This window comes from Arachis hypogaea, chromosome 17 (genome assembly GCF_003086295.3).
Source record: "Arachis hypogaea cultivar Tifrunner chromosome 17, arahy.Tifrunner.gnm2.J5K5, whole genome shotgun sequence".
Lineage (NCBI taxonomy): Eukaryota > Viridiplantae > Streptophyta > Magnoliopsida > Fabales > Fabaceae > Arachis > Arachis hypogaea.
The window spans coordinates 26,404,819-26,476,907 of record NC_092052.1 but is presented as its reverse complement, the minus strand read 5'-3'; the positions used below and the strand labels follow the sequence as shown (position 1 = coordinate 26,476,907).

The 72,089-nt window shown below is 35.1% G+C and overlaps 1 protein-coding gene and 1 long non-coding RNA gene across 2 annotated transcripts; one reads left to right on the top strand and one right to left on the bottom strand.

Moving 5' to 3' along the window:
• Positions 1–48,500: 48,500 nt before the first annotated feature.
• Positions 48,501–61,676, bottom strand: LOC140181123 (uncharacterized). Its single transcript, XR_011875784.1, has 4 exons — positions 61,371–61,676; positions 49,462–49,529; positions 48,986–49,066; positions 48,501–48,851 (listed from the first exon to the last, which is right to left on the bottom strand). It is a non-coding gene; the product is annotated as an uncharacterized lncRNA (long non-coding RNA).
• Positions 51,162–52,874, top strand: LOC140181122 (uncharacterized). Its single transcript, XM_072223840.1, has 2 exons — positions 51,162–52,230; positions 52,551–52,874. The coding sequence occupies exons 1-2, from the start codon at positions 51,213–51,215 to the stop codon at positions 52,586–52,588; spliced, it is 1,056 nt and encodes a 351-aa protein (XP_072079941.1). The 5' UTR covers positions 51,162–51,212; the 3' UTR covers positions 52,589–52,874.
• Positions 61,677–72,089: the final 10,413 nt, after the last annotated feature.

Genomic DNA, 72,089 nt, shown 5'->3' with positions numbered 1-72,089 from the left:
AACCCCCACAACCAAACTCTAAGTTTGGTGTTGGGAGGTCCCAACCATGCTCTGATTATCTGTGAGGCTCCATGAGAGCTCACTGTCAAGCTATTGACATTAAAAAAGCGCTTGTTGGGAGGCAAACCAATGTTATTTAATCGTTTTTATTTTATTTTCTCTTTGTTATTTCATGTTTTATTAGGTTGATGATCATGTGGAGTCACAAAAACTACTGAAAAATAAAAAACAGCATTGAAAATAGCACACCCTGGAGGAAGGGCTTACTGGCGTTTAAACGCAAGTAAGGAGCATCTGGCTGGCGTTTAATGCCAGAACAGAGCATGAAACTGGCGTTAAACGCCAGAAACAAGCAGCAGTCTGGCGTTTAAATGCCAGGATTGCACCCAGAGGAAAGCTGGCGTTAAACGCCAGAAACAAGCATCAGACTGGCGTTTAACGCCAGAAACATGCTATAGACTGGCGTTGAACGCCCAAAACAAGCAAGGAAGTGGCGTTTAACGCCAGAAACATGCTGCAGTCTGGCGTTAAACGCCAGGATTGCATAGCAAGGGCGTTTTACACGCCTAATTGGAGCAGGGATGTTAAGTCCTTGGCCCCACTGGATCTGTGGACCCCACAAGATCCCTACCACTTCTTCTCTCATCTTCACACCTTTTTCATAACACTCTTCCTCAATTAACCTCCACCAATCACCTCCATTACTCCTCCAAAACCATCATACAACCCACTTACACCCACCCACTTAAATTCAAACCATCGCTCCTTCCTTTTCACACATTATAACCACCTAAACCCCCTTGACCGAACCATTCACACACCTCCATCTCCTCCATTTTCTTCTTCTTCTACTCACTTCTTTCTTCTTTTTCTCGGGGACGAGAAAACCTTCTAAGTTTGGTGTGCTAAAAGCATTGCTTTTTGTTTTTCCATAACCATCTAGGGCACCTAAGGCCAGAGACATAGAGGAGCTCAAAAGCACCACTGGTTCTTCAAGAAGAAGAAGACGTCACCCTCACTAAGGTGGACTCATTCCTTAATCTCCTTGTCTATTTATTTTACTGTTTTTTTTATTTCTGAGCTTTATGTTTATTTATATTTGTGTCTTATTACATGATCATTAGTGTCTAAGTGTCTATGCCTTAAAGTTATGAATATGAATCCATCACATCTCTTAAATAAAAACTGTTCTAAAAACAAAAGAACAAGAAGTACAGGGTTTCGAATTCATCCTTGAAACTAGTTTAATTATTTTGATGTGGTGACAATACTTTTTGTTTTCTGAATGAATGCTTGAACAGTGCATATGTCTTTTGAAGTTGATGTTTATGAATGTTAAATATGTTGGCTCTTGAAGAATAAAGAAAAAGGAGACATGTTATTTGATAATCTGAAAAATCATAAAAATGATTCTTGAAGCAAGAAAAAGCAGTGAATACAAAAGCTTGCAGAAAAAAATACGAAAAAAAAGAGAAAAAGAAAAAGAAAAAGAAAGCAAGCAGAATAAGCCAAAAGCTCTTTAAACCAAAAGGCAAGAGCAAAAAGCCAATAGCCCTTAAAACCAAAAGGCAAGGGTAATAAAAAGGATCCAAGGCTTTGAGCATCAGTGGATAGGAGGGCCTAAAGGAATAAAATCCTGGCCTAAGCGGCTAAACCAAGCTGTCCCTAACCATGTGCTTGTGGCGTGAAGGTGTCAAGTGAAAACTTGAGATTGAGCGGTTAAAGTCAAGGTCCAAAGCAAAAAGAAGAGTGTGCTTAAGAACCCTGGACACCTCTAATTGGGGACTTTAGCAAAGCTGAGTCACAATCTGAAAAGGTTCACCCAGTTATGTGTCTGTGGCATTTATGTATCCGATGGTAATACTGGAAAACAAAGTGCTTAGGGCCACGGCCAAGACTCATAAAGTAGCTGTGTTCAAGAATCAACATACTGAACTAGGAGAATCAATAACACTTTCTGAATTCTAAGTTCCTATAGATGCCAATCATTCTGAACCTCAATGGATAAAGCAAGATGCCAAAACTATTCAAGAGGCAAAAAGCTACAAGTCCCGCTCATCTGATTGGAGCTAAGTTTCATTGATATTTTGGAATTTATAGTATATTCTCTTCTTTTTATCCTATTTGATTTTCAGTTTCTTGGGGACAAGCAACAATTTAAGTTTGGTGTTGTGATGAGCGGATAATTTATACGCTTTTTGGCATTGTTTTTACATAGTTTTCAGTATAATTTAGTTAGTTTTTAGTATATTTTTATTAGTCTTTAATTAAAATTCACATTTCTGGACTTTACTATGAGTTTGTGTGTTTTTCTGTGATTTCAGGTATTTTTTGGCTGAAATTGAGGGACCTGAGCAAAAATCTGATTCAGGCTGAAAAAGGACTGCTGATGCTGCTGGATTCTGACCTCTCTGCACTTGGAATGGATTTTCTGGAGCTACAGAACTCCAAATGGTGCGCTCTTAATTGCTTTGGAAAGTAGACATCCAGAGCTTTCCAGCAATATATAGTAGTACATACTTTGAATAAGGATAGATGATGTAAACTGGCGTTCAACGCCAGTTCCATGCTGCATTCTGGAGTCAAACGCTAGAAACAGGTTGCAAAGTGGAGTTCAACGCTAGAAACAGGCTACAAACTGGCGTTCAACTCCAAGAGAAGCCTCTACACGTGTAAAGCTCAATGCTCAGCCCAAGCATACACCAAGTGGGCCCCAGAAGTGAATTTCTGCATCATTTACTCAATTCTGCAAACCCTAGTAACTAGTTTAGTATAAATAGGACTTTTTACTATTGTATTTACATCTTTAGTTTCATCTTTAGATCACGTTTGGGGGATGGCCATTCGGCCATGCCTGGACCATTATCACTTATGTATTTTCAAATGGTAGAGTTTCTACACACCATAGATTAAGGTGTGGAGCTCTGCTGTTCCTCATGAATTAATATAAAGTACTACTGTTTTTCTATTTAATTCAAGCTTATTCCTTCTCTAAGATATCCATTCGCACCCAAGAACATGATGAATGTGATGATTATGTGACGCTCATCATCATTCTCACCTATGAACGCGTGCCTGACAAACACTTCCGTTCTACATGCAAACAAGCTAGAATGAGTATCTCTTAGATATCTAATACAGAGGACCGAGTCCGAGATATTAGAATCTTCGTGGTATAAGTTAGAACCCATGGATGGCCATTCCTGAGATTCGGAAAGTCTAAACCTTGTCTGTGGTATTCCGAGTAGGATCTGGGAAGGGATGGCTATGACGAGCTTCAAACTCGCGAGTGCTGGGCGTAGTAACAGACGCAAAAGGATAGTGAATCCTATTCCAGTATGATCGAGAACCGACAGATGATTAGCCATGCAGTGACAGCGCATTGGACCATTTTCACAGAGAGGATGGGATGTAGCCATTGACAACGGTGATGCCCTACATAAAGCTTGCCATGGAAAGGAGTAGGAATGGTTGGATGAAGACAGCAGGAAAGCAGAGGTTCAGAGGAACGAAAGCATCTCTATACGCTTATCTGAAACTCTCACCAATGAATTACATAAGTATCTCTATCCTATTTTAATTATCTTTTAGTACACTATAATCTCTTAATACATTTGAATCCGCCTGACTGAGATTTACAAGGTGACCATAGCTTGCTTCAAGCCAACAATCTCTGTGGGATCGACCCTTACTCACGTAAGGTTTATTACTTGGACGACCCAGTGCACTTGCTGGTTAGTTGTACGAAGTTGTGAAACAGAATTAAGAACATGAACTTGCATATTGAGTTTTATTTTAATTTTTCTTATTTTAATTCTTAGAATTCTGTTCTTTCTTCTTTGCTTTCCTATTTACCACATGGTGCGTTTAATTCTATTTGGTGTTTTGTGCTAAGAAAAAATAATGGAGAGAGATCATATGGGTTACTACTCACACCCGAGTAGTGATTCATATTATTGTGGATGGGGGAACTACCCAAATTTTGGTTAGCAAAGTTAAAACCAAAGAAACTTCAATGCTCCATGTTCCAACTATCAAGAACCACCGTCTCCATATTCATACCAAGAACCACCACCTCTCTATCCATACCAAGAACCATCATCTTTTTACTCTTATCAAGAACCATCACCTCCTTCTTATTCATATCAAGAGGCACAATCTCCTTATTCATTTCAAATACCATCAGATATTGAGCTCCTCATGAAAGAATTCATACATGATATCAAAAATATAGAGACACATGTGCAGTCGATTATCAAGTCACAGAAAGAGGAGCAAGAAAATTCCTTCCCAAGAGATATAATGCAAGATCCTCTAGAAGAAAGTGAGGAAATCAATCAAAGGAGTTCATACTCCAGTGAACTAGAGAACTTTCCATCCTCACACATGGAAGAAGAGGAAGATGCACCCACAAAGGAGGAAGATACACAACCTCCCATGCCCTTGGTAAGCAATGAAGAAAAGATTGAATTAGAAGATAGCTACCAAGAACTCTGGGCACCTCTAACTGGGGACTCTAGCAAAGCTGAGTCACAATCTGAAAAGGTTCACCCAGTTATGTGTATGTGACATTTATGTATCCGGTGGTAATATTGGAAAACAAAATGCTTAGGGTCATGGCCAAGACTCATAAAGTAGTTGTGTTTAAGAATCAACATACTGAACTAGGAGAATCAATAACACTATCTGGATTCTGAGTTCCTATGGATGCCAATCATTCTGAACTTCAAAGGATAAAGTGAGATGCCAAAACTATTCAGGATTGCAGTTGTAAACCCCACTATAAGAATAGACATGAGATTAATCGAATTATCATTCTCATGCAAATTCACATCCTATGCTTATATTAGTTTGGTTGCTTGAGGACAAGCAACAGTTTAAGTTTGGTGTTGTGATGCGTGAGCATCTTTCCTATCTTTTCCTAGTGAATTTGCATGTAATTTGTTGAGTTTAATTAAGAATTAATTATATTTTAGCCACTATGGATGCTATTTTGAGTTTTTTGCAATACTGTTTATTTTAGGTAGCATTCGGCGGAATTTGATGGAGTTTCTACAGCACAAGAATCAAAGGAGATGGCAGCGAGGAGCGACGCGTACGCGTGACTGACGCGTACGCGTGATTTTGGAGCTTTTCATGGCGACGCGTGCGCGTGACTGACGCGTACGCGTGAATTGAAGATTTGCTCAGCAACGTGAGCGCGTGACCGACGCGTCCACGTGACTCGTGAAAAAGGACCATCGACGCGTGCGCGTGACCGACGCGTACGCGTGACATGCGCCACGTGCGGAAAACGCAGAAAAATGCTGAGGGTGATTTCCGGACTGTTTTTACCTAGTTCTTAGCCCAGAAAACACAGATTAGAAGCTGCAGAATGGACAAATCAAGTGGTCCGCACCCATCAGCTGAAGACTTGTTAATTAATTCGAATTTAAATTCAAATCTTATTTTAGGAAAAGATATTATTTTAATTTTAATTTTAATTTTATAAATTTGATTTTTTAAATTATTAGGATTAGTTATAAAAGGGATCCCAATAGGGTGGTTCGAGAAGAACATTCCACAACATTATTCCATACAAATTTACATTCCATATTCCATGAGCAACTAATCCTCTATTGTTAAGGTTAGGAGCTCTGTCTATTGTATGGATTGATAATATTATTTTTCTATTTTAATTCATGTTTGATTTATATTTCAATAATTGTTTTCGTTCTTGATTTTATGAATTTGGGTGGAACGGAAGTATGACCCATGTTCTAATTGAGTTCTTGTATAACTTGGAAAAGCTCTTTACTTGAACAAGAGCTTGAAAACATATTATCCTGAATTTCTAATTGTTTGTATTTAACGGGATACGTGACATATAATCCCTTTATTTTTGGATAATTAGGATTCTTGTGGCATATAAACTAGAATTTGATCATTACCCTCTAATTGGAATTGATTGACCAAGGAATTGGCAGTTGATGAATTTTAGAGGAGACTAGGAAGGTCTAAGGAATTAGGGTCTAGTCACAAATAGTTTGCCATGAATTAAATCTTACATGATTAAAATTAGTTAATAAGAAAAGTCAATCCAGAAATAGATAACTCTGAAGCCTTAACTGTTTTCTTCATATTTTATTTCCAACTTATTTATCTGCCTATCTTTAATATTTTTGCTATTATTTAATGTCTTTGAACTCTCAACACTATTTTCTATTTGTCTAACTAATCCTATCAAACGCTATTGTTGCTTAATCCATCAATCCTCGTGGGATCAACCCTTACTCACGTAAGGTATTACTTGGTACGACCCGGTGCACTTGCCGGTAGTTTGTGGGTTGTAAAATACCGTACCAATGGTCTTGTATGGAAAATGGAGTGCTAAATGATTCTATGATGATAATTACCATGTTGATAATAATGAATTTGTATAGGCATTAATTTACTGATGTTCTTACTGATATAAGTGTGAAGTTTATGTACTAGAGTTGTTTAAATTGGAGTTTAATTGGATGAAGGAAGGATGGGAAGTGATGTGCTATGATGTTGCTTGAGTTTATGCTGAATTTAGGCATGATAGGTTGATTTTTGAAGGATGGCTTGATAAAAATTTGAGGTTTTAGGTTTTTGTGAAAATTGGGTTTTTGGATGAACTTCAGCGAGCCATAACTTGGCTTCCGAACTCTTAATGATTTCAAACTTGTTTTATATGAAAATTGGGTTCGTGAAGTTTACACCCTTTGAAGAACAAAAGAAAAAAGATTTTAAAACAAAAAAGTTATGCGGGTCGAAAGTTTGGGTTTGAAGCTTGAAATTTCGCAACTTTTTCAGACTTAGTAAAATTTTTGAAAAATCGTACGCCCACGCGTACGCGTGGCCTGGGATTTGCGTACGCGACCACCCGCTTGCGACGCGACCAACCCTTTCGGGTTAGGATTCACGCTTACGCGAGCAGGGAGCTTACGTACGCGAACAAGGGATTCTCACGCCTACACGTACGCGTAGCCCACGCCTACGCATGGCCCCTGTTTCATCAAATATAGGTTTTTGAATTTTAAACCTAATTTCAAATTTTTAAACCTCTATTTTCATTCTTTTAGTCATAAAACATAGTAGTAACTCTAGTAGTAAGTTGAAGCTAGGAAATAGAGGTAACTTGGAGATGAAGTAAAGGTCGAAAATGATGAGATTTGGGATGACTGTGTGTGGCCGGAATAGTCGAGATGGCAAGGTTTGGGTGTTATTCCGCTTGCATATTAACTTAAGAATGTGTTCGGATGGCAAGTTGAGGACGGAAGTTCCCTCTGTTGTCATGACGAGGATGTGGGGAAGGTGGAAAGGCACTCTCCATCGTACTGTTTTGCCCACATTCTTCTCTGGTTGCAAGGTGGAAAGGACACTCCTTCGATGTGGAAAGGCACTCTCCTTCGTATATCTTCTAGGAGAAAGTGAAAAGGCACACTCCTTCGATGTGGAAAAGCACTCTCCTTCATTTATGATCCTCCTGGAGATGCGCAACCTAGAGACAAATGTCTGGGTTAGCTACCAGATGTGTCGGGTTCTAGTGATTTAACCGACATGTGAGCTCACGGCTAGTAGGATAGACATTCATCATATGCATATGTGTGCTTTGTTTGCTATGCATTAATTGGGAATGCCTAATTGATTATATTCTAATAATTGTTGTAATTGTTACTTGAACTACTTGTTTTCTACCTGTGCTTGTCTTGTCTGTTTGTTTGTCTATGCGAATTATCGGAGATGGAGGTATGGACAAAAGGAGGAAAGACTTAGAGTTACGGTTAAGCTAAGTTAGACTTAGATATCCTAGAAGACCACCTTTTATGGCTTCCGTTTAATACTTTTAAGCTTTATAATCTGAGTGTCGGCGTTCTAGGATTGCCTCTGGCATTCCCAGGACCTTATATATTATGTGCGTGGCACCTTTACCATGCTGAGAACCTCCGGTTCTCACACCATACTGTGTTGTTGTTTTTCAGATGCAGATCGAGAGGCATCTCGCTAAGCATCTGGACTTCTGAAGTGGAGTGGTTTCTAGGTTTCTTTTGTAGTATAGTTTTTGTAGATGTGTACTTAATTTTTTCTCCGCAAACCTTGTTTATTTTGTTTCCTCTTAGAGCTTAAGGAGAATTAGGGTTTATCTTATTATTTTAGGCCTTTTGGGACATGTATATACGTATGTATGTATGTATGTAAATATCCTCCTGCCAGCCTTAGCTTCGCAGGCTGAGTTAGGAACTTGTTATTTTGTACCCTTGATCCTCTGCTCTTATCTCTTGTACAATATGTTATTGAACTTTAGCTTTCTTCTCACGCAAGTAATCCTTATTTCTAAGCGTTGCGTTTTTAATTTTGCGATTTTGCTTTACCTATTCTTCAAGGCTCTTAGAATACTACATTCTTTCAATTATTAAACGTATTATATTTTATTTTAGAGATCATAATACCACACCACCTCTGTTTTACGACTTAAGCGTAAAGCTCTATGTGGTAGGGTGTTACAGAAGCTAAAATCAACTGAACATATATAAAATCTACAAAAGTAAAACACAAAATTTAACATAACAGATTTTCAAAGATAACAAAAACAGATTGTCAAAAATAACAAATTTAACATAACAGATTGTCAAAGTAACAAGAACCGATTGAGTTCAAATTCAATACATTAACAGAAATAGAGGAAAAAAAACTTTTTTTTTTATTTTTAATAAAAAAAAGTCATCAAGAAAACAGGGTTGGGGTGATGTGTGGATATTATTATTATAACTATGGTTTGAAAATTAAAGACACATATATAATGTTGATTATTTGATAATTGAGTTTAAAATAGACTAGAAAAATGTGTGCACTTTGATATGATCATCATATATAAAAAAAGTAAAAACTTTTATGTTATCAAGAAGAGGAGGCGGCGGAAGGCATCGTTCAAAAGAGGAAGCGGCGGACGGCGTCGGTGTGTGACGGTGAGAGTGAATGAGAGTGAGTGAGGTGTGTATGATTCTGTGACTTTGTGAGATACGATACGGTGACTTGGTGAGAGTGAAGAGTTGTGAGAACTGGGAAGGGTTTTTTCTTTAGGTTAGGCCATTACTTATTAGGGTTTGTGTATGTTTGGGGGAAGGGGAATGAGTGTGTGCGACGTTGTGTGAGGAAAGGTAAGGGACTAAGGGAGCATGGGTATTACCGTGTTGTTGTTGTTGTTGTTGTTGTTGTTGTTGTTGTTGTTGTTGTTATATGCGGTTCGGTTCGATTAGGTTGTGTAGAGTGGAACCAAAAATCGAACCGAACCGCAATAAAACTTATCCAAAATCCAAAAAAAAAAAACCAAAATTGAGCAGTTTAAAATGATTTTCGGTTTGGATGGATGCGATTTTACGATTTTTTTTGGATCGGTTTAGATCTGAACACCCCTAGTCTCTGAAAACAAACGCTATCTTAGACTCTATTTTATAGACACAGGACACTGATACAGAAATATAAAAATATAAATTATATTTAATAAATAAGATATTAATAGATATAATATATTTAGAAATATTAAATTCGTATATTTTGTATCTTTTTTAACAAAAATGATACAAAAGTACTAATAAAAGACACAACTTTCGTTGTTTTATTATTTTTATTAAATTTTTATAATCATATTTTTTATCATTATATTTTTCTTCCTAAATTTTTTGTATAAAAAAAAAGAATAAATTAAACTTTCATAGTTTGTTCTAATTTATCATCAAATAAAATACAAGAACACTAAATTTTATATATATGTTTCTTGTGTCCAGTGACGGACCCAGAATTGTAGTTATGGGGGTGAAAATATTAAAATAAATTTTGCTAAATATTGATATATTTATATTTTAAAACTAAAATCATATATATAAGAACCCAAAAAAATTAGATCTATATATAAAAACTGAAAAGTATATTAATTTAAAATAATAAAAAATTAATTGAAATAGTTTTTTCTCTTTATTTTAAAATAATTAAATATTGTATTTTATATATATTTTTAAATTTAATTTTAATATAATGTCAATTTAAAAAGTATTAACTAAAAGATAGATAACATTCTCTCTTATCTTAACTAATTTAAAAAAAAACTAATAATTTTACTTATGTTTAGATAATTAAGTTTCAACTTATTAGTAATTAATTACTTGATTAGTTTTAAAAAATATATTATCAATATTTATTAATGTTGAATTTGTTTATTTATTTATTCTTAGTTTTGATACTTATAAATATTGTTTCATGTTCAATTTAATAATATAAAATTTCTTTTAACATAAATTTAATGGAAGCAAAGATAATATAATAATGTAAACTAAATATATTGATCTATATTTACTTATTAATTTGTTTCTAAATTTCTAGTGGGATTAAGTGTTCCCCTCCTTCTCACTTAGGTCTGTCTCTGCTTATATCTTGTTCTCAGTGTCTTATCTTGTCTTATTTTCAAAATCAAACGTAACCTTATTAATAAAGTTATAAAAATCAAATCGGTCATCGAACCACTCTAGTTATACTGATTTATTGGTTCACTGTTTAACTGGTTCAACCAAAATAATCGTTTTATAATAAAATAATAAATAAAATTTAAATAAACATAGTAAAATCGTAATTATAATCTAATATAAAATTCGAAATATCATCTAAATTAAAAAGTATTACATCAACAACAATGTTATAATCTCATCCAAAATACAAACGCAAAAATCAAAGAACAAAAGAAACAACTAAACATAAAATACCAACATCAAAATTTGTCATCAATCATCAAAATTCGTAAAAACTTGCTGTAAATTTACTTCGTTGAGATCATTTTCACCTTCATTTCTACCATTTGGATCACAAGAATTAAGTGATGCAGCACGTAAGATCCTAAATTTTTAGAAATTAAATAATAAATTAATTATAATTTATTTTATTTATTTATTCAGGATATTAATTTCAGAAATTTTTATATTAATTGGATATTTTGTTATTATCGATTTGAAAGCTAGAGTAATTGAAAAAAAATGAGGGTTTTAGATATACGGTTTAATTTGAATAATTAGATTTTGAACTCTATTTTATGATTATAAAGGAAAATTGGTTTTTATTATCTTTAATTATTGAATCAGAGTATTTATTTGAAAATAAATTTTAAGTTGATAATTAAATAGTATTTTTATAGATATTATCATTGGATTAAATTTGGTTTTAATTAATATTCTATTTAAATCTAAAATTCCTGATTTCTAATCCTAATTCCCAATTCAAACTTAGAAACCCTAATTCCCAAATTAAGAAACCCTAACCCTAGAACCTCCACCCCTCTTCAGCACACATCCATACACAGAAATATGAAAGAAAGAAAGAAACAGAGGAGGGAAGAGGGAAGAGAGAGTCGCGCCAGGAGAAGAGAAGAGAGGAAGGGGGCTGTCCGCAACGTCACTGCGCCGTCGCCACCGTTCCATGAAGCTGCCATCGTCGTCATCCTCGCCAGCTGCAGCGCCGCCGTTCGACCTCGTCCCGCCGCATCTCCATGATCGCCGTTGCTGCGAGCTCGCCGCTGAGGAAGGGAGCCCAACCGCCGTCGCTGGAAAGGAGGCTTGGCCGTTGATAGGTGATTTTATGTCGGTAAAGAATTTCACAAAAATAATTGTTACGTTTCAAGTATAGTTCTAAACCAACAATGAATCCTCACATCGAAATTTAATATGATTGTCACTAGTTCAACCCCAATAAAATAACCGAGAGTATTAATCCCGGGTCGTTCTCCCTAGGAATTACAATGAAGTGCTTTGTTATTGGCTATGAAGGAATTTTTTGGGGTTTTTTGTAATAAGAGACAATGAATGAAAATAACAAGAGAAATAAGCTAATAATTAAGAAAGCTCTTGGCGAGGGATGAAAATTAGAAGTCCTATCCTCATTATTATCGTCAATTGTGACAAGAATTGTCCATTGTTCCCACTTAGTTAACCTCTAACTATGAAGGAAAGTCAAGTGGATACAATCAACTTGAGTCCACAAGTCTTAGTCAAATCTTAAGGAAAGACTAGCTTTAGTGGCATTCAAATCAATTTGCAACTTCCAATTATCAATCAACAAGAGAGTTTGATAACTCAAGTGTCTCTAATTATTCAACTCAAGCCAAGAAGAGAAAAATCTAACTCATAACTAAAAGAGACATTTCATCAAACACATAGAGGGTAATAAAAGTAAACATCATAAATTGCAAGAATTAAAGGAAGCTATAACTACAAAGGCAAGAGATCAACAGTAGGAAACTAAAGCAATTATAAAAGACATGAAAATCATAAATTGCATTAAAAGAAAATGGAAATCAATAAAAGAGTTCATAAACTAAAATTGACAAAATAAAGAAAATTAACAAGAGAAGTAGAATGAACTAAAGTTCTAGAACAATAAAAGATGTAAAGGAAAACTAAATTGAAGGAAGATTGAAATCTAGATCTAAGAAGAAATGGAGATGAGAACCCTAAAATCTAGAAAGAGGCGAAAGCGTCTCTCTCTAGAAACCTAGCCTAAAACATGATCAAAACTAAAACTAACACTACTTGGTTCATCTCCCTTCAATCCTTGGGTTCAATAGCATCAGAAATGAGTTGGATTGGGCCCAAAATGAGCTAGAAATCGCTGGCCGTGAGTTGCTTAAAATGGCCCACGCTGATCATGCGACATGTGCGCATGGAACGATGCGTACGCGTCACCAAACGTCCTGAAAACTATAATAAATTGCATATCATTTTGAAGCCCCGGATGTTAGCTTTCCAACACAACTAGAACCGCCTCATTTGGACATCTATAGCTCAAGTTATGATTGATTAAGTACGAAGAGATCAGGATTGACAGCTTAGCAATTCCTTCATTTCTTCATGAGTTCTCCATTTTTACATACTTTTTCTTCATTCCTTCAATCCTATATTTGCCTTCTAAACCTGAAATCACTTAACAAACATATCAAGGTATCAAATGGAATTAAAGTGGATTAAATTTATCAATTTTTGGGCCCTAAAAATCATGTTTTTACTTTTACGCACAATTAGGAGAAATCCGCAAAACCATGCTATTTTACTAAATAAGTGTAGGAAAAGTTGATAAATTCCACCAAATTCAATACAAGATAAACCATAAAATTATGGTTTATCAACCTCCCCACACTTGAACGTTAGCATGTCCTCATGTTAAGCATAAAGAAATAAAAGAAATAGGGTATGAACATTTATTTAATGCAAAATGCTTCTACCTACTTGGTTAAAAATGAATCAATCTCCAAGAACATATATACGCATGTAGGGCTCACAGATAAACCACTATTTTATGGTTTATATTGTGCTTAAGTGTATGGTTTTATCACTTCTTTACCCACTTATTCATATGATTGGCATGGATTTATATTTCCTTCCTAAAATTATTACATGATTGAATATTTGCTTCCTAAAGACTTTTAATTATGTATTTTAATTCTCCTTCATTCCATTAGATGCCGTGATCTGTGTGTTAAGTGTTTCAGGCTTTATAGGGCATGAATGACTTAGAGATTGGAAAGGAAGCTTGCAAAAATGGAAGGAACACAAGAAATTGAGGAGATGACCAGCGAGAAGTGACACGGACGCATGGCTAACGCGACCGCTCGACATAGAGGAAATCGCAGTGACGCGGACGCATGGCTCACGCGACCGCGCGAATTGGAACTGCACAAGTGACGCGGAGGTGTGGATGACGCGCATGCATGGCAAGGCAAAACGCTGAATGACGCGTTCGCATGAATGACGCGATCGCGTGACATGCGCGAATTCGCTGGGGGCGATTTTGGGCCCTGTTTTGACCCAGTTTTCAACCCAGAAAAGCATACTAGAGCCAGGGAACATGCAGAAACGAAGGAGAACAATTCATTACAGACAAATCTCAGTTTTAGATATAGTTTTTACTCCTCCTCTAGGTTTTCTCTCTACACATTCATAGTTCTTAGGATTTTATTTTTATTGCTTTTCGCATTGGGATATTGAGAAGAGTTATTACCTCAACGAGACTTCGTCATTCTAGTTTGTTTTCTTTACCTGTCTCTTACTCTTCCATGTCCTTTGTTTACTCAGAAATATTATTGGATTATTTTTAGAATTTATTAATACAAGAACTATTTTTATTTCTAATTGATCCCTTTGATTATTATTTATTATGTCTTTCTATATTTCCCTTTCCTATGTTATGAATTCTACATTTACAATGAGCGAGTAGTTTCATAACTTGGATGGGAGTTGATTGAAAGGAAGACCTTGAGTTGGAATGCTTAAAAGAAAAATTGTAATTGGGTTTATTGTTGGATTGCCTTCTAGTCACTGACACCAATCCTTTCCAATTGAGTGGATTGGAATTTGTGAATAGAAATAGCTTTCCAACTTGCTTGACTTTCCCTTACCTAGTAAGGGATAACTAAACAGAACAACCCTCAATTATCAATTAATCTTGAGAGTACTCCAACAAGAATAGGGCTTCTAACTAATCTACTCCCAGTCAAGGTTTTTATTTAAAATTACATAAATTCTCTAATTTAATTTCCTGTTATTCAACTCAAACCATTTTTTGAAAACATCTGATTAATAAAATAGCACACCTTTCTGCAACTCGTTGGGAGACGACTTGGTATTCATACTCCCAGTATTTTAATTTAAATTTTGTGACAACCCTTCTAAATTGATAAGCGGATTTCTGGTTGGTTAAGAACTGTACTTGCAACGTCTCTCTTATAATAATTTCTTAACTCGCCAATTTCCGCCACGTCAATTTTTGGTGCCGTTGCCGGGGAGTTGCAATAGAGTGCTAAAGTTATTAATTGGAATTTATTTATTTGTATTTTATTTTATTTTGCTACTATGAGCTTCATGTTTCTTTCATTAAATGACGCGTTCACTTCCTGATCCAAGCTTGCCAGTATTCGATCCTGAGATTGAAAGAACTATTTCACGAATAAGGCAAGCTCGGCGTCGGTTAGTCCTCTCTGAGGGCGGATCTGAAACGTCACTTGAGGAAGAAACATGCTCCCTTTCTGCTGATTCGGTTGATTTACATGCAGGTGACATGGCAGCACCTAGGAGAATTACTATCCAGAAGGCTAGAGCCCCTGATTTTTCAATGCAACCGTTTCAAGCGCATCACCCAACGGTGGCTACAGACTTTGAAATAAAAATAGCACTACTCAATTTAATGCCCAAGTTTCATAGCTTACCTGCTCAAGAGCCTATCAAGCACCTTAGAGACTTCCAAGCAGCCTGTTCTACTGTCAGGTGTGATGGTGCAGATGAAACTTCAATTTTGTTAAAAGCGTTCCCATTCTCTCTTGAGGGAAAGGTGAGAGAGTGGTACTACACTCAACCCGCAGCAACTATATTTGACTGGGATACACTTAGAAGAGAATTTTTGGAAATTTGAAAAAATTCTTTCCAGCTGAAGTTACTGATAAACTAAGGAAAGACATTTCCATGATTGTTCAGGACGAATCCGAGACTCTCTATGAATACTGGGAGCGCTTCAACAATCTTCTGGAAGCATGCCCCTACCATATGATTGACAAGATAGTGTTGCTCGGCTACGTCACACAGGGCATGATGCCTCAAGATAAGACCACATTGGAAAGTGCTAGCAATGGGTCTATGAAGAAGTACAAGACCACTGATGAGGCATGGCAATTAATCAGCGACTTGGCTGAGTCTACAAGGAATCACAGGCAGAAACAAGGCCGTTCAAAAGTTGTTGCAGAAGTATCCTCTAGCAGAGAGATTGCTGCTCTAACTCAGAGTATCTGTGAAATGACCAACTTACTGAAGTAGATGCAATTGAATCAACAACAAGTTCAGCAAGCTCAACCTTCTCCAGCACAGCAAAGCCAATAGTTAGTCCCACAGAGAGTTTGTGGAATCTGTGCTGATTATAGCCATTATACTGATGAATGTCCGCAGCTCCAGCAGGAAGATAACACTGTGGCAGCCACTCATAACTTCTATGACCGCCCCAACCAAGGGTACAATCAAGGTGGCAGTTACAGCCATGGATGGCAGGACAATTCTAACCAGAATTGGAGAGATAATTCTAACCAGAATTGGAGGGACAACAATAACAGAGGAGGCAGAGACAATCAGGGAAATCAGAGGTGTAATAATAACAACAACAGGCAGCATAACCAGAATCAGCCTTACAGAGCACCTCACCTGAGGCAATCCCAAGGATCACAGCACAACCAACAGCAGACCTCTCAGATCACTTACCCCTCTTCATCTTCTAATGATGAGTTACTACAATCTATTGATCGGAGACAACAGACCATGGAAAATAACCTTAATTCTACTCTAAATGGTCTGAACTCTACCTTGCAAGCTCTTATCTCACAGATTGGATCAATGAATAACTCCAATAACTAGCCTTTGAGATCCAGTGGAATCCCCTCTCAACCATTACCTAATCCAAAGGGTGGCATTAATGCCATCACCCTAAGGTCCGGAACCACACTGCAGGAGAGGAATCAGGAGGAGCCAAACCCACCAGAACACGCCTCAGCTGAAGAGGTAGTGGAAGTAGAAGATGTTGAAGAGGAAGAGGACATACAGGACATGGTTGATGAAGAAGAAGTTCAACCACAGGAAGAAGCACCAAAGGACGCTGAAGCTGTGAAGAACGCCATTCCTATTCCATTTCCACAAATTTCAAGGAAGGCCAGGAAGCAGTTGGAACCTGATCCCAAAATGGTAGAGATATTCAAAAAGGTTGAGGTAACTGTTTCCCTTTTTGATGTTATTCAGTAGGTACCTAAGTACGCAAAGTTTCTAAAAGATTTATGTATACATAAAGACAAAATTAATGAATTAGAAACTATTCCTTTAGGTAGTTCTATATCTGCTTTAATGGGAGGTATACCTGAAAAGTGTAGTGATCCAGGTCCATGTATGGTTAATTGTATTATTGGTGGTGTGATATTTTCTGACTGCATGTGCGATTTAGGAGCATGTGTTAGTATAATGCCTTTGTCTATATATGATAATTTGAGGCTCTCTCCCTTAAAAAGGTCGGCAGCTCATTTTGTGTTAGCAGATAAAAGCATTATTACAGTGGCTGGAGTTGCTGAAGATGTATTAGTGGGCATTAAGGGGCTCACATTTCCCATTGATTTTTATATCCTGGAGATGCCCTAAAATAACTCAGAGAAGCCATCATCAATCCTGCTCGGAAGACCATTCCTGAAAACCTCAAAGTTCAAATTAGATGCTTTTTCAGGAACATACTCTTTTGAAATAGATGGCCGAGTAGTAATCTTCAATCTGAATGGAGCTATGAAGCATCCTCCAGAGGATCATTCTATCCTCCAGTGTGACATCATAGATGAAACCGTGGCTGAAATTCACCAGGAGGAATTTGAAGAGAAGTATATAGGACAAGGTCCGAGTGTGGGGACACTTTCTGAGGACAATGACAGTGCTTTACCATTGTTACCAGCTCCAAACAACCTAGAGCCTGACCATGAGCAGAAGTTAGAATTGAAACCCCTCCCTCCACACCTCAAATATGCTTACCTTGAGGACAAGCAGAAGTTTCCAGTTATCATTGCAAGGGAACTCACTTCTCAACAAGAAGAGCAGCTACTTAGTGTGCTGAGGAGGCACAAGAAGGCAATTGATTGGAGTTTAGCAGACATAGTAGGCATCAACCCTCGAGTTTGTGAGCACAGAATATTCTTAGAAGAGGGAGCAAAGCCTATCCGTCAACCCCAGAGCAGACTGAACCCCACTATCTTAGAGGTTGTCAAGAAGGAAGTGACCAGACTACTGGAGGCAGATATCATCTACCCCATCTCAGACAGTGAATGGGTAAGCCCAGTACAAGTGGTGCCCAAGAAGTCTGGAGTCACTACAGTGAAAAATGAGCCTGGAGGGTCTGCATTGACTACAGACGCCTAAACCAGGCCACTCGTAAGGATCACTATCCTCTTCCATTCATTGATCAAATGATGGATCGCTTGTCAGATAAATCACATTATTGTTTCTTAGATGGTTACACAGGCTATTTCCAGATTTATATAGCTCTTGAAGATCAGGAAAAGACCACTTTTACATGTCCTTTTGAGAGTTATGCTTATAAGAGAATGCCCTTTGGCTTGTGCAATGCACCAGCTACTTTCCAAAGGTGCATGATGAGTCTTTTCTCTGATCTTATTGAGGACTGTATGTAGGTTTTATGGATGACTTTAGTGTATATGGTGATTCCTTTAATCTTTGCTTGGATAGTTTATCTAGAGTGTTAGATAGATGTGTCAGTACAAACCTTGTATTGAATTTTGAAAAATGTCACTTTATGGTTAAACAAGGGATTGTACTAGGACATGTTGTGTCTAATACTGGCATTTCTGTAGATCCAGCAAAGGTGGATGTTATTTCTGGTTTACCTTATCCCTCCTCTGTGAGGAAAGTCCGTTCGTTTCTTGGCCATGCAGATTTTTACAGGAGATTCATTAAGGACTTTAGTAAGGTAGCACTCCCCTTATCCAGACTACTGCAGAAAGATATTGAGTTCGAGTTCAGTGAGGATTGCAAACAAGCGTTTGATAAGCTGAAGACCGCCCTGACTCAAGCTCTAATTGTGAGAGGACCAAACTGGAGCCAGCCATTTGAAATAATGTGCGATGCCTCCAACCATGCAGTAGGTGCAGCATTGGCTCAACGTGAAGGTAAGGACCCCTTTGTAATTGCTTATGCGTCTAAAACTTTAGATGCCGCTCAGTCTAATTATACTACTACTGAGAAAGAGCTTCTTGCTATTGTTTTTGCTCTGGATAAATTTCGAGCCTATGTACTTGGTACAAAAGTAGTAGTGTACTCAGACCACGCAGCTCTAAAGTGTAAAAAGGAATCCAAACCAAGGCTTATACGTTGGATACTGCTACTACAAGAATTTGATTTAGAAATTAAGGATAGGAGTGGTAACCAGAATCTAGTGGCAGACCACTTGAGTTGCCTTGAGCACATTAAGCATGACTCCACTCCTATAGCTGATAATTTCCCATTTGATAACCTGCAAGCAGTATCTGAGGTAGTCCCTTGGTATGCACCGGTAGCTAATTATCTAGTTAGCCGCACCTTTCCTCCAAACTTTACTAAGCATCAAAGAGACAAGCTGAAAAGTGAGTCTAAATATTATATATGGGATGACCCATATTTATAGAGATGTGGCGCTGACCAGGTAATTAGACGGTGTGTACCTCAATCAGAATTCCAGTCCATTTTAGAGGCCTGCCACTCATCTGAGAGTGGAGGACATTTTGGCCCTCAAAGAATAGCTAGAAAAATCTTAGACTGTGGATTTTGGTGGCCTACTCTTTTTAGAGATGCTGGTGAATTTTGTAAATCTTGTTTCCCATGCCGAAAATTTGGTAATATCCAAGAGGGATGAGATGCCTCAACAAATTATGCTTTTCTGTGAAGTTTTTTATGTTTGGGGCATTGACTTCATGGGTCCATTTCCAAATTCTAATGGTCATTTTTATATATTGTTAGCTGTGGATTATGTTTCCAAATGGGTGGAAGCAATTCCTACCTGCACTGATGATGCTAACACTGTTGTTTCCTTTGTTAGAAACCACATTATTTGTCGCTTTGGATCCCCACGAGCAATCGTGAGCGATCAAGGCACCCATTTTTGTAACAGGAGATTAATAGGATTAATGAAGAAGCATGGGATAATTCATAAAGTTGCAACCGCTTACCATCCTCAGACTAATGGGCAAGCCGAGGTGTCAAACAGAGAGATAAAGCGTATATTGCAGAAGATAGTCAAACCTCATAGGAGAGGCTGGAGCACCAGGCTACAAGATGCACTTTGGGCATACAGAACAGCATACAAGACACCCATTGGGATGAGTCCTTTCCGCTTAGTTTATGGAAAAGCCTGCCATCTCCCAGTTGAAGTAGAGCACAAAGCCTTTTGGGCAGTAAAAGAGTGCAACATGGGGTTTGAAACAGCCGGAGATGAAAGGAAGTTGCAACTGCAAGAATTAGAAAGTCTTCGTTTGGAAGCTTATGAGAACTCAAGGCTGTACAAGGAGAAGATGAAGGCTGTACATGATAAGCACATCAAGAGGAGAGAGTTCCAACCTAGGTCCTCCTTTATAAATCTCGACTGAGGCTCATGCCAGGCAAGTTGAGATCAAGATGGGAAGGTCCATACAGAGTAGAGAAGACCGAGCCGTACGGAGTTTTTCACCTAAGTCATCCTTCAAGCTCTGAACTCATCAAAGTTAATGGACATCATTTAAAGCTGTACCATGGCGAGAAGTTGAAGAAAAATAAGGAGCTCGAGATCTTCCTCTTGGAAGATCCACATATAGCCGAAGACTGAGCTAGTGGAGCGTCCAACTTACGGACGTTAAAGCAAAGTGCTAGGTGGGAGATAACCCACCATGGTATGATCGTTCTTTTCTTTATTTGCAGTTTTCTTTTTCAATAACTCTTCTCCTTATTCGTACATTTATCTTGCATCTGCATTTGCATATTTTTATTTCAAAAAAAATATTTTTTTCACGCGACGCGACCGCATCAATGACGCATCCGCGTCGCAGGTGGCTTAGAAAGAATAAGAGAGCGAACAGAAAGTCACGCGAGAGCGTGGCTGGAGGCATGCCTTTGGCACAAATCGCCCCACGCGATCGCGTGCCTCACGCATCCGCGTCAGGTGGACAATTTGCCTCTCACATGACCGCGTCACCCACGCGGCCGTGTGACATGAAAATTGACGTGAAAAGGGTGCATAGCCGAAAGTTATGCTGGAGTGGTGCTGGACTAGTGCTAGACGCACAGTCCCTACCACGCGAACGCGTGCCCCACGCATCCGCGTCATACGCGATCGCATGACCCACGCGATCGCGTCACCCATATTTTGGCAAAATAAGATTTCGAGCAGAGACTTGTGCGAGCGCGAGGCTGCCCTCGCGCCAGTAGCATAAAACGTGTCACGCGTCCGCGTCGCTTGCGCCGCACAGCTTACCCTGATTTGCCAAATATCTTATCTTTCTTTTCCCCAAATCCTATTTTCTCTTTTCCCTCCTTATTTCTTCCTTCTTCCTTCTTCCTTCTTTCTCACTTTCTTCTCTCTCTCTCTCTCTCATCCCCATTATCAAGGTTTTTATTTTCTCTTCCTTCCTTACTTTTCCATTACCTTTCTTATTTTTATATTTTCTTCTTTTCTTTTCTTTTTACTTTCATTATTCATATTTTCTTTTTCTTTCTTTCTTTTTTCTTTTAATTGGTGTTAGAAATTTAATTGAGTCATTATTTCTCATTATATGCTTGTGGATTGTTGCAAAATTGTTTGGCAATTATATATTACTTTTTAAAGGGTTGCTTGCATGTTCAAATTATTATTTTCAATAGTTTATTCATCATGCATGCTACGTGTTTGTGAAAAAAAACCCATATGGCATTATGCATTTTCTACATTATTTTATTCTACTATTCAATGCTTGCTTTTTATAAATTTCCTTTACTATTTTATTAATTTAATTTAATTGTTAATACAAACGTGATGGTTAGTTTGTTACGAGTGATAACATATTTAACAAATTAAATGCTTGATCTATGCTACTCATGCCTTTGCCTGCATGCCAATAAATACCTTGCATTTAATTGTCATCAAATGCACTTTCTATATTTCCATTGGTGAACTTTTCACATGTAGTCATGACCATGTGTTAACGACATCCTCTTTACCGTGCATTGATTATCACTTATACCATCCTCTTCCTTGCTCTGCCCCTTTGAATTCATGTTACTTTCTTTTTCCCTTTTCAGGATGGCCACCAAGAAAGGAAAAGAGAAAGCTACTCCCAAACCACCAGCAAGAAGAGGAATAAAAAGAGCATTAGTGGCAGAGCCTTCTTTAACTGTAGTCAAACCCTCAACAAAAAGAATTAAGAGGATTATAAAGGTTGATGAAAAAGAGAAAGCCTTTCCAGCAAAGGACACTGCGCGATTTTCCAATCGCTACTGTGAGCAGATGTTTCCTATCCTGGCAGAACGGAGCTACAACAACGAATACCTTCTTATCCTCCCGCCCAATATTGCTACCTTTGTTGTGCCGCAAATTGAACGAAGACAATGAGGTTTCCTCCAGAGACAACCAAGGCAAGTTAATCTTTCTTGGGTAGTTGAGTTCTACTCTAATTTCTACCTGCCAACCCTACAGTCTGTCTATGTACGTCAGAAGCAAGTCCCCATTACAGAAGAGGCCATTCAACAAGCTCTAGATCTTCCCCCTGCTCCAGAAGGATTGGACGCCTTTCAAGAAGCCTCACTCAAGCGCCAGATGTACCAATTTAACTGGGATGCCGTTCTCAGAGTTATCACACTACCTGGCAGCAGATGGATGACGATTGGATTTTTGACGGTTTAGAAATTCACAAATGAAATCTCGTTGTAAAGTATAGCTTCTAAACCAACAATAATCCTTTCATGCAAAAATTTGTTTGTCACAAGTAACAAACCCCTAAATTCTATAAACCGAAGTATTTAAACCTCGGGTCGTTCTCCCTAGGAATTACAATGAAGTGTCTTGTTATTGGTTATGGATTGTATTTTGGGGTTTTGGGATAAGAGACATGAAATGTAAATGACAATGAAAATAAACTAACAACTAAAAAGCACTTGGCAAGGTTGTGAGAATTAGAAGTCCTATCCTAGTTATCCTCCTCAATTGTGACCACAATTGTCCATTGCTACCACTTAGTTAACCTCTAATAATGGAGGAAAGTCAAGTGGATGAATCAACTTGATTCCACAAGTCCTAGCCAACTCCCAAGGGAAAGACTAGCTTTAGTGGTATCTAAATCAATTAGCAACTTCTAATTATCAATCAACAAAGACATTAGATAACTCAAGCGTCACTAATTACTCTACCATAGCCAAGAGGAACAAAATCTATACTAAAATCCAACCAAGCATTTCATCAAACACTTGGAAGGCATAAAAGAAAAGCAAAGTAAATTGATAACAAAAATAGAATCTAACAACAATTATGGCAAGGAATTAACAACCACAATCAAAAGGAACACCATTATTATGAATTACCTCTAATTGAATTGAAAGAAAATAGAAGGAGCAAAAGTAGATCTACAACAAAACATAAGAACAACATAAAGGAAATTACAACAAAAGAATAGAAGAAGAATGAATGTAACAACAAGGAATTGAAAGATAGAAGGAGATGAAAGCATGAATTAAAATCTAGATCTAAGGTTATTGAACTAAACCTAATCCTAATTCTAGAGAGAAGTGAGAGCTTCTCTCTCTAGAAACTAACTCTCACTACTAAACTAAGCTAAAACTAAACTAATGATAACAAGTATCTAAAGTATGAAAGTATGAAAAGTCTCCTCCTTCCCCCTTCAATCCTTGGCTTAAATAGCATCAGAAATGAGTTGGATTGGGCCCACAAGGCTTTAGAATTCGCTGGCCACGTTTTGTTTTAAGTGAACCAGGTGGCAGCAACGGCGCGTGCGCGTACTTTGCGCGTGCGCGCCACCATACGTGTAGCAACTATAGCAAATCTTATATTGTTTCGAAGCTCCGGATGTTAGCTTTCCAACCCAACTGGAACCGCATCATTTGGACCTCTGTAGCTCAAGTTATGGCCGATTAAGTGCGAAGAGGTCGGCTTGACAGCTTTCCGGTTCTTCCATTTCTTCATGAGTTTTCCAACTTTTCATGCTTTCTTTCTTCATTCCCTTGATCCAATCTTTGCCTCCTAAACCTTAAATCACTTAACAAACATATCAAGGCATCTAATAGAATCAAGGTGAATTAAATTTAGCTATTTTGAGTCCTAAAAAGCATGTTTTCACATTCAAGCACAATTAAAGGAGAATATACAAAACCATGCTATTTCTTGAATAAATGTGGGTAAAAGTTGATAAAATCCCCAAAAATCAATACAAGATAAACCCTACAAATGGGGTTTGTCAACCTCCCCACACTTAAACCAAGCATGTCCTCATGCTTAAACCAAGAATGAAGTAAGGGTATGGCATTTATTCAATGGAAACTAACTAAATGCAATCTACCTATATGCAACTATCTAAATGAATGCAAGTGCTTGGTCAAAATAAATCAATTCCCAAGAAACATATATGCACAAGGGCTAAGGACTAGCAAGTCTAATCCACAATTGAATTGAGTTATTAAATATTTTTACAAACTTGCATGAAAAGAGATGATCATAGGTGAAAACATGTAATTGAGCATCAAACCCTCACCGGATGTGTTTGCACTCTATTCGCTCAAGTGTTTAGGGTTGATTCACTCAATTCTCCTCTATTTCATGCTTTCCAAGATTTGTTTTTCTTCTAACAATCAACATTTATTTCATGCATGCATACAAGTATCATGAGGTCTTTTCATTGGTTGTAATGGGGCTAGGGTCAAGGTAGGATGCATATTTGGTCAAGTGAGCTTGAAATTTGAATCTTTGATAAGCTTAAACTTCCCACCTAACCTATGACATCCTATACAATTAAGTTCTAATCTAGCTACCCATTCTTCACTTTTTCACATACTCATGCATTTTCTTTTTCATTTCACAACACTTATGCATTGATTTTATTGGACCTTGCCTTGGGGCATTTTGTCCCCTTTTTATTATTTTTTTCTTCTTTTTTTTTTCTATTTTTTTTTTCTTTTCCATATTATTTTTCTTTTGTTTTTCTCATTTTTTTTTCTTTCTATATACAAGAGCATCAATGCATAAGGTTTTACATTTGATCAATACATGAGTATGTACCCAATTCCCAATATTTTCAATAACAATACAAAATACCCTTTTATTCACCCAATGTCCCAAGGTTCCCACACTTGAATGATACTCACACACACTAGCCTAAGCTAATCAAAGATCCAAATTAAGGGACAATTATTGTTTTTCGCTTTAAGGCTTGTAATGTGCTAAAATAAGAATAAGTGGGTTAATCGTAGGCTCAAATTTGGCTAACAATGGAAGATAAAAGGTAGGCTATTTGGGTAAGTGAGCTAATAAAATGATGGCCTCAATCATATAAATACATGAATACACAAAATAATGGACATAAAGAATCAAACAAATCAAAGATTACAATCATAGAAAGAGAATAATGCACACAAGAAGGAAAAATAAGTGGTTATAAGATGTAACCACATCATTAGGCTCAAATCTCGCAAGCTTGTGTTCTTAGCTCAAAACATGTTCCACAATATATATAATTCAAGCAAGTTCTATGAAAAGTTTTCACTCAAATCAATTGACATGCCCTATAGATAGAAATCTTGAAAAATTCTCATTATCTTGACTAAGCTTATTGTGTATACATATGCAAAAATAAGAAAATGCAAGTAAAAATCCTAAAATCCTAAAATGAAATGCAAAAGTGTTGGGATTAGAAATTTGTCACCCAAAATCGCCGACCGGTCGGACGACCTCCCCACACTTAAAAGTTTGCACCGTCCTCGGTGCACTCAAAGATGAGCAAGGGGTACGGCGACTCTCCGGATTGCTATGTGTTCTTTCTTCCGCTTCCATGGTTGCTTGTGGTGCATTCGTTATGAAAAACAAAAATATAACACCATAAGATGAGAAGATATAAAAGCAAGGAAGCATATATTGTTGGAATGAGGTAAATCACTAGAATGAGGTGAGTGAATTAATGTGACATTAAGAAATATTAGGTGTGTGAATTCTAAATTGCGCGGTTTAGAATACACATTAGCATAAAAGCTATGTCACAAAAGAAGCATGCACTTCACTTATCCTAGTGTGCTTGAGATGCTTTAAGTAAGCTTGTAAGGTAAGACAAGCATTAGAGAAGCATGAAAGCATTCAAGTCAAACATATGGATGGATATAATCATGAAATACAATGCATTAAGGTAAATGCACCACATCATCCATCAAGAGGTTGCCTAATCGAGGGAAAAGGATCCAAATCACATGGTGGCTAGCTACAACATGCAATTCAAAAGAGTTATAAGCTCGAAGACAATTCTCATCACTTGGTATTTTTTCAAAAGGTAAGCATGAAGAACTCAAAACCAAGTAACAAAATATAACCTCAATCATAGAATCCAACAAAGATTATCTAAAAACATTCATGCTAAAATAACATTTAGGTAATAAGGGATATAGCAATGTATAGTAAACAAAGTCAATACTCCAACACTTATGATGAAAAGAGAGAAAATAAAATGAAAACTAAACTAAAACTAACTAATCAACTAACTAACTAACTAATTTGTTAACTAAAATAAATGGTTGTCAATGGTGTTTGGAAGTGTTGGATGAGGGGTAGGAGGAGGGAGAAGGAAAGAAATAGAAAGAGGAGAAGAAAAGAAATGTGGTGAAGGAAGGAAATCCGCGCGTACGCGCGCATGCCGCGCGCGCACGGATGGCTTATTTCGAGAGTGACGCGTACGCGTCATGTGCGCGAGCGCGCAAATAGGTTTGTGCCAGAGGCATAACGTTGGCGCGGCACAGGAACAACTCTCTGGAAAATGTATGAAGGTTGGAACTTCTCAATCCATGCGTACGCACGCATGGCGCGCGCGCGTGGATGGTCGAAAATGCTGTAAGTGCGCGTACGCGCCATGTACGCGTACGCGCCATGTACGCGTACGCGTGGATGGTGCTCTGTTTTTCAAAAAAAATTTTCTATGTTTTTGCACCAATCCAAGCATTCCAAACCTCCAAACAGCTACCAAAACACCATAAAACCTTATTTAACATACTTAAACTACCAAACATACTCAACTAACTAAACAAAACATGAAATTAAGCTAATTCTACCAATATATACAAAAGAGAAAATGAAAGGATTTTACCATGGTGGGTTGTCTCCCACCTAGCACTTTTGTTTATTGTCCTTAAGTTGGACTTATGGGGAGCTCCTCATCAAGGTGGCTTGTGCTTGTACTCATCTTGGAACTTCCACCAATGCTTGGACTTCCAATAAGCTCCATCATTCAAGATTAATATCTTCAAGTTTTGATGGAGTTCTTCACAAACCATGGGCTCCCAATGTTGATCCTCATGTGTTCCCGGATCCCATATTTTGTCTTCACACCCATCTCCAAGTTGATTATCATTAATCCATGTGGGTGGTGAGCAAGGTGAATTCTCAACAAAGTGACCAAACATCCTTCTAGACCCATGTACTCTAGTTATATACCAACCTTTGCTATCAAGCTTTGGACATGTGACCATAATGAACCTAGAATGATGCTTCCAACCACTAACCATCTCCTTTTTACTCTTAAAGCCACTGATTTTTCTAAGTTGACCATCCGTCTCAAGCAAACCATATTCACGGGGAATAACAAAGCTTAAGTATAAGGAATTTACCCACTTGAATGAGAGAATGGATGGTGGTGGCTTGGGGAGAGGTATCTCCAATGTGCTTGCAAGCTCTACTCCCTTGTTTGCTTCCTTGTCAATCTCCACCTCTTCATAAACTTCTTCATTTTCAATCCTTTGTTCATCAACTTCCTCTAACTCTTCAACATCACTCAAGTCATAAATGGGAGGTTGAGAGAAATCTACCTCCACATCACTTTTAAATTCATTGGGAGAAGGTTCTTCAAATTCAAAGGATTCTTCACCAAGAAGATTGGATGCATGATCTTCATCACCAAGGGAACTCAATTCTTGCTTCATTCTCTCCAAGTCTTCATATAGAATATGCCTCGGAGGTTGTGCACATTCCTCCTCAACATCAACTTCAATCTTCTTGGAGGAGTTTTCTATAACTCTAGGTTCCCATGGAGGTTCCGCATCTCCTAAGTCTTCAACCATTTCTTCCTTTTCTTCAATAATCATAGGCTTCTCCAATTGTTCTAACACAAAGTAGCATTCCTCCTTTTCCACCGGAGTTTCCAATCTTTCCTTCATGCTATGCTCTTTAATTGGTTCTCCACATGTGACCATGGGAGTGCTTAGTGCTCAAGCATTGGGAGGCTAAAATGCTTACTACCTTGGTTAAGGTAGCCATAAATTCTAGTGTCTCCCTTTGCATTTCTCCTTGCCCTTGAAGTATAAGGCTAAGGGTTTCATCCATTGAGAATTGGGGTGGATAAGAGGGTTCATTGTCTTGGAGAAAGAGTTCATTATAGGAAGGTGGTTCTTCTTGGTAAGGTGGTGGTGTGTATTGAGGTGGTTCTTGGGAGTAGTAATCTTGGAATTGTGGTTCCATGTATGGCTCATATGGTTCAAAAGGAGGTTGGTATGGTAGGTAAGGATCATGGTCATATGGAGGTGTTTGTTGAAAATAGGCTTGTGAGTGTGGTTGAGGTTCATGTTGAGGATATGACTCATAGGCATATGGTGGTGGTTCTTGAAAGTCACAAGGAGATTCACCATAGCCATTGGATTGATATGCATCATAGAATGGCTCTTCTTCATAGTGCATTGGTAGAGGTTGTTGCCAAGAGGATTGATCATAAGCATATGGCTCCTCCCACCTTTGGTTATCCCATCCTTGACACACATCTTCATTGTAGCTCCCATCACCTACAACATAGTTGTAATCACACTCATAGCCAAAGTGAGAATTCATAGTAAAAAGTAAAAATAAGAAACAAAAGCTAACAAGAAATAATGAAACAAAGTCCTAGAACTAGCAAAAACTAACAAGCAATCCAAAAATCAAGCTATTCACAATATTCACATATATACAATAACCAATAACATAACACCATTGCAATTCCCCGGCAACGGCGCCATTTTGACGATTGGATTTTTGACGGTTTAGAAATTCACAAATGAAATCTCGTTGTAAAGTATAGCTTCTAAACCAACAAGCACCTACAACAACCCAACTGCTTCATCAGATACTTGAAAAGTTAGATCGGCAGGAACAGAAAACTAAGCTAAGAGAGCGCCGTAACAAGCGCCGATTCACATACCTTAAGGAGCTGATTATGGGGAAATTCAAGGACTCAGACACCCTGGACTCCACTTTCTTTACCAGCACAGGGAGCCATGACGGTCCCGACTGTGGAGATAGTGCTACCATCCCACCCTTGTTCCTGACAGATGGCACCGAGGACGGTGCAAAGCCTTAAGTGTGGGGAGGTCGGTCAGTACCTGACTTCCGGAGGTAATTTCTCTTCCTTAACACCAATATATTAGGATATTTAGTTAGTTTTTCTTTTGTAGAATAGGATAAATTGCATAGTAATAGGTTAGTTGCATGCATGTTCTACTTGATTGAAAAGACAATAAGTTTCTTCTAAGACCCTATCTTTAGAACAAAATTTCACTAATTTTAATCAAAACTCTTATATTAAATTTGCTTGAAGTTGTATTTGGAACATGGTTTTTGAGCTAAAGAACACACAACCTGTGAGATTTGAGCCTTTATGCATGGTTACATTATTTAACCATAATTATTTTATTCTTGTGTGTTTACTTCTATATGATTGTAATCTACATTTTGTTTCATCCTATATGCCCAATGTTTAATATATTTATATGTTTGCATATGATTGAGGCCATTACTTGTTTAAACTCACTTATCCAAATTAAGCCTACCCTTTCAATTACCTTTGTTAACCACTTTGAGCCTTTAAATCTCATTTGTTCTGTATTTTACTACATTACTAGCCTTAAGCGGAAAAACAATTTTATACCCCAATTAAATCTTTGGCTAGTTTAAGATAGAATTGTGTGTGTTAATTAAGTATGGAAAATTGTGGGAACAAAAGATAATAAGGGAATGTGTCATGATAATATAATGGGAATTTGGGTACCTACTCATGTGAAACTATAAGAATAAAAAAAAATCTATGTGCATTGATTAGCTATGTTTATTTTTTTCATGTTTATATTAAAAAAAATCCAAAAATATTCGATAAATAAATAAGGGGACAAAATTACCCCAATGCTAAGTTAAGAATTCAAAGATCAATGCATGTATGGTAAAATTAAAATAAAAAGTTGATACATGAGTATGGAATGTGAAAGAGAAATTTTGGGTAGCTAGGTGTGAATCTTAAGTTATATAGAATATATATATGTTGGGTTGAAGCTTGGGTTAATTAAAGATTCAATTTGTAAGCTTACTTAGCCATATATGTATCCTTACCCTTACCTTGGCCCCATTACAACCTTGAAAAGACCTCATGATGTTTGCATTGATATATTAATTGTTGTTGATTGGTTAGGTGAAGAACAAAAAAAATTAGAAAGCATGATTAGAGAAGGATAGAGTGATTGCCCTATACACTAGAGAGATTAGAGTGTACATACATCATCGGTGAGGGTTCAATGCTTAAGATTCTATGTTCCCTGCTTTCATGAGCTACCTTCTTGCATTTTTATCTGTTCTTACTGTATAAGAATTGAATTAGTGGAGTTTGATTTGTGATTGTCTTGAAAACCCTATTTACTTTTGATCAAGTAGACAAGAATCATATAGTTGCATTCATATATATAGGTTGCATTGCATTACATGAGTTTTACATGTTCCTGCTCATTTATTTTATCTCCTTCAACTAAGCATGAGGACATGCTAATGTTTAAGTGTGGGGAGGTTGATAAACCACTATTTTATGGTTTATATTGTGCTTAAGTGTATGGTTTTATCACTTATTTACCCATTTATTCATATGATTGGCATGCATTTATATTTCCTTCCTAAAATTATTACATGATTGAATAGTTGCTTCCTAAAGACTTTTAATTATGTATTTTAATTCTCCTTCATTCCATTAGATGCCGTGATTTGTGTGTTAAGTGTTTCAGGCTTTATAGGGCATGAATGACTTGGAGATTGGAAAGGAAGCTTGCAAAAATGGAAGGAACACAAGAAATTGAGGAGATGACCAGCAAGAAGTGACGCGGACGCATGGCTCACGCGACCGCGCGACATAGAGGAAATCGCAGAGACGCGGACGCATGGTTCATGCGACGGCGTGGATTGGAACTGCACAAGTGACGCGGAGGCGTGGACGACGCGTACACGTGGCAAGGCAAAACGCCGAATGACGCATCCGCATGAATGACGCGATCGCATAACATGCGCGATCTGCAGAATCTGCAGAATTTGCTGTGGGCAATTTTGGGCCCTGTTTTGACCCAGTTTTTGGCCCAGAAAAGCATACTAAAGCCAGGGAACATGCAGAAATGAAGGAGAACAATTCATTACAGACAATTCTCAGTTTTAGATCTAGTTTTTACTCCTCCTCTAGGTTTTCTCTCTACACATTCATAGTTCTTAGGATTTTATTTTTATTGCTTTTCGCATTGGGATATTGAGAAGAGTTATTACCTCAATGAGACTTCGTCATTCTAGTTTGTTTTCTTTACCTGTCTCTTACTCTTCCATGTCCTTTGTTTACTCAGAAATATTATTGGATTATTTTTAGAATTTATTAATACAAGAACTATTTTTATTTCTAATTGATCCCTTTGATTATTATTTATTATGTCTTTCTATATTTCCCTTTCCTATGTTATGAATTCTACATTTACAATAAGCGAGTAGTTTCATAACTTGGATGGGAGTTGATTGAAAGGAAGACCTTGAGTTGGAATGCTTAAAAGAAAAATTGTAATTGGGTTTATTGTTGGATTACCTTCTAGTCACTGACACCAATCCTTTCCAATTGAGTGGATTGGAATTTGTGAATAGAAATAGCTTTCCAACTTGCTTGACTTTCCCTTACCTAATAAGGGATAACTAAACAGAACAACCCTCAATTATCAATTAATCTTGAGAGTACTCCAATAAGAATAGGGCTTCCAACTAATCTACTCCCAGTCAAGGTTTTTATTTAAAATTACATAAATTCTCTAATTTAATTTCCTGTTATTCAACTCAAACCATTTTTTGAAAACATCTGATTAATAAAATAGCACACCTTTCTGCAACTCGTTGGGAGACGACCTGAGATTCATACTCCCAGTATTTTAATTTAAATTTTGTGACAACCCTTCTAAATTGATAAGTGGATTTCTGGTTGGTTAAGAACTGTACTTGCAACGTATCTCTTATAATAATTTCTTAACTCGCCAATTTCCACCACGTCACTCACATAGCATGATGATTCATGAATTCCACCAATTCAAATCTCAAAATAAAGCACAAGTAGACTTACAAGAAGAAAGCTCATAAAAGCCTGGAACAAGGAATTGAGCATCGAACCCTCACCGGAAGTGTATCCGCTCTAGTCGCTAAAGTGTATAGGGTTGATTCACTCAATTCTCTTCTAATCATGCTTTCCATGATTTGTTTTTCATCTAACAATCAACAGTTATTCAATGCATGCATATATTCATCATGAGGTCTTATTCATAGGTTGTAATGGGGCTAGGGTAAAGGTAGGGATGCATATGGTCAAGTGAGTTTGAAATTTGAATCTTTGATTAACCTAAGCTCTCACTAAACACATATAACAACCTATACAACTCTAATACAATATCTAGCTACCCATGATTCCCACTTTTTCACATACTCATGCATTCTTTTTAATTCACATTCCATATGCATTGTTATTACTACTTTGCTTTGGGGCATTTTTGTCCCCTTTTTTATTGCATTTTTTTTTATATATTTTTGTTTCTTTTATTTTTTTATTATATATATATATATATATATCTTTTTTTCTCATTTTTTTATTCATTTTCATTTTTTCAAACTAAAATATATATATATAAAAGCATCAATGCATATGGTTTAAACATTCAATTAATACATGAGTATGTACCCAATTCTCAAAATTTTGAAAAAAATATAAAAATACCTTTTTATCCCAACCAATGTTCCCAAACTCTCCCACAATTAAATGATAAACACTCTCACTAGCCTAAGCTAATTAAAGATCCAAACAATGGACATTTATTATTTTTCGCTTTAAGGCTTGTAATGTGCTACAATTAATAACAAATGGGTTTAGCATAGGCTCAAAGTTGGCTAACAATGGAAAGTAAAAGGTAGGCTATTTGGGTAAGTGAGCTAATTGAAACAATGGCCTCAATCATATAAATGCATGTATACACAAAATAATGGACATAAAGAATCAAACAAATCAAAGATTACAATCATAGAAAGAGAATAATACACACAAGAAGGAAAATAAGTGGTTATATGATGTAACCACACAATTAGGCTCAAAACTCACAAGGTTGTGTGTTCTTAGCTCAAAAACATGTTCCACAATATATAATTCAAGCAAGTTCAATTAAAATTTTTTTACTCAAATCAATTGGTAGGGTGCCCTAAAACAGTTTTCTTGGGAAAGAAGTCATCACCATAACCAAGTAGTCCTAATAAGAAAGGAGTGGTAAAATATGTACAAATTCTAACTATCATGCAACCTATCATGCAATGCAACAACTAGCTAACAAAGAAAATAAAAAATTGGTGTTGAAAAAAAGAAATTGTTACCCATGGAGATCGGTCATCGACCGAACCTCCCCACACTTGAAGATTGTACCGTCCTCGGTGTATGCAAAGAAGAGCAAGGTGGATAGGTTACTACAACTGATGAGCTCCTTCAAAAGGTTGTGCGGACGAACTTGTTTGTTGCCCCATCTAGAAGCTTTTTCTTTCCCTCTCGGTGGCCAGTTTAGAATGAGAGAAAGAGAAAGAAAATTAAGCCTATAACAAAGATATCAAAGCAAATAGAACATAGGTGGGGCTAATGCCAAATAAGAATGGGGTTCTCAACTACATGGTGGCTACAACATGTGAGTGAGAAAACAATATAGGCAAAGGCATATCAACTCATACTTGATGAAAAAGTAAAATCAAAGAACAAGTAAATGACATGAAGAGCATGTTGAGCATCAAGTTCAGACAAGAAAGAGTGGGTCATGAAAGACAATATGAATTCATATCAATGCACAAAGGATGCAAGAGTCATCAAAGATTAGGCATTGATTCAAAGGTTTCATCACCCATCAATATCAAACAAGTCAAAAAGCACCAAAATTAACCAAGAAAATCTCAACAATTGAGTAAGAGAAATCTAACACCAATGTTAAAATAAGAACTTAGAGAAGAAAATAAGAACAAGCTATAAAAACAAAATTAAAATGTAATGAATAAAAATATGCAAATGCAATAAGTAAAAGAAAATGAAAGATGAGAAAAAAAAGTGAATTTTTTTCTTTATTTATTTATTTATTTATTTATTATTATTATTTTTTTTTTTTTGAAGAGAGGAAAAAGAAGAAAGTAAGAAAGGAAGGAGAGAAGAAGAAAGGTAGAAAGAAAGAAAAAGGAAAGAAGAAAGAGAGAAGAAGAAAGAAGAAGAAATAGGGCGCAAGGCGACGCATAAGCGTCACCCACGCTTACGCGTGGGGTGCAGCAGGGACAAGCAACGCGTAAGTGGCGCCCACGCGTACGCGTGGAATGCAGAAAGTGTAGGGGACGCGTAGGCGTCGCCCACGCTTAAGCGTGGGTCCAGATTGTGCTATTCGCACAAAGGCAGCACAATTTCAGCACAACTCTCTGGTTTTTGTACCAGGAGTCCCCATATGGCATACGACGCGTGCACGTCTCCCACGCTTACGCGTGGATTGACCTTTTTTTTTCTTAAACATAGAAAACAGAAACAGGGCACTCTCCTAACCTATAAACACTCTAAAGCAACCAAAATTCAAATTTAACAAAAATCTTTTAGTTTTTGAAAAATTTTCAAAGACAAAACAAACAAAACTTGCACTTCAAGCAAAATGAAATTCAACAACAACTATTCTAATCAAAGCATGAGCCTAAAAAGCAACCTAGCAATCAAAGCAAAATATGCTAAAGTATGAAAATAAGAAAACTACCTAACAATGGCAACTCAATTCATTCATTGATTATATATACAAGAGAATGGAAAGAGTTTACCATGGTGGGGTATCTCTCACCTAGCAGTTTTATTTTAAGTCCTTAAGTTGGACATTTGGTGAGGTTCTTGATATGGTGGCTTATGCTTGAACTCTTCCTTGAATCCCTACCAATGCTTTCATTTCCAATAGCGTCCGGGATCCCAAATTAGGCGCACAAGGCCTTTAAGGAAGCTTAAGCAAATGACAAGGCCCAAAGTTGATGATTGTCTATGTATATTCCGGGGTCCCATAATTTGTTTGTCAACCCCCTTTCTTCTTGATCTTCATGCTTCCATTTGGATGACTTGGCTGACAAACTTCTTGAATTCTCCTTAGAACTCCTAATCCTCATCCTAAATCCCTTGAATTGAACTTCACTCCAACCATGAATCCTAAAATTTGAGCTTCCTTCCACTATGCACCTTGATTCTTGTTGCCAACCAACACCCAACTCATTTCTACTTTCTAACCCACACATAGCTCTAGGTTGACCATCCGTTTCTAACAATGCATATTGATATGGGCCAAGAAAATTAAAAGATGAGATGATTACCCATTCAACTTGTAATTTGGATGGTGACTTAGAAAGGAAGATATCTAATGGTCTTGACAATGTAGGCTCCACTTCCTTTGACTCCTCCTTGATGACTTCCATCTTTTGACAACCTTCTTCAATTTCCTCTTGTTTGCTAACTTCTACTACATCTTTCTCATTAATCAAAATGTGTATTGGAGAATGTGCACATTCCTCCTCAACATCGGTTTCACATTCAATGGAAGAAGCGTCAACAAGATCATCATTGTCATTTGGTATAGAGTTGTCTTCAATGATGGAGCTTCTTTCTTGTTCAACCTCCCCTAGGTCTTCTTCCACTTCTTCTTCCTCAACAATCTCCATCCCTTCCACTTGTTGCAAAACACACTCCATTTCCTTGTTCTCAAGTTGAGACTCTAAAATCTCCCTCATACTCCTATCTTCGGTTGCTTCTCCACAATCATCCGTAGTCATATTTTGCTTGTGGTATAAATCCCATGAGTCCAACTTTTGATGGACGGTTGCTTGAAGCTGATACATCACTTCTGTAAGAAGATCCTTTGATTCTTGTTCTACTTCACTAATATAAGTAGGATCATATTGCTCTTGGATTGATGGACATGGATATTCTTCCATGGAAGGTTGTGATGGAAAGGAGAATTCATCATGTGGTTGGAAAGGAGGTTCATCAAAGCTTGGAGGTTGGAAGGTATTTTGGTTGTTGGTAGAAGATAGAGGTATGCGGGATATAAGCTCTTGGAGGGCGGAGGTAAAACTAGTGAGTGTGGTTTGGAGCTCTTCTTGCTCTTGAGAAATGATACCAAGTGTATCATCCATAGAGGCTTGGTTGGAGAAAAAAGAAGACTTGTGAGGGTAGTGATGTTGAAGTGGTGGTGGTTCTATGGGTGCTTGTTCATAATGGTTATAAGTGTGTGCATATGGAGGATATGGATTATGATTGTGTGGAGGTGATTGATGGAAATAGGATGTGGATTGAGAATATGGTGGTTGGAATGGTAATGTTTAGGGACTATGTTGAGAGTATGCTACATGAAATGATGGTGGTTGAGTGGCATAATCATGATAAGAACCATCATATCCATTGGAATGATATGCATCATAGGAGGGGTTGCAATCATAGTAGCTTGGTTGAGGAGGTTGCCATGATGATTGCTCATATGGATGTGGCTCCCTTCTCAAGAATTCATCCCTTCCATAATGTGAGCCATCATTAAAGTCTCCATTACCTACAACATAATCACAATCATATCCAAAACCACAAGGATGAGAATTCATATGGAAAAGAGGAAATCAAAACAAAAATCTCAAAAAGGCAAAGAAAAAGTAAACTCCTAATTACTAGCAAGACTTAGAAATAACCAAAAAGTAAGATACTCACAATATTAACATATTCACAATAGCCAATAACATAACACCATTGCAATTCCCCGGTAACGGCGCCAAAATTTGATAGGTGATTTTATGTCGGTAAAGAATTTCACAAAAATAATTGTTACGTTGCAAGTATAGTTCTAAACCAACAATGAATCCTCACATCGAAATTTAATATGATTGTCACTAGTTCAACCCCAATAAAATAATCGAGAGTATTAATCCCGGGTCGTTCTCCCTAGGAATTACAATGAAGTGCTTTGTTATTGGCTACGAAGGAATGTTTTGGGGTTTTTTGTAATAAGAGACAAGGAATGTAAATAACAAGAGAAATAAGCTAATAACTAAGAAAGCTCTTGGCAAGGGATGAAAACTAGAAGTCCTATCCTCATCATCATCATCAATTGTGACAAGAATTGTCCATTGCTCCCACTTAGTTAACCTCTAACTATGAAGGAAAGTCAAGTGGATATAATCAACTTGAGTCCACAAGTCCTAGTCAAATCCTAAGGAAAGACTAGCTTTAGTGGCATTCAAATCAACTTGCAACTTCCAATTATCAATCAACAAGAGAGTTTGATAACTCAAGTGTCTCCAATTACTCAACTCAAGCCAAGAGGAGAAAAATCTAACTCATAACTAAAAGAGACATTTCATCAAACACATAGAGGGCATTAAAGGTAAACATCATAAATTACAAGAATTAAAGGAAGCTATAACTACAAAGGCAAGAGATCAACAATAGGAAACTAAAGCAATTATAAAAAGGCATAGAAATCATAAATTGCATTAAAAGGAAATGGAAATCAACAAAAGAGTTCATAAACTAAAATTGACAAAATAAAAAAAATTAACAAGAGAAGTAGAATGAACTAAAGTGTTAGAACAATAAAAGATGTAAAGGAAAACTAAATTGAAGGAAGATTGAAATCTAGATCTAAGAAGAAATGGAGATGAGAACCCTAAAATCTAGAGAGAGGAGATAGCCTCTCTCTCTAGAAACCTAACCTAAAACATGATCAAAACTAAAACTAACACTACTTGGTTCATCCCCCTTCAATCCTTGGGTTCAATAGCATCAGAAATGAGTTGGATTTGGCCCAAAATGAGCTAGAAATCGTTGGCCATGATTTGCTTAAAATGGCCCACGCTGATCATGCAACGCGTGCGCGTGGAACAACGCGTACGCGTCACCAAACATCCTGGCAACTATGGCAAATTGCATTTTATTTTGAAGCCCCGGAAATTTTTACAACGCAACTAGAACCGCCTCATTTGGACCTTTGTAGCTCAAGTTATGATCGATTAAGTATGAAGAGGTCAGGAATTACAACTTAGCAATTCCTTCATTTCTTCATGAGTTCTCCATTTTTACATACTTTTTCTTCATTTCTTCAATCCAATCTTTTCCTTCTAAACCTAAAATCACTTAACAAACATATTAAGGTATCGAATGGAATTAAAGTGAATTAAATTTATCAATTTTTGGGCCCTAAAAAGCATGTTTTCACTCTTAAGCACAATTAGGAGAAATCCACAAAACCATGCTATTTTAATGAATAAGTGTAGGAAAAGTTGATAAAATCACCAAATTCAATACAAGATAAATCATAAAATTGTGGTTTATCAGTCATCGCCTAACAGAATGTGACGATACTGAGAGATATCACTGTTGTTGACGCCGGAGGTCGACAACGGCTGTAGCACCATCCAAGCCACTTCCTAGTCATCATCATCGTCGTGCCTACCAAGACCCGAGGCAGAGAGCAGCGCTGAGAGGGAGAGAGGCCACCGTTGCTGTCATTTATGCTCTCCGAAAGGAATCCTATGGTCGCCATCACGCCTTGCACCTTCAGTTTCGTTGCACCGCCGTCTCTGAGTTCGTTGCCGTGCTTCGTCTCTGCCGTTGTTACGGTCACCAGCGAGTTTCATGGTGTCGTTTGGGTTTGAAGATGAAGGTTCATAGATTGAGGTTTTCCAAAATCAAGGTTTAGGTTTTGGTCAGGTTGGTTCAGTGGTTGGATTTTGGAGATTACTGTTTTGGGAGTTACTGCTGGAGGAGGAGAAAGCTGTGTCACCGAGATTCTGGCCACTGGAAACGGTTCTGTGGCCGACGAAACCACCACCGAAGCTTCTGCAGTTTGGTTTAGTCATTACACCTTTGTTACGATAAGCCTTTATGTTTTGAAACCTTTGAAAACCAGTATTTTGTTGTGTTTGGTTAGAGATTCTAAGGTTTTAGTAATGAAGGATTGTTTCCTGGTTGTTGCATGTCGCGTTTGGGGTTGCCGCCGTTGCTGCGAGGGTGGAATGGGCTGTGGTTGTGATGCTGAGGGTATAGGCCGAGAGGAAATGAAATTTGTCACGTAGTTAAGTCGTGAACGAGGTAGGGGTGACTTCTTAAACTTAATTCACTATTAAGAATTGCTTTAAGTTGATATTAATAGTGAAAATATATTTTTATGATTTTGCAAGTTTTATGAATTGAATTGAGTTACCCAGAATAAATATAAATGCTAGTTTGAATGGTTTATTGATTGATTGAAAAATGTTTAGTTAACTTTTGTACTTGATTTAAGGTTATTATGATGATGATTGAATTGTGACTGTTTTTGATTATTAAGTTGGAAAGTCGATTTGATTAAATACTATGTAAAATGATTTTCTTGGTTTGAGGTTAATTTGATATTGAGAATGAATCCGCATTTGAAACTATCTGAGATATTGGGAATGAGTTTTATTGATTTATCGAAAATGATTTCTGATATTGGAACTGGTCTGAGTTATTGGAAATGGTTGAAAAGAGGTTGAGAATGGTTCGGTTGGGACCCGAAACGGGTGACAAAATCTGAGTTTTAGGGAAAATGCTGTCGAAATTTTATTATGAAACTTAAGCACTTTGTTTATTTAGAAAAAGGTTGGACTTGAGAAATCGTATTGTTTGATTTTTGATTTATTAATAAAAGATTTATGTTTGGGTTTGATTTATTAAGGAAAAACTTTATGTTTTGAATGTGATTTGTTAAGAAAAGATTATGTATTGAATTTTTACTCATTAAAGAAGACTTTATGTTTTGAGTTTGATTAAAGAACTACTTTTAAGGAATTATGATTCAAGGAGTTTATTAATTTTAAAGAACGAGTTTGATTGTCGTCCTCCCTAAAGGCTCGAGACTTTGCCGTGAGATTTACTTAATAAATGATTCTTTTTAGTCTTTTGAAAGAGGTTTAAATCTAAAATGTTTTTGAAGTTGGTGTTGGTTTTAAATAAAAATGATTTGAGTTTGGTTTGTTAAGAAGAAGAAAGAAACAGAAAAGAGAACACGGCATGTGTGATTTATGAAATGATTAAAAGGTCACGAAAGGGTGACGGAAAGTAAGTGGTTAAGGTGCTGATGTGAAAATGTTAAGCCGTAGGCTTTATGTGTGAATGATTGTGCGGGAATGCCCGTGTATATGGAATGGCTTCCAGGAGAAAGGGGCACATGCTTCAACTGGAGAATCAGCGCCTGCAAAGGTTTGGGACCTTGCAGAGGTTATGCCGCTGGAATGCCTTATCTGACTTGCGAGTCAGATTGCGTCGGGTGTGGGTCAAAACCGACAAATGAGCTCATTACCTGCGTTAGGGATAGACATGCATCATGTTGCATTTGTGTGCTTTGTTTGGGTGTGCTTAAGTGTTTTAGTTTGCTTGTTTGATGAATTCTGTTTATCTGGTAATTGTTCTATATATGTGTTTGCTTTGAATTTGATTGTGTTTGTGATTGATTATGTTGAACTTGAGTTTCGATGGTGAATTGTTTTGATTTGGTCCAGAGGCCAAGATTTAGTTATGCTTGGGCCGGAGGCCATGATTGACTGGATTAGAGATAAGTTTTGATTAAAATGTTATTTTACGTGAAATTTTTGTAAGAGAAATACAAATTTTAGATTTGAATAATAAGTTAATAATCACTATTTTTTTAAAAATAGTTTTAATTACAATATCTTTTTTTTGAGAATCATTTCGAGGACGATGTTCTCACTCCCCTACAGACTTTCTTTTCAGGAAACGAACGAAGATGCTTATGAAGAGTTTTTTAAGTTTAACTAATGCGATATGGATGTATTAGTTTAGTTATTATTATTCTTCCCTCGCCATTAATATTATAATTTTTATAAGAGGGATAAGAGTTGTATGATTTGTATGTATAAAGTTACTTGAGTAAGAAGTTTTGTTTATATATATACTTGTTTATTTTATCGGAAAAGTATTTTTTGGTTTTTTTCAAATAAAATAGCAATACAGTTTCGAGTCAAAGGCTCATATTTTATTATTAAGTACACGAAGTCATCGTAATACCTTTTGCTATCAGAGTGGCACACCCAGAAGCGTGACATTCTGATAGTGAGGGTGTTACACAGCATAAAGCGTGCTATTATCACCGCCACCATCATTACTTTGATGAAAATGAGCATCAATCATCTAATAAAATATATAACACATTATCAATAAGTTAAAAATTAAAATTATTTTAATAAATGATTAGAAAATAAACTATAATACTCACTAGTAAGACTTCCATGTTAATAGGAATATGAGGCTCTTTTTCAATAACTTTTTCATCATCCAAAAATTAAGTAAATTGATATTTTCATAATCAATTGGATTATATTGTATTTTTTGCTTCTTTTTTTGTTTTTATTTTCTAATAAATTAAATACAATATATATAAAAACAATATAATATATTAAATACACAAAATCCAATGATATGAAATAAAAACATGAAACATGTATTATCCATATTTAAGAGCAAATTATATGTAACATACACAATATCATTTAGCCTTTCATACTCCAATCTATTTCTTCTTTTCATATAAAGATAAAAAGACTCTAATTTCTTTCACATTTTGAGAAAGCAAATGCTTGACTAAGAATATAAATTGCCATTTTTTGTAAACATGGAGCAAAATTACTGAACAATTCTCACCATTCATGTATAAGTTATAAATCCATAACCATACTATTATTTATCAAAAAAAGAAAATGAAAATATAAAATAAGTTACTATCAAACAGATATTTTTACCAGGATGAATATTTTTTGCAGCTCGAATAATATTATGGCCTATCGAAGATTTCCTTCCGATCTCTATGTAAGTATATTTGTTTCATTGCCTCAACTGAATCTACATAAGGGAAAGTATGAAAAGCCAATGAAATATTTATACAATGTGTACAATGGAGGTTTAAGGAGTATTAGAGATATAATCATTAGTGTTACCTTTTCCCATCAGCTAAAGCTTTTGGGATGAGTGGTATCATGACATGGTATTAGAGCGCTAGATCCGAAAGGTCAAGAGTTCGATCCCCCAAAATCAGTTTAAGCTTTTGGGAAGATGTTTATTATTGCTAGTACTCAGATGGTTATTCTAGATAGTATGGGAAATGTTCATTTTGTAACTCAATAGTCCATTGTCTCCCTAGCGGGATCCCGCTAGCACGATATTGTTCGTTTTGGCACACAAGGCCTCACAGTTTTGTCTTTGACAATAGGGATGATAGCCGAAGCCCCCCACACTCACTCGTCAAAACGCGTCATACTAGGGAGAGGTATCCACACCCTTATAAGGCATGCTTCGTTCCCCTCCCCAATCGATGTGGGATCTTACACTTGCCGCCTGTTTTGTTCCTCTGTCACCGCCAGTTTGGTTCCTCCGTCATTACCGGTAATCTCCTCTTGGTCAAATTTTTTTTTGTTAATTTTTATGATTTTGATTTTCTGTTTGTTAATGATTTTGGGACCTGGAATAACTGAATAATGTTTATAATTATATGTAAGAACAGTCAAAATTTATGTTAATTTGTTTTGTTAATTTTACTAATTCTGAGTTATTAAAATTTGATTCTTGAGTAGCTATTTTTCTTTTTTTTTTCTGTTTGCTGTATTTTAAATTGGTATTATTGATGGTGTAATTGTTGAGTTTGGATTTTCTACTTAATATTTATGTTTTTAAATTCTCTAGTTTTTCTGTATTTAGATTTTGAGTGTTTGTTCAATTACTTGATTCTTCTATTTAAAAATAGAATGGAATGGAAGAGGAAATTCATTCTTCTACCTTATTTTTATTTGACTTTAGAAAGTTTAGCTTAGAAGAGAAAAATGGTAATGGATTCAATGAGGGTCACTGAATCCATTAAAAAAGGCCTTTATCTTTTACATAATAAGGTAAGCATCCATTTGTTGTTGTGAATGTTTGGAGCCAAATAAAATGAGGGAATGGATCCTCTCCATTGTTAAAAAAAATTGAGGGTGTAAAGTGTGATCTCTAGCCCTTCATTATTCTCTCTCTCATATTTATTATTGATCCCACTTACAAAATTAATGGTGAGAGATTACATTTTACTCTCTCAATTGTTAAAAAAAATTGAGAGGATCCATTCCCATAAAACGAAGGCCGGCTATTCTTGACTTTAGGACATTGTTATCAGAACCGAACCGGACAGGCCGGTTCGACCGAATAATCAGAAAACTGGTGGTCTGGCCGGTTCGGTTGGTAAATTAGACCGAAATTCCAATTGAACCGGTCAACGGTGGTCAAACCCGTTGAAAACCGGCAAGTTCGCGTTTCAAACCGAATCAACTCGCGCAGGTCCACAATACACTGCACGCTGCCGAACCATGGAAGAAGCTCCTGCAAAAGCCACAAGCCCAAAAACGAACTCGGTCAAGTTCGAACGCGGAACATCTCCCCTATGCCACTAAGCCATTTGGTTTTCTGTTAATATATCTGCCAAAATTTAAATATATAATATTCTATGAACGGATTTTTATTTTTTTATCTTTTTAAGGATGGATTGATATGGATACCAAACAAGTAACAACACATGATATATAAATAAATTGATATATTGATATTGATTGTGTTATCTTTTATTTTTTCTTTTGTTTATTTAAATTGAGAAAATATTTTGTATTAGTGACTAATTTTTTATTTCTTTTTACATCATAAATTATATCTAAAAATTAATATTTGATTATTATTAATATATTTTTAAAAATATGCATTTTAACTTTTAATTTCAATTTTATTTTTATAATTTTATATTTTTATTTTATTATGACCGGATTAACCGGTTCAACCAGTGACCCACCGGTTGAACTAATAACCCAGTAACCTAGTAATCTGACCGGTTTGATTACCGGTTCGGTTCCGACAACTATGCTTTAGGACTATACGGGTCCTTGTTTTCTTGATCAACTAACTTCATGCGGAAAAAATTTAGATCTTGGAGACTAATTAAAAATCTTTTATTTTGTGAATTTTTAATAATTAAATATGAATAAATTATTATGTAAAATTATAAAAATTTTAAATTTTATTAATTTAAAAATTATTGAATTTAAATATTTAAAATTGTATATTAAATTTTTAATAATTTTATTATATATTTAATTAAATTAGTTTAACTATGATTCGATTTCAGTTGGACTTTTAAATCATTAAACCAATTATGTGACCGATTCTAGGACCGATTCAGTTCTCACAATTTTAATGTAAATGTAAATTGAATTTAAAATTTTAAACTAAAATTGAATTCTTTAAAAGTTTGTATTTTTATAACGCATGTAACTTAAGTCGCTATATAGAAAGAAAATATATAATTTTAAATAAAAAATTTTCTAGAATAATTTATATTTAATGAATAATAAATGCCTAAAAAGATATAATTTTTCCCTCTCTATTCTCTAAAACTAATTTCTTCGCTAAAAAAAATTTCATTTACATCCCTTCCGAAAAAATAAACCCTATTTATAAAGCAATGTTGTATATACAACCTTTTTTTTTATCATTATCTATTTATATAAAGATATTTGACTAAAATAATTAAATATAAGTTAACTTTGTATGTCACACAAGCTTGTGTACTCGTAATTTTAAAGAAAGGCATAAGCATTCCTTGACCAAAGAATAAATTAAAAGATTCAATGATGAAGATTCTAAATGATCTAAACACAATACTTTGTAAAAGCAAAAACTAAAAGTCTAAGATAAAAAAAGAAAAACAAAGTTATGGGCAGTGGTGGAGTTTGAAATAAAATTTTGGGGACCAAAAATTTAAGGTCAAACTCATCTGATGTAATTTTTTGAATTTTTGAAGGTTGTATTTCACTTTTTTTGTGATTCATTAAAGTAGAAGAATTATTTATGTGTTGATATTGTAGAAGTTATATATATGTTCTCCTTCTTGAATATTAGTCTTCCTCTTAAAAAATGTATAAATTTTTTGATTTTTTATTATTATTTTGTATAAAAATTTGAATATATATCCTGTAAAATATATAAAAAAAATTAGAAAAATAAATATTAAAATTTATAATATTTATTAATTTTTTTATCAATTTATACAAATACAATAATATCAATACTTATTGAATATTCTAATATTTTTTATCATATAAAAAAATTAAATTAAATAAATAAAAAATACCTAATTTTAGAATGAGAAGCAAAACATATTTTTATAATGATGATTGGCCCACTCTAAAAATTATTATGCAATAAAAATATGAGATAAGATTTAAATTTAGGTACCCTAAATTATAATAAAATATTTAAGTGAACTAAACTACTCTTTATTTTTTGAAAAATTACTACTAATCTTTTTATAAAAAAATTTGGGAGGTCATACCCCCGTTGCACTAGTTAAGTTTTACCATTGGGGAGTATTCAAACAGGAGGACAAAAAAAGTTAACATCTGATAACACTTCTTGGCAACTCCCATCTTCTAAATTGAAGATGCCAATGTTATGATAATAAGTCTCTACTATTGATTGCTCTTCAACCAAGCTATCTGTAAAGTAGATTTGATTTTCTTTGGAATTTAAAAGATCGCCAGCAAACATTTGAACAGAAGCATTCAATCCAATTACCAGTATATAATTTCCCAAACTACTAATCCTTGACCATGCATTTGAATTTTCCTTCAATTCATAAATATCGAATCTGGTTGTCTTATAGTAACGTTCATCTTCCCCACAAATCAAATTAATAAGATGTATTATCACTATCAATAAACTTCCATCAGCAGTCGCAATCAGATATTTTTGATTAATGTCTTTAACAGTATCAAATGGAGTCATGGTTTAAAAATTCTTACCACGGGCCCTGCTTTTGTCGTTGTATCAATTTCGTATAGCCGCCCATCATGTTCTATTGCATATATCTTCTGTTGAAAAAATATGACATCTTGAAAACATGGATCATCCCTTGCTGGTAATTTCAGCCATCTCCTATTACTTGGCTTGTAAAAGGCCAATCTACAACCTCCATATAAAGCCACCGCCATAAAATTAATGTCACCCGGGACTGAATTTATGATAACCTTCCAAATTAGAAATTTACTAGTGTTAAATTCGTGCGATGCACGGACTTATATTTAAATTTGACATATTAAATTAAAAATAATATTTTATAATCATAAATTTTTTTAGTTTAGTATAACACGATCATCGTCATTATATAATAAATGTACTGAACAGGTTGTTTTATCTTTATTTAAAGTAAAAAATAAATAGAAGAATTTGAAGTCTATAATATTCTTGAACTATAAGGAGAGAGACATGAAAAAAATAAGAATATATATAACTGTAATAATAGCATGTCAATTTTACACTAAATTTTATATTAAAAGGCTAATAAAAATTTATCAACAACCTAGTATCTTATTAACTTCATTAGAAAAGCAATTGGAATATGATGTTATGCTCCTTGTTACACATTTCATCTCAAATCTGAAAATGAAGCTGTAGATAAATTAGTTATATCTACAGTAAATATTTTATATAAAAGTGTAAATTATAACATGCTATTAAAATGAAAATAATATTATTCTTACCTAAATATTATTAAAAATTTCTTTGAACACGACGTTTATTGTTAATGACTTTGGATTGCCGTATTCGTCTAGAATTAAAACCCTGAAACCACTGCGACTCTTAATTCTTGACAAAGCAACATAAAGTTGTCCATGGGTGGACACTGATTTTGGCAAGTAAAGTCCTACATGTGATAATGATTGACCCTGACTCTTGTTAATGGTCATTGCAAAGCATATTATTAATGGAAATTGTCTCCGTTGGAACTTAAATGGCAATCCTAAATCTGAAGGGATCAAGTTCATTCTTGAAATTTTATCTCCAATATTTCTACCGGTCACTACCGTCGCTCCAATTACGTTGCTGCCAAGTTCATTAATTATTAATCTTGTCCCGTTGCATAAACCTAAAGTCTGGTCTATGTTTCGCAGTAGTATTATAGCGACTCCTGACTTCAAATTCAACTTGTGATTGGATAGTCCCGAATATTTAATGTCATTTAGGAACTCTGGTGTAAACCACTCTTGTTGTACATCTTCATTCTCATCAGCTTGACATGTTGTGTCAAAACTCAAATACTCCTTTTCCATTTCTGAAAAGATTGTCAAGACAAAATCGTTTACCTTCTCGACACTCTCAAGCGTGGGTTCAAGAATTGCCCTACTCTAAAAATACATGTAATCTGACATATTTTGCAACAAATTTGGATATGCAAAGTCTACCAAATGAGAGAGATAGAGGGTCATCAGTAGTTGTAATCAATAGATTATCTGGAATTTCAATTTTTGATTCATCACCAACAACAGAACCAATATTTCTATTTTCAACATCAAATATTCAATTAGCAAATCTCTTCATTTTACCTTCATCTTGATCTAAAGAAGAGATTAGAATATTTATGATTAAGAACATAGGAATTAGTATTAGAATTTCAAATTTTAAAATTTTAAATAAAGTTTTCTAATTAAAACGTTTGTTGTTCATTAGGAATATAGGAATTTATTAATTTAAAAATAATTTTTATTAATTTTGTCATAAATAGTATTAATCCTATTATTTGTCGATAAAAATAAATAAAATTAAATACAATCTAAAAATTAATAACCTTATAAATTACGTAAATTTAGAAAAAAATATTTAAAAAGAGAGAAAAAATGAAAATACTTCTATTGTAGAGAAACAATCTAAAATATAACAATGTAAATTGAGTAAAGAGAAAATTTATAAATGTGGCAAGTATAAAAATTTAAATTTAAAAATCGAAATGGTTAAGGAGTCACTTAATTATGAATTAGTATTAGAATTTCAAATTTCAAAATTCTAAATAAAGTTTTCTAATTAGCTAGTACAAATTTTAAATTTTTAAATAGAATTTCCTGAATTAATTTAATTTTTTCGAAACAACATTAGAAACAGAATTTAGTATAGAAGAATGTCAAATTAAAATTTTCTTTTAAAAAGTATAAATAACCTTACATTTTAATAAGACTAATAATTCTATTTACTTTAATATAATCTTTTGTAATTAGCATAGTAGCTTATAAATTATATAAAGTTTTAAAAAATATTCTCAAATCCAATTGCTTAATTAAAAATTAAAAAAAAAAGTTTATTTGAATTTAAATTTACATAATACTTTCATTAAAAGTTATAATTGATTTTTTTTAAAAATAAGTACACATTAAAAATTAATAACTAACTTAATTGTATCAACAATAATTCATATGAGAAATTTATAACTTTATGACATTAAATACTAAATTAGAAATTAATAGAATATCAACGGTGCGAATCAAGTTAAAAATAAAACCACAAGTAATAACCAAATAACTTCAATTTATATTTTAAAAAATTCTAAATTCCAAACATAAAAATCGAAAAGAATCAAAAGAAAAATAACAACTCAAGAAAAGATAATGTTTCCACCAAAACAAACATATACTTGTTGGTATTATTCTATTAGATAGACTCTAAAAGAGATTCCAAAACATGTGCATCCAAATTCTCAAGTTTCATTCTCAATCTTGATCTTCTTGCAAGTTGAGGTATCTCCTTGCACCTTCGAATCTTCCGACTCCGAGGATAGTCGCTTGGTTGGTGTAATAGCATTTTTCAACACTTCGGATTCATCATTGTCCGCAACTTCATTAGAGAATTCAAGCAACAAATTCTGTATAAAATACTACGTTAAATTAAAGACTTCCTTCTCACATTTGATTTTATCTCAATAATATTTTTTGAATAAAATAAAGATTTAACTTTTAGAAAACAAACAAACAAAAAATTCATTTTTTGAACAAATACCTTAGCACCTTCTACTTTCTCCCCTTCAATGATTGAGGATGCCTTTGAAGTTAGAAGCGAACCACCGATATAGTTAACATCCTAAAATTATAATTAGTTATTAATTATTATTTATAAATTAGATACTACTAATGACCAAGAAAGAGAAAAATAAACTAATTTTTAATAAAAAGTACACTTATAACTGTACTCACAATTTGAATAGGGTGAGCCTTTTTGAATTTATTTATGAGGTCCATATTATCAGTCATCTTCTTAACTTTATAAGAATGTGAAAAATATGGATTATCATATATTTAAACTTCAACAATGAAAAAAAAGGTCTTATCAATTAGGTTGAGAAAAAGTGTAGGTGTATCCGATAGATCTCCTTTCTGCAGGGTATTATATAATATATTAATAATAAATAATATAAAAATTAGCATAAAAAATATCTTTAGTAATGTTTTTAGAAATAAATATTAGTTAGAACTTACCAATAGGAGTGAATCAAGTATCTCTACACATCTCTTTTTCAAAACTTGTTTTGCCTCCTTGTCAAAGACTACAAAACATGCACAGTCACAGTCATCAATGACACCAGGCTTTATTTGGTATTTGCTTAATAAAAAAAATAATATAAAAAAATGTTAAACATAGACTTATTCAATATCTAATTCATTGTGATTAGACTTTAAATTAAAAAAAATAAATAAATAACTCCAACTTTGGAGTTATGGATAAAATGAGACGGCCACAACTTGAACATTTGAAAGTTTTTGTAAAAGCATATGTGGACCTGTTGCATTCACATTGATCGTACTACCAGTCTGGAGTATCTATAATATGACTTATAGTAGCCAAAACAACACAAACAGCATCTATAATATCTTATTTGGTAAGATATTCCTTCGTTTATCAAATTCACGAATCGAGACACAAGAACCCTCTTAACCGAGACGTATATTTTTCTTCCCTAGAATTGATAAACAAAAATCAAAGAACAATTAGTTGGGGATAAACAAATAAATTTAAAATAAAATATAAAATTATTAGTAGAAAACTCACGGCTTCATCAAACCAAACCATCTCAATTGAGTATGGCAATGAAGAATTTCCGTAACTTGGTAGTGTCCATAACCGTATCACTCGTATATGTACAAACAAATTGTCGATTGTAGAATTGATTTCTGCGATTTTGTGAATACCAGCCATTGGAATAAGTAGAGAAATTTTAGATTTTGGATGTATGTAAAGAAAGGGTTTGATGTACTTTAAATTGTGATGCTATACACATATCATAATTTATACTTTTATAGTTGACTCATAACTAAAATTTTTTAAATTTGATTGACTTTAATTTAAATTTGAATTAAATTTGTAGATAAAGTAAATAAATATATTAACAATTTTAAAAATTCTAAATTAACATAAATATATTTAAATTTACGTATGTAGCTATAATTTTTGAAAATAATCTACAAAAATTTAAAAAATAATGCTAAAAAGAATCAACAAATTTTTAAAAAATAGTGTTAAAATTTAAAAAATAACAACTTAAATAAAATAATTTAAAATTTAAAAAATAACAACCTAAGTATAACAACCCAAACAAATAATTTAAAATTTGAAAATAACAACCTAAGAAAATAATAATTTATAATTTATAAATATAAATCTAAAAATTTCGAATGACGACACCTAAGCAAATAAACTCCCAGACTCAAAAAAATCTAGAAAAATTTTAAAAATAATGCTAAAAAGAATCAACAAATTTTTAAAAAATAGTATTAAAATTTAAAAAATAACAACCTAAATAAAATAATTTAAAATTTAAAAAATAATAACCTAAGTATAATAACCCAAACAAATAATTTAAAATTTGAAAATAACAACCTAAGTAAATAATAATTTATAATTTATAAATATAAATCTAAAAATTTTTAGTGATGATACATAAGCAAATAAATTCTCAAACTCAACGTATGAGCGCCACATTGTTGAGATTTCTTATACTTAATTATAGAAATTCTATAACTTATTTTTAGGGATCTCTTTTTTTGTAAATATGGAAGCTATAAATTAGAATACTAAATTATAGGGTCAGTAGCTAAAAGATAGGGCCTAGAATAGTAAACAATTTTTCTATATATGTGTACATATACGTTGAAATATTATGAGAGAATACAATTGATTTTCTTCTCATAAAATAAACTTGGTATCAGGAGCCCAGGTTACGTCTAGTACAATGGGCAAGTCAGAGTCTGACCCCTCTGAACCCTCTGGCACTAAGACTGCTCCCATCATTATTCAATCTGAAAATTCATCTTTCAATGCTGGAATTGTTCTTAATGAAACGAACTATGATGTTTGGTGCCAGATGATGGAGATGCATATTGCTGAGAAGGAGAAACTCTCCTTTATTCGTGGTAAAACAGCACCACCGACTGAAAAAGATGCAAGTTACGACAAGTGGTACACAGACAACCAAAGAGTCAAGAGATGGCTATTGATGTCCATGTCTCCAGAAATCATGAAGCGATATATCCGTCTTCCTACTGCTCGTGAAATTTGGAAGGCTTTATCAAAAGCTTTCTATGATGGGGCCGATGAACTGCAAGTTTTCACCTTGAATCAGAGGGCTTTCTCTGCCAAACAAGATGGCAGAACGCTTTCTATCTATTATGGTGAATTAATCGAAATTTTTGGTGAGTTGGATCATCGCAATAAGGTGAGTATGGAATGTGAGAAAGATGTAGAACTGTATCGCAAATCCATTGAGAGACAAAGAGTGCATATCTTTCTTGCTGGTTTGGATTGTGAGTTCGATCATATTCGTGGTGATATTTTGAGAAAAGATCCAATCCCTGAATTAGAAGAATGCTACTCACTGGTTCGTCGTGAGTCTGTGCGGCTTGCAACAATGAAAGGAGAACCTGAGAAGCCTGAAGCTTCAGCCCTTGTTAGCCGGAACCGATCCACTCAACACAAATCCAATTGGTATCCCAATCAGCAAGATCGAACAGGTTCCAATCATTTTAAATCTACTGCTAGTGCTAACAAATCCACTTATAGATGCGCCCATTGTGATCAATCTGGCCATACCAAAAGTCGCTGTTTTGAACTTGTGGGATATCCGGATTGGTGGGATCATAATCGTGATCCACGAAAGAAGAATTCACACAAGAACTCCACTTCTGCAGTTGTAGAATCAAAGGCAGAACAAGATATTGAGAAAAAAGGCTCGGCTTTGGTAGCAACAGCAGGTAATGGAGGTAAAGTTTTAAATATTTACGCACCTGTTTCTAATAGTACATGGATAATTGACTCTGGTGCTTCGGATCACATGACCTTTGATTCTAGACAGGTTCCATCCCTTAAACCTTCCTCAAAAAAATTTGTCTCTACTGCTAATGGTACCTCAGCTCCTGTTATAGGAGAAGGATCCTTGTCTCTTACTGATACTTTGAATTTGGATTCTGTTTTAGTTGTTCCATCCTTGGATTATAACCTTTTGTCAGTATCTCAAATCACCTCTGCTTTATTTTGTGTTGTAATTTTTTGGCCTGAATTTTGTGTGTTTAAGGACATCCAAACAAGGCAGACGATTGGTTGTGGTGTTAAGAGAGGGAATCTATATTACTTAGACATGGAGTCAAAGAGTTTGAATCAACTGTGTCAAGCATTGACAATGGACAACGATGAAGCAACAAAAAGAAAATCTGATATCTGGTTATGGCATCGACGTTTGGGACATGCCTCATTTGGTTATCTTAAAAAATTATTTCCTAGCTTATTTGCAAAATTTGATATTTCTAGTTTCCGTTGTGATACTTGTGAATATGCAAAAAGCCATCGTGCTTCATTTCCTTCAAGTTTGAATAAAAGTTTAATTCCTTTTATGGTTATACATTCTGATGTTTGGGGTCCATCCAAAGTAGTTACCTTAGGTGGAGCACGCTGGTATGTCACTTTTATTGATGATTGTACAAGAATGACTTGGGTGTGTTTGATGAAATCCAAAAGTGAGGTAAATATGTTATTCCAAAAATTTCACAAAATGATTTGTACTCAATACGATGCAAAGGTTAAGGTTCTACGAAGTGACAATGGAGGTGAATATTTGAGTTCTAGTTTTCAACAGTATTTGGAAGCACAAGGAATCATTCATCAAACTACTTGTCCTGAAACACCCCAACAAAATGGGGTGGCTGAGAGAAAAAACCGTCACCTATTGGAAGTTGTTCGTGCACTATTGATAGAGGCTCATATGCCATTGTGTTATTGGGGTGAAGCACTTACATCTGCAGCATATTTAATTAATCGAATTCCCTCCAGTACCATTGATTTCAAGACACCATACCAAACTCTTACTGAAGCTTTTACTGAAGCTGCTACCACAACAAACTTACCTCCTCATATCTTTGGTTGTGTAGCATTTGTACATCTCCATAAACACCAGCGCAACAAATTGAGTCCTCGTGCATTGCAATGTATTTTTGTGGGATATGCTACTTACCAGAAAGGGTATCGATGTTATCATCCTCCAACACAAAGAATGTTTATTACATTGGATGTCGTCTTTCATGAAGACACAATGTATTTTTCCCTTCAGCCTGAACTTCAGGGGGAGTACCAAGAGGAAGTTCTGACTTTAGATCTTCAAATATCTAAAGAAGTAGAACCCTCTACTAGAGAGGAGGTTGCTGAACTTAATGCTCGAGATATGGATGAGTTGAACTTGGGTAATGGTGAGCACCTAGAAAGGGAAGTATCAAGTCCATCATCGACATCTGAATCCCTCGAACCACAAGAAACCAATACACCAAACAACCATTCGTTAGCTGAGGATGCTCCTGATATGACTGAACCACCTAGAAAACAACTACCACCACGTCACACCAGAGGAATTCCTAAACCCACATATGAACCTGAGATTTCTAGTAAGGTCAAATATCCTATGAGTCATTATGTGTCTAACCACCGCTTGTCTGAATCAAATCGATCATTTGTAAATCAATTATCTACTGTATCTATTCCTAACAGTGTGCAGGAAGCCTTAGCCGACCCGAGATGGAAGGCAGCTATGAATGAGGAGATGGAATCCTTGCAAAAAAATGAGACTTGGGAGCTTGTTGATTGTCCTCCCGGGAAGAAAACAGTCGGATGCAGATGGGTTTATACAGTAAAGTACAAAGCAGATGGTACAGTCGAACGCTTTAAAGCAAGACTAGTGGCTAAAGGGTACACTCAGGTCTATGGAATTGATTATACAGAAACATTTGCACCTGTAGCCAAAATCAACACAATTCGAGTCTTGTTGTCTTTAGCTTCTAATTTGAACTGGCCATTACAACAGTTTGATGTGAAGAATGCCTTTCTACATGGAGAGTTGTCTGAAGTAGTCTACATGGACCTTCCACCAGGATGCATGATACCAGAAAAACACACTCAAAAGGTGTGCAGATTAAAAAAGTCATTGTATGGGCTTAAGCAATCTCCAAGGGCATGGTTTGGAAGATTCACCAAATCCATGAAGGCTTTCGGCTACAATCAAAGCAATACAGATCATACTTTGTTCTTGAAGAAACAACATGGTAAGATAACTGCACTTATTGTTTACGTAGATGACATGGTAGTAACGGGAAATGATCCTGAAGAAAGAAAGGCATTACAAAGTTACTTGTTTAAAGAATTTGAAATGAAAGACCTCGGTCCTTTAAAATTCTTCCTTGGCATCGAAGTGTCTAGGTCCATCAAAGGTATTTTTCTATCTCAAAGAAAATATACTTTAGACTTGTTACAAGAAACTGGCATGTCAGCCTGTCAGCCAGCTGATACACCAATGGAAGAAGGATTGAAGTTATCAGTTGAATCAAATCAAGTGCCAGTCGATAAAGGGCGATACCAGAGATTGGTTGGAAGGTTAATGTACTTGGCACACACAAGGCCAGATCTTGCATATGCATTGAGTGTTGTGAGCCAGTTTATGCATAATCCTGGTGAACAACATATGAATGCAGTGGTACGTATTCTGAGATATCTGAAATCTTCTCCAGGAAAAGGAATCTTGTTCACTAAAAATGCAGACTGTCAAAATGTGGATGCATATACAGATGCTGATTGGGCTGGGGCAATAGATGATCGACGTTCAACTTCTGGTTATTTCACCTTTGTAGGAGGTAATCTTGTTTCCTGGAGAAGCAAGAAGCAGAATGTTGTAGCACGTTCAAGTGCAGAGGCTGAATTTAGAGGAATGGCACTTGGACTATGTGAAACACTATGGCTAAGACTCCTCTTGATGGATTTGGGTTTTCCCCCCAAGCAACCAATTCAATTGTATTGTGACAACAAGGCTGCATGTGATATTGCTCATAATCCAGTCCAACATGATCGTACGAAGCATGTGGAAATAGATAGATTTTTCATTAAGGAGAAACTAGATGAGAAGATTCTGGAGTTACCTAAGATTCGATCAGAAGATCAACTGGCAGATATCCTTACAAAAGCAGTTTCAAGTCAAGTTTTTTCAAAATTCTTAAGCAAGTTGGGCATGTGTGATATCTATGCACCAACTTGAAGGGGAGTGTTGAGATTTCTTATACTTAATTATAGAAATTCTATAACTTATTTTTAGGGATCTCTTTTTTTGTAAATATGGAAGCTATAAATTAGAATACTAAATTATAGGGTCAGTAGCTAAAAGATAGGGCCTAGAATAGTAAACAATTTTTCTATATATGTGTACATATACGTTGAAATATTATGAGAGAATACAATTGATTTTCTTCTCATAAAATAAACTCACATCAGCATATAAGGTCTCTATTTATATTACTATAAAGATTTACAAAGATGGTTTTCTCCCTGACCATGGAGTATCCACCAAAGAAAAAACTACATTCATCCCCGTTATGAATTACATCCGGCAGATCTGAGATGGGAGGAAGATCCAAGTAAACTTTTGTCAATGGATTTAACATTCTTATGGTGCCTTCGTACATGGATACAATTATTAACCATCCATAACAAGAACCACGGATAAGGTCGTATTGCAAGTCTGGAAGTGTGAGATGGTAAATCCCCTTCTCTTCAAGAATTTCTTTGTGAGTATTAACTTTGAAAGCTTCTTTAGTAGCAGCACCGCCACCAATAGGTAACAGCAGCCATGGAGCTTTGTTGCCATTGAGGATCTTCGGAAGTTTGAAGTTCCACTGCTTACAAACCAATCGAAGTTGAAGATAGTCATCATATAAATGGAGCCGCTTTGTAAATTCGTCCAACATATCTTGATGAATGTTTGCCCATTGATCAACTACCTCTCCCATGATACGTGTATGTCAGCCTCAAGCTATGTCAATTGGCCAGACTCGCAATAAGTACACCCAAAAAATTTCTTATATAGATAGATAAAAATAGAGTAGTGCTAGGGAGTGAATGGTGTAAACGTATAATGTGTACAATTGACTAAATCTTTGGTTTATGAATAAAATGAACATCACCTATACTATCCAGAATAACCATCTGGATACCAGAGATAATAAACATCTCATGTTATAAAAAGTTAATTTTGGGTTCACCAAAGTTCAAACTCTTAGACCTTCCGGATCTAAAACTCTAATACCATGTCCTGAAACCATTCATCCCAAAAGCATAACCTGACAAGACAATATAACACTAATAATCATATCTCTAATACTTTCTAAACTTTCATTGGTTTCCTATACTTTCTCATCAAAATAAGAAGTTTTAGTCAGCTTGAACTTTCAATTTTCAAAGCATTGTTGCATTTATAACGATAATATGATTGTGTAAATTAAGGTAGGCTTCTGCTGCGTGATTAAAAGATAAGATAAAAATATAATCTTTGAAAATTAATGTGATATAAAAATCAAAGTTTGAAATTTGTTATAAAAGATAGATCAAATCTTTTAAACTTAGCATTATTTGAGTTTAATTTTAATTTTAATTTTTTTTTATCAAAGATAGAAAACTCAAACCCGCAACTTCTTAAATTAGTATGAAAAGACTATGCTATTTGAGTTCTAACTCATTAGCGTTTAATTTTAATTCATTCATGACAAAGTAAACAAGTTTTTAAATATATTATCTTTACTAATTAAATGTTAATAATATAATAATATAATATCTAAAGTTTAAAATTTTGTTACAAAAAGCTAAGTATATATATAAAATCTTTGGCTTAAATCCATTCCCAATTTCCCATAGAATATTAGTTTTTTCCTAACTTTGTTTTGTCAAATACCGGTTAGAAAAAAACAATAATATATATATATATATATATATATATATATATATATATATATATATATATATATATATATATATATATATATATATATATATATATATATCGTGCAAAAACTAATTTAAATCAAAATCTTTTACAAAATTTCACCTACCGTATTATCTATTTATTTTTATCTTTATCTTTTATCTTTATCTTTATCTTTATTTTTATCTTTATAATAATACAAATGAGGAGCTCATCTGCTAACGTGGTGCTCATACGTTGAGTTTAGAAATTTATTTGCTTAGATTGTTACTTTTTAATTTTAAGTTATTTGCTTAGATTGTTTTACTTAAGTTGTTATTTTTAAAATTTTAAGTTGTTTTACTTAAGTAATTATTTTTTAAATTTTAAATTATTTACTTAGCTTGTTATTTTTTAATTTTTATGTTATTTACAGATTATTTTTTTAAATCATAAATTATTATTTACTTAAGTTGTCACTTTTTAATTCTAAATTATTTGCTCATACATTAAAATTTTCGAAAAAATTAATTTAAATTTAGTTTAATAAATAAATCATTAGTAATCTAACAAGTTTCTTGCGTTAGTTTTATATTTGTCAATTATAAATTGTTATACGATAATGAATATAAATCAAATTTGTTGGTTAATTTTAAAATTTTATTTATAAATTATAATTTATTATTTACCTAAGTTGTTACTTTTTAAATTTTTAAATTTTAAATACACTTTTTTAGATTGTTAGGTATTTAATTTTTAATATATATTGCTAAATAATTAAAAAAAACCGCTGACGTAGAAATGGTTTGGAATTCTTTAAAATTGGATTTTTATGGAAGCTTAATCAACGATCTTTCCAACGGTTTAGAAATGGTTGAAAAAAATTTTGTAGGAGAAGTTATGTGTGTTGGAAGTTTGGGGTTTGAAAATGTAATTCTGCAGCTTTTTAGCTTAGTACAAATTTTGGAAAATTGTGCTTCTACGCGCACGCGTCAGTCCCGATTTTTACTCACCCACGCGTGCGCCTGACTGACGCGTATGCATCGCTGCACAGATGCGAATGCCTCGTAGAAAATCTAGAGAGTTGTGCGGGTATTGTGCTGGTTTTGTGCGAGGAGCACAAAACGCACCCACGGGTATGCGTGACTGACGCGCACGCGTCACTTGATTTCCCTACTTTCCACGCGTACGCATGGGCGACGCTCACCCGTCACTCTACTTTTCAGCCTTCCACACGTGCGCGTGGGCGACGCGCACGCGTGACCCTGTTTTCAGCAAAAGTTGATTTTGAGTATTTAAAGCCGAATTTCAGACTTTTAAGCCTCCATTCTCATCCTCTAAGTCTTAAATCTTTATGGTATGCCTAGTAATGAAAAGAAGCTAGGATATGTAGTAACTTGTGGATGAAGTAAAGTGAGAATCAATGATGAATGATGAGTATTGATGATTGTATGAGTTACTGAGGGTGATGATGAAAGTGTGGTGTATGTCGTGAGCCGAAGGGCTGTATTTAATGATGATTATTGGCTGGTTTTGGGTTATGTTATGAGCCGGATGGCTATGATCATTATTGATTTATGGCTGAAAATGAAAATATGACTCTGAATGATTGTTTTATCTTGATCTCTCTTTCTCGAAAGTGCGACTCCAGAGAGATGAAGGAAGGTGAGGATCCCCTTCCTTTTTCCTCCTGGTATTGTAAAATCGCCCCCAGCGAGATAGTGGGAGGTTAGGATCCCCTCCTTGGTTCCTCCTGGGCATGTGAGGACATATCAAGGGTTGTGGTTGCGCCCCACTTGCTCCAGGTTGGTTACTATAGAGGCTCCCCGAGTAGACGCAACGGTTGTGGTTTCGTCTCACTTGCTCCGGGATGTGGTGAGACATACCTGTCTGGGTAGATGCAGTAGCATGGATTCCACTTGCTCCGGGTTTGGTTCGCAACTCCTGGGGTAGATGCAGTGGTTAGCCCCCACTTGCTCCCAGTCGAGGTTGATTTGAGATTTGTGAAATTATCTGAGTTTCGAATTTCCTTGGGTAGATGCAGTGGGTCAGCTCCACTTGCTCTAGGTTGAGATCCGAGATTCTGCTGACCCTATGTCGTAAGTGTAGTCGGACACTGTGAAAGTTTCGAATGAGCTCGTCCCCGTGAATAAACACTAGTATGGGTGTTGTGTGATTATGATTATGATTGTGAATAACTCGTGCTAGGGATGCACGACAGAGGGACAATCCAATAGTTAGCTACCAGGACTTGTCGGGTTGGCTTTATAACTGACAGATGAGACTCATCAGCCATAGGACAGGCATACATCATTTGCATATGTTTGAATTGTTTGAGTTTGCCTATTTGTTTTGGATTGATATATCATATATGCTATGTTACCTAATTATGTGCTACTTGTTCTACTTGTACCTTAATTGTGTTTTACTTGACTGTATTGCTTGTGTTTGTACAACTGAGAGGTCCCTCATGCTGGTGTCGGTGGATGCTGAGGGTTGTTCTTGACGAGATGAATTGATGATATAATTGAATAATGATGATGATTATTGAATGAGGAAATTGAGCTCCCTAGGTAGACACAGTGAAATGATTTCACTTGCTCCAGGTTGATAATGAGATAATTTCAGCTCCTTGGGTAGAGCTATAGAATTGCTAAGACAAAATAACTGGTGATAGTTTGGCTTATGATTCTGATTCTGATTTGTTGGAGAGTTAGAAAGTCGGGAGGCATGAAAGATACGAATTAGATCTAGCATTCCCTTATGACAATTGCCTGTTTATGGACTAGTGAGAACATAGGGTGAATATTTGGTGAAAAGAAGTTTAGGATGCTTAGTGAGGTTTTATTGTAATGCATTGTATTTATTTGGCACTTTTACCGTACTGGAAACCCATGAGTCGGGCGTTCTCATTCCATATATATCTCTTATTTTTCAGATACAGGTCCAGGTGCTCAGAAGTGAGCTGTGGTTTATCTGAGAAATGGCGAAGATCTTTATATTCTCCACTTTATATTTTTCTTAGAATCTCTCCACCTTTATTTTGAAAAGCTTATATTATGTATTGAACTCTTTGAACTTGCCTATAGGGGCTCTTATGTTTCTTTTGGAAGAGATTAGGAGATACTGTTGTCAACTACTTTCATACTGTACCCTAGCTGGCTTAAACTTCGCGGTTCGCGACTAGTGGCTATTTACTTATGTTATATATCTATATATTGTCCTTCTCTTATCCTTTTTAATGCCTTTATCTGTATACCGTTTTCGACTTCACGCTTTATTTTTTAGTTGTCGTTACGTGAGTGATACGACTTCACGATTTTATTTTTACTCTTTTCAGGCTTCTCGATTAATACTCCTTTCAATTATACTTATAAATAAATATTAAAAATCCACCTTGAGAGTCGTACCATCTTATTATCATTGACTTATGACTCGAGTATAAGGATTTGAATATTAGGGTGTTACAAAACCCTTTCCTTAATATGATCAAAATAGGTTTATAAATCGAATTTCCAATAAAAAGATCATTTCTTAATATAAGTACATATAAAAATCTAAGTTTTCAAAACAAAATCACTTTTTCATTTGTCTTTACAAGAATACGGGCGGAACCCCTCCTCAAAACTCAACTTCACCACCCTTACGGGCAGTGGCGGAGCCACGTTATGAGCAAGGGGGGCAATGGCCCCCCCAAACTAATAAGGTGTATGTATAAGTTTTTAATTTTTTAGTTTAATCTCTTTTTAATTTTTAATTTTTCTTTCTTCTTAACTTATATTTTTTATGTTAGCCCCTCCCAAAATAATTTCTAACTCCGCCCCTGCTTACGGGCCCCTCACTTTCATAACTTATGACAGTTTACCAGCCTTCCATCAGCACTTTTTAAACACAAGGTTCTCAATAATCGACATATAATTCCAATCCTAGTAAAATCATTTATATAGTAACACCAAAATCAATTAACATTCACTTTTTCAACCAAAAACTCAATTACAATCACAACCAATCATCCACAGCAAAAAAATCCAAACTCAATAACATTATAATTACTAACATATTTGTAATTATTTACTAAATTTTTGGGCATTTATAAATTGAAAACGGTTAATTTTAAAATAAAATCCCTACCTTCGTACGGAACCAAAACAATGGAAGCTCTAGAAAAGCTTTCTGATCGAGCTGTCGAAGAGGAACGTCGTGCCTTCTAGAATTTCAATTGGCCAAACTTAAGAGAAAGAAGAGCTACGCTATTGTCAACTTCTATCAGACAAAAATAATATCAACGTGTAGAAGAAGGGGATATGAACACTTTTACTGAATTAGATTTTTTATTGGAGTTATGAATTTTAAGAAAATGAAGTTGGAGATATGGAGGTTTCAGGGTTTCTCTCCCTCACTCTCGGTCACTCTTGCTTTCTTTTCTTTCACTTTTGGTTCGGTTTCAAGAGAGGAAAATGAAGATTAGATGATGATGATAAGTATGATGGAAAAATTATTAGGTGTCATGGTTGTAGATAAAAGAAACATGTGTAACTATTATATATATGCATATATGTATAGCAAGCCACGTTTCCTTATAATGATGATAATGAATTATTATAAGTGAATGGATATATATATTATGTATATATGTAACAAATCTTTCCTTGTTTCTTCCATGGGATCTGGCCACGTCCTTCTTTCTTCTTCATTTGTTTCATAATAATAATAATAATAATAATAATAATAATATTTAGAAATATCAATTTAAACTTTGTCTATTAAAATAGTTTTTAATAGATAATTAAATTTTAATAATTATAAAATTTTATTTAATTATTTTTGTTGAAAATAATTTTTTTTAACAATTAATTATTTAACTTTTAAAAATTCGAAATGTTATACATATTGTTTGAATTATTTGTTTGTACATTAACTGGATGTGCCTAAATATACTTGCTATGCTAAATATATAATTGTTAACTGCAGAATTTGTATTCTACTTGTGTTTGTCTTTATCTGTTTGACTGTCTATGAAATATCATTGGTGATGGAGAAACGGAGGAAAGGTGGACAGATTTAGTGTTGAGGTTAAGTTTAAGTTAAGTTTAGATTTTCCTAGACACCTACCCCCTTTTATGGTTTTTGTTTAGTATATTAAGCTGTATAATATGAGTGTCGGCGTTCTAGGATTGCCTCTGACATTCCCAGGACCTTATATCTTATGTGCGTGACACCTTTACCATGCTGAGAACCACCAGTTCTCACCCCATACTGTGTTGTTGTTTTTCAGATGCAGGTCGAGAGGCACCTCGCTAGGCGTCTAGACTTCTGAAGCGGAGTGATTCCTGAGTTCTTTTGTTGTTTAGTTTATGTAAACATGTGCTTAGCTTTCTCTCCAAGAAACTTGTTTATCTTGTCGAGTAAAGTATCGTTTTTGTCCCCAACATTTGGGGTAAGTCCCAAAGTTGTCCCTAACATTTCAATTGTCCTATTTAAGTCCCTAACGTTTCAAAATTAACTCAATGTTGTCCTGCCGTTAGGGATCCGTTAACAGAATTGACGGCGGGACAAAATTGAGACGATTTTGAAACGTTGGGGGCAAAAATGATACATAGAAATAAATTTTAATTTTATCCTTCAATAATATCAATTTTTTACTATACATAGTATTCAATTATTTTTTAATCACATCTAAGTAAATTGCACTTAATCATAATACTTTCATTTTAAATAAATTAATTTTTTTATAATTTTACTCTTAAAGATTTTTAGTTATCATGAAATATTTATAGAATGACTAGTATATAAACTTGTAGAAAAGAAAAAATAATATATATACAATAAAATATAAATTATATATTTTGTCTCTAATGTATCAAAATTCTTTAAAATTATAAAAAAATAAATTTATTTAAAATGAAAGTAATGTGATTAAGTGTAATTTATTTAGATGTAATTAAAAAATAATTGAATATTATGTACAGTAAAAAAAATTAATATTATTGAAAGATAAAATTAAATTAAAATTTATTTTTATGCATCGTTTTTGTCCCTAACATTTTCGTCTTATTTAAATACCTAACGTTTTAAAATCGTCTCAATTTTTTCGCGCCGTCAATTCTGTTAACGGATCCTAACGGCAGGATAACATTGAGTCAATTTTGAAACGTTAGGAACTTAAATAGGACGATTGAAACATTAGGGACAACTTTGGGACTTACCCCAAACGTTGGGACAAAAACAATACTTTACTCTTATTTTGTCCCTCTTAAAGGATTAAGAGAGTTAGGGTTTCATCTGTGTATTTTGGGATCTTGGGATATATATATATCCTCCGACCAGCCTTGGTTTCGCAAGCTGAGTTAGGAGCTAGATATTCTGTATCCTTGACTCTCTAATCATTCTTTCTATTTATTTATGCCTGCGAACTTTAGGTTTCTTAGCATGCAAGTAATCTCGTTTTCTGAGCGTTTGCGCTTTTTATTTTTGCGATTTATTTTATCTATTTTCCAAGACTCCTCGTATATTACTCTCTTTCAGATACTATTATATATATATATATATATTTGTTTTAGAGTTCGTAAAACCACACCACCTTTGTTTTACGGCTTAAGCATAAAGCTCTATGTGGTAGAGTGTTACATTTTACTTGGGTAGTTATTTTTTAAATTTTAAGTTGTTTGTTTAGGTTGTTATCTTTTAAATTTTAAGTTATTTGCTTAGGTTGTTACTTTTTAATTTTAAGTTATTTGCATATTACTCTTTTGAATTTTAAAATTTTATTTATAAATTATAAATTATAATTTTCTTAAGTTGCCACCTTTTAAATTTAAGTTGTTTTGCTTAGTTGGTTATTTTTTAAATCTTAAGTTATTTTGCTTAGGTAGCTACTTTTTAAATTTTAAGTTATTTGCAGATTACTCTTTTAAATTATAAATTATTATTGTTTGCTTAAGTTGTACTTTTTAATTTTAAGTTATTTGTTTATAAATTAAAATTTTTGAAAAAACTAACTTAAATTTATTATAATTCAAATTTATTACTAAACTAATAAGTTCACGTAATTATTGTATGAGTCAACTCGAATTAATTCAAATTTATTTCTAAGCTAATAACAATGATAATTAATAATTATTCAATTAGTTTTCATGTAAAAATAATAATTTTGTTTACATTATATCATCTTTTAATTTGTCGCTAGGATTTTTATTTTAAATTCAAATCAAAGTCAATTAGGTTTCAAAAAATCTCAGTTATGAGCCAACTATAAAAGTACGAATTAGAGATGCATAACACCACACCTCCCTTACTTAGTACAAGTAATTACTCCTTTTAAAATTTTGTATGTACGTATACGAGTGATAAGATTATAGACACTATCGAGTTATGAAAATTCTCCATTACCATACTCAATTGAGATGGTTTGGCTCGATTAATAAAATTCTTCATTAATATATATATAACATACAACTCCTATCCCTCTTACAAAATTGTAATAACAAAGAGGAGGGAAGAAAAATTATATAGTTAATACAATATCATGTAAACCAAAACGCAATATAACTCTTCATAATGCTCCTTCATCCGATTCTTGAAAAGGTAAAGCTGTAGGGGGGAGAACCTAACCACACGGTCTCACCACGGAGTTTCAGAATTGTATCAATGGGGGTACCATTCCCATGAATTTATAAGTGCCCAGTCACTCTTACGTCGTAAGGTCAGCAGAGTATCGAGTCTCAACCTGGAGCAAGTGGTGGCAAGCCACTACGTCTACCCAGGGAAACTTGTGTCTCAGATAATTTAAATTCATAAGCCATATGAATGATTTGTTCAACATTCATTAATATCTAAGTCATTCTCAATATCATCATCATTCGTCAATCCATATCTCATTTCTAAATTCATTCAAAAATCATATTTCAAAGTCAATTCTCATCATCCTTCTTTCCATTTCGTTCATCAACAATCCCAATTCAAAATATAATTCTTTCTTTTCTAAATAAATCAATCTTAAACATATAATGCTTAAAACCAAATCTTACCAAATAATTACTTCAAACGAAACTTCCAATTTTATAAAATTTCGGCAGTATCTCCTCTAAAATTCGGACTCTGCCACCCTTTTCGGGTTCCGTCCAAATCTTCCTCACACCCTTTCTCAACCATTTTCAAATCTCAATCATTTTCCAAAACTCAACCAGTTCTAACATCAAGTTATTTTTGAATCCAACCATCTCCACTAATAAATCTTTTTTCAAAATTAAACCAGCTCAAATATTAAATCATTTATAAAATCAAACTAATTCAAAATTAAACTGCTTCCAAAAATTAATTCATTTTCATATCTCAAATCATTTCCAAAGCTGATTCATTTACATTATCAAAATAACTTCAAAACCAAGAAAAACTATAACAGCTCAAACCACCCGCTAGCACGATATTATCCGCTTTGGCACACAAGGCCTCACGGTTATGCCTTTGACGATATGGATGATAGCCGAAGCCCCCATACTCATTCGTCAAAACGCGTCATGCTAGGGAGAGGTATCCACACTCTTATAAGGCATGCTTTGTTCCTCTCCCCAACCGATGTGGGACCTTACAATCCACCCCCTAAGGGAGCCCAGCGCCCTCGTTGGCACATCGATCCGGACTCCGGCGCTAATACCATGTGTAACAGCCCAGACCATCCGCTAGCACGATATTGTTCGCTTTGGCACACAAGGCCTCACGATTTTGCCTTTGACGATAGGGATGATAGCCAAATCCCCCCACACTCACTCGTCAAAATGCGTCATGCTAGGGAGAGGTATCCACACCCTTATAAGGCATGCTTCGTTTCCCTCCCCAACCGATGTGGGACCTTACAAGATTCACGTGGAAGTGGTCGACCGACTTGGCAAGACTATACCAGGCTACAAAGACAAAACATGAGCGAAGAACAGAGGCAGCAACACCTGGCCAGAAGGCTTATCGAGAGAGTATTAGATGACGAAAACAAATTGATACCTCGAGTGGTCTACTAATATGACAACAACATTAGAAGATATCACAAATATACCCATAATTGACGCTCATCAATACTCTGTGTCAGGTACTCTAAGTTATACTTCCAATTAATAAATTTATGTTGTTAATTTATCATTTAATTTGAATTATTTTCTACAATATATCCATGTTACTGTACTCTTAATACTATTTATGTATAATTTATCTACTGAATGTACTCTTAAATTCTCAAAATATATTATTTTCATGCTAAAAATAATTTTTTTAAATATTCAGATACTCATAATAACAATGGAGTTAGTCCAAGTAACAGATTGAATGGTGATAATATGGGTAGCAATCCTTTATATTTATTTAATTAACACTAATCTATTTTTTCTTAGGTTTTGATTCAATAAATCTTCTATTATTGTCCTAAATAATATTGTTATAGATATTATTATATTATCTTAATGTACTTTAAATACTTATAAAGTCAATTATTGGATAATTTAATGATTTTCGAATATAATATTATAAGAATATAAAATTTTCCACCGTATCATTATAAGAAAATTATATTAGATATATGTTTAATAATATATTTGTTATTAAATTTTCTTACTCTAGAACAAAAAAATTTAGTTGATAATTCTGGTATATTTTTTTATTTTTCTTCATACAATTTAGTTTATCATTTAATTTGAATTATTTCTACAATATATCTATGTTAGTGTAATAGTACCATTTATTTATAATTTATCTATTGAATGTACTCTTTAAGTTCTTAACATACACTATTTTCATGCTAATAATAAATTTTCTAAATATTTAGATACTCATGATAACAGCGGAGCTGATCCAAGTAACAGACCGAATGGTGATAATATGGATAGGAATCCTGTCTATTTATTATAATCTATTTTTTTAAATTCTGATTCAATAAACCTTTTATTATTGTCCTAAATAATATTGTTATAGATATTATTATATTATTTTGATGTACTTTAAATACTTATAATGTCAATAATTGGGTAATTTAATGATTTTTGAATATAATACTATAAGAATCTGTTCCTACTTGGCCCAAAACATCAGCCAGGCCCAAAGGCAGAGAAAGCCCAAAAGGACAGTCACCAAACAACCGACCTCCTAAGAGATCGGACAAGGCGTCATAAAGGAATAACTCTCCCCTGAAGGAGTCATAACTAACTCCTAATATCTCTCACCCACTAGAAGGGAGATCTTAACAACCCCTTAATAAAAGGGTGGTTATCCACCATCAATAGTGGAACGACTCCAATTGTGGTTATTGGCCCATCACCTATAAATACACTGGCACCCCTCAAGAATACTTAAGTTCCAATACATTATAAACCTGCTAAGACCATTGCTGACCTAGGTATCGGAGTGTTTTGTAGGTACCACCCACCCATCTCCTAATATCTCTCACCCACTAGAAAAGAGATCTTAACAACCCCTTAATAAAGGGGCGATTATCCACCATCAATAGTGGAACTATTCCAACGGTAGTTATTGGCCCATCACCTATAAATACACTTACACCCCTAATATACTTAAGTTCTAATACACTATAAACCTACTAAGACCCTTGTTGACTTAAGCATCAGAGTGTTTTACAGGTACCACCCTCTATCTCCTCACAAATAACTCGGATGACAGCCACTTGACATGGGCTAACTCGAAAATCACCTCGCTAAGAGCTTGGACCTCACGTTCAAGCCCAAACACGATCCAGTTTCAGGTAACCCTCGGAACATTGGCGCCATTGCTGGGGACCTAGAGATCAGCACTCCATGGCGGACGATCACCCTGAAGACGAACGTACAGCGTTTGAGTCAGATCTAGAGTACCAAGACGTGGTCAACAACGACCAAGCCCTTGTAGTACCTCCTCCGAGGATGGAGGAACCGTATGGGGAAGGCGTGTTGGGTGATCATCATCCCAGAAGAACCCTTTTTGAGGTTCGTCACCCAGAAGGAGAAAACCAACCCCATTCCACTGACCTTATGGGGCTGCTACATGGTCATCATGGCTAACTCAAACAACTAGAACAGGAGTTAGAGCAACAGCAGGAGGCAGAGAGAAATCTAAAAAGAGAAATTAAATGACGAAGAGAGTTGGAAGAAAAGCTCTCAAAGTTGGAATCCAACCTCCGAGGCGAGAATTCACGCACAATTCGGGAAGACACCCCGCTGGGAGAGGAAGACCCTTTTACTGAAGACATCATGTGAGCTAGAGTTCCTAAAAACTTAAAAAGCACTGACATCAGACTTTATGACAAGATGACCGACCTGAGACACCACCTGAGTAATTTCAAATGTCGGATGTACCTAGCTGACGCTTCAGATGCAACTCGCTGCAAGGCCTTCCTGACGATCATATCGAAGTCGGCCATGAAATGGTTTGACAGCCTACCACCTAGGTCGGTTACAGGTTTCGACAACCTTACAAGGAAATTCCTTACACGATTTTCAATTCAAAAGGACAAGGTCAAGCATGCACCCAGTTTACTTGGAGTCAAATAGGAAGTCGGTGAATCCTTCAGAGGCTACATGGAGAGATTCAACAAGGCATGTTTGAAAATCCAAGACTTACCCATATAGGCAATAATAATGGGACTGATCAATGGTAAAAGACACCCGACTTCTTTGAGCGATGTACAAGAACGGGCTGAAAAGTACATCAACATGGAAAAAAATGCCAGGCTACGAGAACCAAATTGGCAACTAGGGCATCCTCATCAGGCACGGGAAAAGGAAAAGGAGCCCAAGAAGAAAGAAGAATTTGGCTCACAGAAACCTAGGAGGTATCACAACTACACCTCTCTATGAGTTTTTCTTGTAGATATCTACATGGAAATTTGTCATACCAAGAAGCTTCCCCCCTCGCGTTCAATCAAAAATAAAAAGGGTGGAAGCCGTAATGAGTATTGCGAGTACCACAAGTTATATGAGCACTCTACAAATTACTGTTACGACTTAAAAAATGTGATAGAAAGACTGACCAGAGAAGATCAGTTAGATAGATATCTCATGGAAAGGTTAGACGGCCATGGAAAGAGGAAGAGAGATGATGAAGAAGTCGGCCGAAGAGGTCAGCCCCCACAAAATCCAGAGCGACATGTCCACATGATAGCAGGAAGCTTTGCCAGCGGAGGAGTAACCAAGTCGTCTCAAAAGATGGAAGAGGAAAGATGGAAAGATGGAAGGAAGTCTATATTGGAGAGGAATTTAGAAAAAATACCAACATAGAAGTTAATATAAGGATAGATTTGAAGAAAGAACTCGTAAAACTCCTGCAGGTGAACTCCGACCTCTTTGCTTGGAAGGCCACCAACATGCCTAGAATAGACCCCGGACTCATGACCAACAGAGAAGGCGTAAACTCGGACCAGAGCGAGCTCAAGTGGTCAAAGAACAAGTTCAAGCACTACTAGAAGTCGGATTCATTAGGGAAGTCAAGTATCCGACATGGTTAGCAAATGTGGTGTTGGTAAAAAAGCAAAATGAGAAATGGAGGATGTTTGTCGATTATACTGACCTCAATAAATCCTACCCAAAGGATCTGTATCCCTTTCCCAATATTGATGCTTTGGTGGATTCCTCTTTAGGATATCAATACTTATCCTTCATGGATGCGTACTTAGGATATAATCTAATCCCGATGTACAAGTCAGACCAGGAGAAGACGTCGTTCATCAAACGCAGAGCGAATTGCTGTTAGGTGGTCATGCCATTTGAATTAAAAAATACAGGTGACACATATCAAAGGTTGATGAACAAGATGTTCGCACCCCACCTTGGAAACTTAATGGAGGTATATGTGGACAACATGTTGGTAAAAACCAAGGATAAGGCAAATCTCCTGTCCAATCTTTCACAAGTCTTTAGTACCATAAGAAAGCATGGGATGAGGTTGAGTCCCACAAAATGCACCTTTGCAGTAGAAGCAGGAAAATTTTTGAGATTCATGCTCACACAGAGATAAATTGAGGCTAACCCTAAAGAGTGCATAGCAATTTTGGATATGAAAAGCATGACTTGTTTGAAAGAAGTCTAATAGCTGAATGGCCGACTTGCAGCCCTGTCTAGATTTTTGACAGGATCAGCCTTGAGATCCTTGCCACTTTTCTCACTACTTAAAAAAGGGTTCCAATTTGAATGGACTTCCAAATTTGAAGAAGCCTTTCAAGAATTCAAGAAATTCTTAAGTCAACCACCCATCCTTTCTCGGCAAAAAACGGGAGAAGAACTCGTGTTGTACCTAGCTGTCGCTGACAAGGCAGTAGCCTCAACACTGGCACGAGAAGATGAAGTCGGACAACATCCTATTTATTCACTAGTAAAGTCTTACAAGGGCCAGAGTTAAGGTATAAAAAAATAGAGAAATTTGCATATGCTTTAATCCTAGCATCCAGGAGGCTCCGACCTTACTTCCAGACGCACACCATAAGAGTCCGGACAAACCAACCTATGAAGCAGATTCTCCAGAAAATGAACATAGCAGGTTGGATGGTACAATGGGTCATAGAGCTATCCGAGTTTGACTTAAGATATAAAACTCAGACAGCCATCAAGGCTCAATGCCTCACCGACTCAACAACTCGCCTAAAACAAACTCGGTCTTTGGGATCAGGGGCTATTATTTCATATTTTACTTCATCCTCTCTAGAACTACAAATCCTATGATGCTTATGGAGGTCCTCTACAAAGACACTATCAACTAAAGGAACCGAACAAAGAACTGAAGAATCTACCTATTTCAACAAATCCTCAGGAACTTTAGAAGACATTTTCGGCGGAGTTGAACGAGACATATAGAAGAATATACCTAACATTATGAAAAAAGAAGTTGTCACTACCAATTGTAAACAAAAGAAAACCCCTTCACAAATCAAAGTAATCGGAAAACACGGGGGAGTATTGATGAAGCACAGAAGTTGGTGAATTAAAAATTATTAAAATAGTTACGTTGCAAGTATAGTTCTTAACTCACCGAAAATCTGCCTATCAATTTAGAAATATGTCACAGAGAGTTAAATTAAAAATTACTGGGAGTTTAAGTCCCAGGTCGTCTCCCAACGAGTTGCAGAAAAGTGTGCTATTTTATTAATCAGATGTTCCAAGAAGTTGAGTTAAGTAGGTGGAAAATTAAATTGAGAAAATTCAAATAATATGAATAAAAGCCTTGACTGGGAGTTGATTAGTTGGAATCTCTATTATTGATGGGATGATTTCAAGATTAATTTATAATTAATGGTTGTTCTGTTTAATTATCCTTTACTAGGTAAAGGAAAGTCAAACAAGTTGGAATGCTAGATCTATTCACGAGTTGCAACCCACTTAGTTCAAAGGGATTGGTGTTAGTGATTAGATAACAATCCAACGGTTAACCCAATTACAATTTTTCTTTCAATCCTTCCAACTCAAGAGTTTCTTTCAATCAACTCCCCATCAAGTGAGGGAACTACTCACTCATTGTAAATAATAAATCCATAACACATGAAAGGGAATTAAAAGAAGACATGATTATTGGAATGGAAAATAAATTAAATTGGAAGAAATAAGTTAAAATCATGAAAGTATTCAAATGACAAAATTGAACAAAGCAAAGAACATGGAAGAATAAAACCGAGTTAAGAGAACGAACTAGAATGACGAAGTCTTGATGAGGAAATAACTCTTCTCAATGTTCCAATGCTAAGACCAATTGAAAATTAAAATTCTTAAACCTAGAGAAAGAAAACCTAAAGGAGTAAAACTAAATCTAAAAACTGAAAACTGTCTAGAATGAATGTTGTCTTTTGTTTCTGCATATTCTCTGGCTCTAGTCTGCTGTTCCGGGCCGAAAACT

Excerpts from the sequence above, each read along its gene's own strand:
- LOC140181122 (XM_072223840.1), top strand. The coding sequence starts at position 51,213 with ATGGGCAAGTCAGAGTCTGACCCCTCTGAACCCTCTGGCACTAAGACT. Across the intron at positions 52,231-52,550 it reads GGCTTTGGTAGCAACAGCAG|GACATCCAAACAAGGCAGAC; the intron begins GTAATGGAGGTA and ends TGTGTGTTTAAG.